The following is a 70724-nucleotide window of genomic DNA, read 5'->3' as shown; positions in this document are numbered from 1 at the left end:
AGTTGGCAACTGAGCCTCCTTCAGCTCCTGCCAACAGGAGAAATGGCCCTGAAGTTTGGTAGGTCTTGGCTGATTCCTGCTCCTTAAGAAAATAAGTTATGGCCGTCTGGAGGTTTGCTTGTCCTTCCTGGGGCCTGCCAACAGATGAGAGGCACACTCTACTCTTCCAGTGTGAAGGACTGGGGAAATACAGCCTCAAATGGCCAGGTCACTCTCTGCGGCCTCACACAAGGGCTGCTGGGTGTCTGACTGGCTGGAGGCTGCGGTGCAGTGAGGGAATTGTGATTCTCACTCTCAGTGCCCAGCTCTCTCAGCTCCAGCTGAGGCCCTTGAGGGATGAAAGCCCAAGATACCTATTAGCGGCCTCTCAAATCATTTGTGGAAAGCGGAGAACCCTTGACTGGCCCTAGAGAATTGGGAACTCTGCACTGGCCACAGCCAGGCAGGACCCAAGTCCCCATGGGAGTGTCATGAATGCCATGCTTCCGCCAATGCCTTCTTCTCTTTTGGCTCACGGAGGCACAGTTGGAACCTTCGTCTGAGTTTTCACTCCATCCCCATCAGCTGTGGCGTGCAGGCCACCGGGTGCATTTCTGGTGCATGCTGCTTCCTAACCATATTTGGGGTCTTTCTCCATTGTTCAGGGTCTTTCAACAGTAGATATTGTCATAGTTTTACCTACAGTATTTGAATCCACCAAATCCTAAACCTTTAAAAATTAGTACCATCTCCTAAAGAGTGACAAGACTTCCCCTTTGAAATTGCTCAGGCTCGAATTCCTGTGACCTTGGAGGCCTGAGAGAGTCTGTGGACTCAGAAACTACGGGAAACACAGGCTTAGCCTGGGGCAGAAGGAACTCACCTGTTGTACCTTATATTGGGCTTTAGGACCTAGTGTATGACCTTGGACTATGTATACCCTACAGGCTCAGGGGCACAAGTTGTGGCTTCTCTCCCCAATTCAGCCAGTGGTGACATGTAGTAGTGATAAGGTAGTGAGCTCCCGCACACTTTCCCGCCTGTCTACCTGGGGTTAACACGAGAGCGATGTCCCGCACACTTTCCCGCCTGTCTACCTGGGGTTAACACGAGAGCGATGTCCCGCACACTTTCCCGCCTGTCTACCTGGGGTTAACACGAGAGCGATGTCCCGCACACTTTCCCGCCTGTCTACCTGGGGTAAACACGAGAGCGATGTCCCGCACACTTTCCCAGCCTATCTACCTGGGGTTAGTAGAAGACGGGGGAAACATGGTAATTACCTGATAGGCTGTCAACAATTTCATTGCCCCTGCTGGCCAGGTCCAGGGAAGGTGGGGCAAAGGCCCTGGGACTCTGCCGTAGCCGCACGAAGGTCACTTTGGCAATGGGAGGCAAGGACTTCAGGCGTGGGTAGTAGAACGAGTTTGCTGGGTGACTGGGTGATGAGGATGTTATCTGGGTGACAGAGGAGGGGAGGCTGCCACAGGGGTTTGGGAGGTCTGCTTTCTAGTGTGTGTTTGAGTCAGTACCCAGCATCAAGCAGGACAGTGCCAGAAAACATTCCCAACTTGGGTGTCATCTGAATGGCTCACAAGCCCAGCACAGCTGGAGGTGCTCACATGACCTCTCGCCAAGACTGAGAAAGACTGGCCATTCCTTCTGTCTCGCAGAGGCAACACTGCAGCTCCACCTGTCTATAGAGTGCCTGCTGATGCACTGGGCAGGACGACATACGCCTCCTCACTGGAAAGGGAGGGCTGTGCAGGCCCCCGCATCTGGCTCTTCTCTCTATAATACTGCCAGATCCCAGACAGACCAGCACCCCACGCTCAACCAGCAGATACCAGAAACAGGATTCTCTAAAGAGAAGCCAAAGTCTGGGGTACCCAGAGGTCCCCCTGGCACAGCCCGAAGCCTTTGCCCCGCCCTCACAGATTTTCTCAACCACACCGACCACCTTCTTTGTCCCACCATGCCGTGGGGCAAGGACTGTGGACTACTTACCTCTGTCACTGTGTCCTGTGGGATGGTCGCAAAGTTGGGGGAGGAGAAGGTGAAGCCGCTGTCTGTCCCTGCATCGTGAGGATAAAGATCGAGGACCACCTGCTCCTTCCAGCGGCCCCCCTCACACAGGTCCAGACTGTCAACGCCCACGAACCAGTCAGGGCTGGGGACAATGCGTACCACGAAGGACACCTGGATGGGAGTGGAAGGCTCAGCAGCTGCAGCCCCAGAATACACCCTCTCCTGGACCAGCAGAGACTTACCAGCGAGTGCCTAGGGTGCACCTCTAGCTCTGTAGAGGTCTGCCCGGTTCCGCTGGGGACCGCGGGAGCTGAGAACACCGCATGCACACTCTGGAGCTTCTCTCCAGCAGCTTCGATCTCTTTCATCAGTGCCCAGGCCTCACCACGCTCGGCAAATTCCCTCAGCCCGTTGCTGACATACTCGTTCTTCCTCCACATGCTGTAGTCAGAGCTGTGAGCCGCCCCTGCGCAAAGATCTGACTGCATGAGTAGCCAGCTGGGATGGGTAGCAGTGGGGGAGCTACAGACTTCAATGCCACGGGGCTGACCACAGTGGATACCATGCCCCCGCCCCCATATCAGCTCCCTAGATGAATGGCAAGGAGCCACATCCACTCCTAACACAGAGAGACAGTATTATCTTTTACACTTAAGTTATTAGGACAAACCTGGCTGGGTGACCGGTTTCCCACCAGCCTTCCTGTGACCACTGTGCCCTCCGCCAGCCACTAGTATGGTGGGGATTTAGCAAGTGTCTTTTGTGTTGGAAGTTTCTTAGTTGAAAATGACCTGTGCTGTGTGCTGTGAAGTGGGCACTGTAGCCTCCTGGATGGGGCAGAAGGAGGAAAGGTACCCTTACCCAGCAGGGAGGACCACTGTGCAGGGGGCCGGAACAGAGGATACTGCTTGGGAAAGGCTGTCTGGCTCCACTTGCCGGTGAAAGTGATGCTGTATCTAGCCAGGGGCCGGGCTGTGCAGACAGATTCTCCCCCCAGCGGCTGGCCTGTGGCGGAGCCTAGAACGGCCAGGAGGAAGGCCCAAAGAGCTCTGCCCAGGGAGAAACTCACGTTTTCCATCACCTACAGCAGAGGGAGAGAGAAGTGTTGGCACCTTTAGTCCCAAGAAGGCCCCTGCCCAGCCAGCCCTAGAAGAGAACAGAAGGAACTTCCAGATTGGTAAGACACCATAAACACGTGCCTGGGTCCCCAAAATGTTCCTGCAAGAGTTTCCCCGATTCTATCCAGGAAAGAGAAGGGTGCCAGGTTATGGGGTACATGGTTAGTTTCACTGCCTGTCTACAAGAACCTCAGGGTAACTTGCAGACTCACAGTCCCCAGGTTCGTGGCCCAAGGCACAGAAAGAACCTAAACAGGCTTACAGCTATTGCTGCCGAGTACAGCACACAGGAGCCGCACACCTCCTGACTGTTCCACACTGTGTCTCCACCACTCTGAAGTGTGCCTGGCACGTACACTTTGTGTACTAGTTATGCACGAGACTAGACCAGCAAAGTCCAGGTCATGCCCACCCCCAGGGGAGTCTCTGGAGTGTCACGGAGTCCTGCTTCGGGAGCCCCAGGCCCTCTTTGGGTGTGGACACCGCACTCACCTGGCAGGAGCAGCGGGGCAGGATGCTGGACTGTCAGCTGTAGGACAGAGCCCCCAGATCCTACTTATGCCCAAGGTTAGGGGTGCCTCTGGCCAAAAGAGAGGTCCCAGCTCTTCCTGTCTTCTGCCTCAGTGCTGGGGGCTCCCAGAAAGTGACAGCGGGGACTTGAGACAAGGAAGCAAGAGGCGTTTCTGCCTGAGTGCTGCAGGGCTTTTCTTCTCAACCCTCCCACAAGTTCTGACTGCTGTGACCTGCTCCAGGCTGAGCTCACTCTCCGCCCCCTCCGGCTAGCTGCTGCCCCGCCGCACCCCTTTCTTTGTCTTCCACTCTTTCTCCGCCCTCCTCTCTCCTCCCTCCTCCTCTGGGTCTCAGCTGCAGTTGCAAGGAGCTCCGTATTCAAGGATAGGAATCTGGGGCTGGAGACCACACTGGGGCCTGTCAGAACTTTGCCACAGATGCTACCAGAATGTGGTCCACACTTTCCACTTGGAGAGTGTGTGTGTGTGTGTGTGTGTGTGTGTGTGTGTGTGTGTGTGTGTGTGTGTGTTGGGGGGTTGCTAAGGAACCCCAGGTCTATCAGCTCTGGCTTTAGAACTCTGGGCTTCAGCCAGCCAGTCACCTCTTTCTCATCAGGGTCTGAGCTATGCAACATAAAGGCTCACACGCCAACCAAATTGGAACAGCTCAGGCTGTCAAGGCCCCCTTGTTGGTGTGCTTACTTCTGGCCTCCAGGCCACTGTCTCTCCTTTGGGCAGGGTAGTATATTCTGGGGTTTACTGCAGCTCAGTGTCAGGAAAATACTTTCAAAACTACCATGGAGCCTAGGAACTAAGGAGAGGGAGGAATGGAGACATCTTACTCAGCCTCTGCCGGGTTCCCCAGACACACCAAAATATCCAGAGAGCTGATCCAAACACATTCTGGGTTTTGGAACAAGTTAATGTTTGACTGTCAGACAGACAGAAAGAGAGAATAAATAGAATCAACGAGGCTAGAATGCAAACAAAGCAAATGACTTCACCCTCATTGCAAATAACACAGCCACAGAGCCGTAACTGTGAATACAGCATTTAGGCTGCAGGCCTAGAGGCCAAAGACAAACTGCTCCAGTGCTTCTCAAGCCACCCCCGGTGTGTTGGCACTGGCTCCCAGGCTTGACCGTCAACCGAGTCACCTAGGGCTTCTTTCTGTGGGTTCTAGTTCTCCACGCTTATCAAGTCACGTCAAGTGCAAGGAAAACCTAACTCACTGAAAATAGTAAAGTTGTTCTATGCTAACAGAAATTGCACAATGCCTTAAGCTGAGCAGATATGTTTTACAAACTGATTAGAAACGTGGCATGACTCGGCAGCAGTACAAATTCCTGAGAGGAGATGCTTGATCACTGTATCTACTACAGCTCATTCACTGAAGGTGCAGCGTGACGCCGTGAAGACAATCCAGCCTGGGTGGACATCAGGTCAAGAACTTTCTCCCCCTTTTCAGGTAAAGGTTCGCTAAGGCAGTGTGGAAAAATCCCACTTTCCCTTGACAGAGAACAGGCAGAGAGAGAGAGACAGATGCTCTTATCAGATGAACTTGACTTTATGGACCCTGAAGGATCTTTTTCACTCCACAAAAACACTGACCTTTGATTCAGAGGTCTCCATCCCCCTAACTTGCCTTGTGTTCCGGAACTATCTCTGAACCATGCCTGTCACAGGATCCAGGTTTCTCACTTCTGACAAGAGTTCCAGGAACTTCAGGGACCAGGACGCTCACAGTGCTGCTGGAGGGGGCTGCAGGGGTCAGGACACTCACAGTGTTGCTAGCGGGGGCTGCAGGGGTCAGGACACTTGTGCTTTTTAAGCAGGTGGATGGAGTATGCACATGAAGATAAACATACCCATTCCTCGTGTGTGTGTGTGTGTGTGTGTGTGTGTGTGTGTGTGTGTGTGTGTGTGTGTGGTCCTTAGGAGCAGCTACAGTGCTGTACCTAGAGCTAGCCAGGCCAGCCTCCACTAACAGGAGCTTAGGCTCCTAGGAAGAAGATAGGAAATGACTCCTGCCCAGCCAGGAGTCACTGTGGGTAACTTCAGTCCAGCCCCTGCTCCATGTCCCATGCCCAGCTGGAGGCCCTAAGGCTCATGCCCGTTCCACCAGAAAAGACAGTAGCTAACAGCCCCAGCCCAGGGCAGCAGGGGGCTCCTTTCCCAGCCTCCAGTCATAAAGTCTGTGTGACTTGGGGATTCACTGGTTTGGGCAATGAGAATGGGCCAAAGCCAGTTGCCTCCAAGCATAGTCACAGCTGCCTAGCCAAGGTATCCTAGGAAGGCTGGGCAGGAAGACAGCCAAGCAAGAACTCTCTTTAGTGGTGGTAGTATCCCCTTGGGGAGGAAAAAAGCCTTAGAAGTTTCATGGACATGATGGAACATGGGAAGGATTCTGCCATGGCATAACAACGGCTCTTTCAGGGCCTACCAACACCCCTCCTTAGGTGTGGCACAGGCCCCTAGGCCTGACCTAGGCAGAGACATGCTCCCAAGCCACATCTGCTGACTCAAGCTTGGAATCCCCACCCACGGGGTGGCTGCCTCCTGCAGCGCACACAGACTTCAAGCCTGTCTGGCTGCCAGGTACCTCTGCTGTGAATTAAAAAGTCACCCTCAGACACCACACATGCCAGCCCCCACAGACTCACAGTCTGCTCACTGGCTCCAGCCAGGGCCATGGTCTGTGCTCTATATACATATTCTTTCTAGAGGCTGCCTACACCCTTAGGCAGTGTCCCCAGAATGGGGCCACCAGACTGGCTCTCTTGAGCTCCCCCTTCCCCTTTCTGCTAGCACTGAGCATTCCCAGCACTGGGTCTTTGCTTGCAATCCCTCTACCTAAAGAGAGCTCCCCCATCTGGCTTCAAGACCTCCAGGTTTCAGGGAAAGCCCTGCTGCCGCTGCCATCCCAGCCCAGAGGACCCTGCTCAGGCACACTAGCCTTTTAGCTCCCTTTATGGCTTTCCTTTTCATCTCCTGCAGAGGGGGACATCCATCCCAGCCTTGTGAGCAGCCTGAGCTCTGCTGCAGGGTGCTAAGTGCTCACAGAGGCAGTAGCAGGCTGAGCAGACTCTGGACTAGGCTTCTGGGCACAACTTCTAGAGCTATGCAGGCAGCTGGGCTGCAAAGTTAGCTGCTGGCCCAACCAGCGCAGGGACTTGTCCCACAGGGCAATGCTGCCAAACTACCTCTGTCTCTTCATGCTTCCCGCTCTCCTTCCCTGGCTCCCACACCACTCACTATTCTAGGTCAGATTTCAAATAGCCTCTGATCCAGGGCCTGAACTATATCCAGTAACCAAGACCTGGGTTCAGCCTTGTGGCCTTTGCTTTCTTGGAAAACACCTAAGAAAAAAAGTGAGAGTGAGAAGCCACAATACCCATCCCTATCTGCTCGTCTCTGAGCTAGTGCAAGCAGGACCATGTCCAGCTGCTTCCTGTATGTGAGTGTGAGCACCTCCGCTATGCAGTCCCCGAAGGAGCGCATACCCTCCCAAATCATACAGCAACTCTTCCCTCCTGTAGGATGCCAGGGCATGGCAGATCTGGAGAGGACCTGCTGATGCTGTGTGACTCTAATGCAGACTTTCCTCTCCCACCGGGCAACCATTGGCCTCCTTTACGTGTGAACCTGGGGCAGTGGAATGGCTGCTAAAACCCGGTGACCCGAGTTCAACCCCTAAACCCATGTAAAGGCAAAAGAAGAGAACCACTCCACTAAATGCTTCTCATGAGACCCCCTCCCCCATGGTAGAAAAGAAAATAACATAAATGTGGGTCTGGCCATCTCGAGTAATGTTTGCCACAGTGTCTCTCCACATGTGACGTGAGATGCCAGGATCTCAGGGAAAGATAAAGGGAGAGAGAGAATGTCTGAGAACGCTCTCCATCGGAGCAACAAGAAAACTGAGAGGATGTCTGGACAGGGCCAGCACTTGGTGTATAGACTGATGGTGTGACTCTTCACGGCATGGTTAAGGGGAGGCTTTTATTGTAGATATGAGGGAGAGAAGAGCCAGAGGCATCTGGAAGAGTCCAGAGCAGAGGGAGAAAGAAGTAGTCTGAACATGGCCAACAGACTGGACCTGACCAGGGCTCTCTGTGAGAGAAGGGAGAATAGAGAGAGCATAGTGAAAGAGGCAGAGAGAGAGAGAGAGAGAGAGAGAGAGAGAGAGAGAGAGAGAGAGAGAGAGAGAAAGAGAGAGAGAGAGAGACTCTTAGTGAGACTAGCAGTGTTATAAGGAGAATGAGCAACTGGGGCTAGGGAAGCCCAAGAGCTAGATGGAGTTCAAGGTAGGGGAGGTGGTGAGACAGACAGGATGCTAATGTTGAAAAGTGTAACAGGTAATTCTGATACAGAGTGAGCCTAGAGGCTAGCATGGGCTTTGATATGCTGATAGACACCACAGGTAGCCACCTGTCCCTTCTGCCTTAACTCTGGCTGAAGAGGCCTGTAGAGGGGAACTAGCTTTACAAACTCCTGAGTAATGTTGCCTTTTATCTAAATGTCAGAAATTCTCCTATAGCCTAGGTTGAACTCATTTCTGGGATTTGAACTGCCTTTTAGAGTTTGGGGAATTGCGATTCTTTCGGACCCATCACTTAGTAGGCCAGAGCAGGTGGATCTCTGTGAGTTGAAGGTCAGCCTGGTCCACATAGCAAGCTCCAGCTGGCCAGGACTACATAGTGAGATTCCGTTTTACAAAAATTAAAAAAGGGGGTGAGGGAGAAATGTCTGGGTAGGGCTTTTGATACTCTGGAAATTAACCTAAGGCTTGAAACAGTAAATGGGAAGTTATTTTGTCAAGAAAACAGGGAAGGTGGTAAACTACTTCAGATCTAAACTTCTCTCCACTAATAGTGAAACTATTGTCTCAAAGCCTCTGTGTTCGACAGCATGAGACACGGGACTGGAGTCTTCTCAAAACCTCATTTCCAGAAAGTTCTCTTTATCTCCCCTCTTCAGTAGCTCCCAGGAAGATCCTCTTGGGAAGCTGTTTTTTATTTGACTTGATGCTGAGTCTTTCCCCAGAGGCTATTGTTGAAAAGACTACAGGAGATGATTAAGGCAGTTGCCCAAGGGCTGGTTAAAGTCAAGGCCAAAAAACCTAGACTGAAAAGGTCCTGGCAGGAAACAGACAGAAAACAGAGAACTTACAGCTTACAGCGCTGTCCCTAGGAACCTAGAGGGCCACACATTCCAAGGAACCAAGAAAGTCCAGGGCTCTGGAAGGGTCTGACTAGACCACTGAGTTTTCAACTCTGACTGACCTTGAGGCTCTTTGCAAGCGGGAAGTGAGGCCTAGCATCCTTATAAGACCTGGCTAAGTGTTTTGAGTGTGTCCCAACACACATAGAGATTCCCACAACTGGGAGATTAACTGATTCCGGACATCTTCAGTCCAGTAATTAACTGACCACTGAGTTAACCAAGGAAACACTTTACGGTCACGCATGGCAAAGAATAGAAATATTTCAAACTTAAGTCACTAAAGAAACCTCAACAAACAGAAACCCCTGAAGAGGGGAAGGATCTAATTTCCAGAGCTGTCAAATTATACTCTCAAACTGTTCAGGTTCCAACAAAAATGTACAAAACATGCAAAGCCAGAAGGAAGCGCAGCCCTTACACAGAGGGTGGGAAGCAGCTACAAAAACTACTGAGGAAGCCCAGGCCTCGGGTGCACTAGATAAAGATTTTAACAGTCACAAGTATGCTCAGAGATCTAAGAGCCAGGCATGGTGGCTCACACCGCCAAACCCAGCACTTGGGAGACAGAAGCAGGATTGCCACAAATTCCAAGCCAAGCTCTTCTACACGACAAGATACAGGTCCACCCGGACTACATAGCAAGAGCCTGCCACGAAGGGCCTCCATCCCACAGAGGAAGCCAGGCCTGATAAAGTGGGACAGTAATGCACCACCAAGGAATGATATCAGCAAATGGTAGAAATTACAGGACAACATAAATCCTGAAGTTGCAAAGTATGAACACTGAATCAAAAAGCTCGCTACAGGAGCTCAGCAGGAGATCTGAGAAGCTGGGATTTAAAAAAAAAATCCATAAAAGGACTAGGTCAATTGAGATTATCCGGTCTGGGAAAGAAAACAGGGTAATGAAAATTAAACAAACACCAGAGACTTTCAGGGCACCGTCAAACACAAATAATTGCATAACTGAAGTCCCAGAGGGAGAAGAGGGACGGAGAGTGTTGATGTAAAAGCCAGAGTTCTCATCTTAAAGGGAAGAAGGAATAGTTTATTCTGGAGCCAGTTTGAGTAGCCATGGCCCAGGAACACAGATTTAGGTTACCCCCAGATTCCACATTCCAATGTGGAAGCAGTTTCCCAGAGTTCTTATAGTTTTACAGAACAAAGAGAGTCATAAATCAAGGCGACTTTAAAAGACATTGGTGGGTGCACCAAGGAGGTGGGCACTTTGAGATGTGGGGAGCTATCTTATAGGCCAAAGATGCTATCTGATGATGTCCTTAGCTCTCAGATTGGTAAAAGCTGATGTTGTGCTAAATTAGACCCTCAGAGGTTTTCATTGATTATTACATGATGTTAATTCTAAGATAATAGCGCCTAAGAGGTTTTATCAGGAGGTGTTAGTTCAGATATAGACTGAGGAAAGGCATGACTGTTCCAGAAGGCTAACATTAGCCCAAGTGAAGTAATTAGCCTCTGAGCCAACAAAATCCCAATCTCTCCACAGTGCTAAATTTCCAACTGGCTCCTTCCAGGAACTTTTTTGTTCACAGCCAGACGCAGTTTCTTTTCAGGAATTTTTGTTCATGAGAGAAAAAAAGAAAAAAATTATGTGAAAAAAGAAACAGCTGAAAATTTCCCAAACTGATGGAAAAGGGGGTATCTATATATCTAAGATGCTCAGTTGGTTCTTGGCATGAACCTCACAGAGAAACGGTTAAAGAATCAAAAGCCAAAGAGACCTGAATCAGAAGAGAAAAGCAATCCATCACATGCAAGAGTTACTCCATTAGATTTAATACGTCACCCTCACCAGAAACCATGTAAGCCAGTAGGCAATGGACGAGCAACAAAAAGCCAAGAACTCTGTATCTGAAAAGACTGTCATTCCACCATAATCCAAACCAGAAGAAGCACTAAAGGGGATTCCGTAGAGTGAAACCAAGGGACAGTGACTCGAAGCCATGTGAAGACATAAATAGCCACCAAAACAGTAGACAGGAGGCCCTGGGGCAAGAGGTTCAGCTAGTGGGCGGGAAGCTGTTCCCACTGAGGCTGACAGTTATATGGGACAATCTGGGTGCTGTAACTACTTTGGTACTGTGAAGTCTATTGAGGTATGCAGCTTCCGGGGAGGCTCAAAAATGAAATGCAACTGCTTCCCATATTAGTCACTGCCCATTCCCCACCACCAGGCAGGTGTGAGTGTATTCCTGGTAGGTGACCACAAAGGACTCTCTGTAATCTGTACTCCAATCTCTAACCAGGGCTGAGGTCACAGAAGTTCATAGCGATGGATGGTCATTGTTGTCTCTAATCGCTGCAAGCCCATGTGATGATTTGAATGTAAAATTCCTTCCATGGGTTCTTGTGTTTGGACACTTGGGTGATGCTGTTTAGGGAGACTGTGGAACACTTAGGGTACAGGGCCTCACTGCAGAGGTGGGTTGCTAAGGGAATGAATGCAAATCAATGACGCAAACAACGAACCTTGGGGAGAAGCTGATCACCACATAGTCACGGCATTAATAGATACAAATTTCCAATTTTAACCAAAACAAAAAAAAAAAATCACAGTGCCTACAAAAAAAAAAAACAGCAAAGTATTGTACATTTCAGGGGGAGAGCAAAAAGAAACTGTCAATAAAAAGGATAAACTAGTTGTACAAAAACTCACCAACACTGTCCTGAGGTTTGCGGAGAACTAAAGTAGATACAGAGAAAGCCAGTCACATGATGGGAAACAAAGCGGAAATGTAACCTGAGCAGCAGCCACTAACTAACTATATGCGAGAAGACAATGCAGATGAAAAATACTAAGCTTAACCTACAGGTGGGGCAATGACCATCCCAGAGTATATGACACAAAATACTCCAGGGGTGCCCAGCCTGGGGTCTTTGCAGAAGCCATAACTGGCCCAAAGAAAGGTACGACCCATAGTGCTGTCCGGGAACCTATCAGAACTGGGTTTCCAGCTGCAGTGGCAGGCACAGCGGGCTAAAGCTGGGTCGTTGGGCCTGAGCCAATCTGGGCAACTCAAGCCAGGCTTTTCAGGATCATCAGGGTAGGAAGATGCACAGCAGCTGCAGTATCCAGGGATGAGAATGCTGAATGGCTCATGTAAAATGTCTGTGGACTATGCAGGAATAGATAGTGTCCCCGACCCGTACCATCATAGCCAGTGTTGCTCTTTTGACAAAAGAATTGATAGAAGTAATGAGCTCTTTTCATGTTGTTTTGGATGTTATTAACAACCCCTTTTAAGTAGCTCCTTAGCTGATCAAGACCAAATGGCACTTATTTGGAATGAATAGCACTAACGCTTTAGCCTCCCTCTATATAAAGGTTTGTTTATTACATCATGTTAACCCTTGACTACCTTACAGATGTGTAAGAACATCTAGAAGAATAGTAAACAGTAATGGAGGAGTTTAAACAAGAGCATCTTACATAAACAGAAAAGGTCAATCCTGAGTCATGAGGTGGTTGGGTAAAAATTCCAGTTACAGCTATCAGTTCCCTCCCCATGAATTGTGGGTTGTGCCCCAGAAGCCCCACAAACCATAAGTGCTGTTGCCATTGCCATTGGCTGTGCACCATGACTAGATGACAAGACCCTATTGCTAAAGACACCACATCATTTCACTTCAGGACATTGAGAAATAAATCTAAGACTAAACAAGAAGCTCCCTCCTTACTGGCTAGCTTTTACAGTGCCAGACAGTTCTATGCAGGCTGCTGGGAGAGAATTCTCAACAACGGCTCTGATCAGCTATGAACCTTGTGAAACATGATACCAACATGCCAGACAATATGTGCCTACTGGTTCAATAGTGGCACTACTGATGTGACTATTGCCACCAACTTTCCCATTGGATTTAAGGTCAGCTCCACATGGAGGAACTTAGGACTTATACAGTAAGCCAAGGCAAAACCCTGTAGCTAGGAAGTCCACAGGCCTCAGGGGGAAGTAGCTGTTATTGTTTTGTTGAATAGATGTAATGTGCCTGGCAAAGTTCTTTATAAACATTTGTACCCATCAATCACTGATGCTGTCAGCTGCATTTATGAAAGAAAGTTTGCTGTGGGATAATGCTTTTGTACACTGTAAAGATTTGTCACCCATACTGATTTAATAAAACACTGACTGGCCAATATCCAGGCAGGAAGTATAGGCGAGGCAACCAGACAAGGAGAATTCTGGGAAGAGGAAAGACAGAGAGATGCAGTCACCAGCCAGATGTAGAGGGAGCAAGATGAGAATGTTTCACTGAGAAAAGGTACCAAGCTACATGACTAAACATAGATAAGAATTATGGGTTTATTTAAGTTGTAAGAACTAGTTAATAATAAGCCTGAGCTAATAGGCCAAACAGTTTATAAATAATATAAGCCTCTGTGTGTTTCTTTGGGACTGAACAAGGTGGGACCCAGCAGGACAGAAATTTCAGTCTACAGAAGCTTCTTTTTTGTAATAGGTGGCATACCACAGAGATGCATAACACAGGTAAAAGTAACAGGTGACTCTCACTGTCTAGTGCCAAGCCAACAATGGACATCTATACTGCCGATGCTCAGGGAGCATAATGGAAGAGGTGGCGTAAAGAAAGAACTGGAGGAAGAAATGCAGTAGAATGTAGCAATTTTCTCTCAACTGCACATTCCTTGTTTAGAGAGAAGAAAAGCTTAAGAAACTTGGAAAGTAAACAAAACTTCACAAGTCTCAGGAAGTTCCTGAAACAAGATTCACAAGGCTCTTCCCTAAGGTTATATAGGCAGTAACAACTGCTGGAAAAAGGAAACTCCCCAACCTGTTCAGTCATCTGACATCATGCAGAAAGCTCTGTATAAATTGTCTAAGAAGATAAATATTATATTATGCATATTTTGACAAAATAAACATAGTGGCAAAAATTTCAATATAATAAAGACCTTGTAATTTTATTATATTTTATAATATAATATAAAATTGCAATATAATAAAGACCTTGTAAATTTATTTTATATTTGTAACTCTTTCATTCTATCTGATTTAAAAGTCATATATAGAATAATAAGTTAGGATTATGTACCAATGGATTATAAATAAAGATCTCATTTTTATGACAATGATACTCTGAGGGGTTGCAGGAGCAGAGTCATATATAAATAAAGAATTTACATATTCCTGAAAGTTGGTATAAATTAAGATATTAAAATATTAATTGTTGGGGCTGGAGAGATGGCTCAGAGGTTGAGAGCATTGAATGCTCTTTCAGCGGACCCAGATTTGATTCCCACAATCCAGAAGGTGGCTTTCAACCACCTATATCTCCAGTTCCAGGAGATTGAATGCCCCCTTATGGCCTCCTTGAGTACCAGACACACCAGTGATGCACAGACATACATGCAGGCAAAACACCCATACACATAAAATAAAATGTAAGAAATTTAAAAGATATTAACTGTAACCCATAGGGTAACCACTAAGAAAATGAAAACACTGTAAGAAGCAAAAATGGCTGCTTTAAAATTAGCTGTGTGTTTGTCTAATATGAAAGGACAAAAGGACACAAGAAACATGGAAAAAAATGGCAAATGACACACCTAAATCTTACCTTATTGGTAAAGAATTAAGCATCGGTTAAACACAACCATGTAAAGACAGGGAATAAAAACCAGTTTTGATCACATACCCTTGTTGTCCCAGCTACTTGGGATACTGAGGCCAGAGTGTGCAAGTGACCAGGTCCCACCTCTAGACGACTCTAACGGACTACACATCTTCCAGTCCTTCTAGATGTGGGCAGCCAAGCTCCACCCTACAGAGAAAAAAAAAAAAACAAGCTCAGACCACAAAGTTCCACCAATCCTTCAGCTTGCCCTAAAATCAGGCCACAGAATCCCACCAATCCCTGAGCTTGTCCCAAGATTAGGCCACAAAATCTCACCAACCTCAGGCCTAGTTGCTCATCCTAGAAAGTTATACACACACACACACACACACACACACACACACACACACACACACACACGAAACCCTGTATACAGCCTGCCTCCCGCTCAGTTATTTGCTGCTTCTCCCCTTGGTGCGGGAGAATTATCTGTATTCTGTCAATCATGTATTTTAATAAAATGCTGATTGGTCAGGCAGGAAGTATAGGTGGGAAAACCAGACAGGAAGTAGAGGTGATGCAATGAGAACAGGAGAATTCTGGGAAGCAGGGAGGTTCCTCTGCCATTCCTGCGCAGACCACCAAAGAGGCAGCATGTAAGCTTACAGCTGGAAAAGGTACCAAGCCGTATGGCTAACATAGATCAGAATAATGGGTTAAGATAAGTCATAAGAACTAATAAGTAGCCTGACCTAATGGGCCAATCAGCTTTATAACTTATAGAGATCTCTGTGTGATTGATTTTCCTTTGGGGCTTGCCGCCTGGGTACTGGGCGGGACAGATACCCCAACAAGCCGGCCCTCATGTTACATCCCCTGAGCAGAGGCATCAACCTTCTTGTGTCTTTCATAATTAAAAAAACAAAACAAAACAAAAAACCTCTGTGTGAGGTTGGTTGTGCAGTGTGACTCTGGGGCATTCCATGGCTCCCAGCTGTCAGGAGACCTTTCTCCTCAGAGCTGTCACACTCACCCAGAGGATCACTTGAATTAAGAGTTCAGGACCACACCGTGAATACAGGGAGAGTGGAGCTGCAGGTCTGTGATCCCAGCATTTGGGAGAGGAAGACAGGAGGTCAGGAGTTCAAGACAGGCCTCAGCTATGAAGCAAATTAAAAGCCAGACTTGCCTACAGGACACTTTATCTCAAAAGAACAAACCACAGTCCATCAGGCATGGAGACATACAATGAGGGAGAGGAGGGTGGAGAATACCTTAACCAAAACTAAAGATACAGGAATAAACTTTTTGAAATCCAGCTCATTTGTAAGCTAATTAAACTTTTTTAAAATAAAGTTTGAACAGAAGTACCCCAACCCCACATTAGTGAACAGTGCTGCTTCCAGAAGACATGTGTTATTAGATGAAAATCTTAGTACCAAGCATGGATTACCTCCCTGTGAGTTATTGGTCAGATAGGCCCTAGAGGCACCCAAAACAATATAAGCCATTAACATTGCTCTGGGATGGCCACCATAACTAGATGGTGAAACCCCATTGCTGAAGAAACTATATACTTTGGTTGCAAGACACAGAGAAATAAACCTTTTTTCCCAATATAACATTTTAATTACTTATTTGAGAATTTCATGCCATGAACCCAATCACACTCATTCTCCATTCCTCCCAGGTCCACCCTCCCCTCTCAAAAAAAAAATACCAAGTCCAATTTTTCCCCCATATACTCATTGTAGTACAGTCAAACTCCCAGTGGCCACCCTCTTAAAAAAAAAAGCAAAAAAAAAAAAACAACAACAAAAAAAAACTGAGTCCTTTCCCATCCCCCAACCCCCACCAGAAGCCATCAACCGTGAAGAGTTGCTCCAGCATCTTTATCAGCTTTTAAGGACACTCTTCAATAGCTTCCTGTCTGGACTATTTGGGGAGGGATGAGGGGGCTGTCACAGAAACCTTAAATGTCTCTCATTCTCAGTTATGAGTCTGTAGTCATCATTACAAACTGCAGAAGGAGCGTCCTTGTCCGTAGCAGCATGGACCACAGACATCAACATGACCTCCAGCAGCAGCGCAGATCACAGACATCAACCTGGCCTCTGGCAACAACACAGACTATGGACACCAATACGGCCTGTAGTGACAGTATGGACCACGGATACCAACATGGCCTCAGGCCAGCATCACAAACCATAGAAGTCTTCCAGGAGGCTTAACCCAGAAAATGAACAGTCTTCCTCTCAGATATCTTGTTGCTCAGAGTCAGGGTGATCATGTGGTTGGGCAGCATGTTCAGGGGCGGTACCTGTGAGAGTTCCAGGCTGCTGTACCCCACCCTGTCCTTGGCACCAGGGTACTCAGGCACAGCCATCATGTGGGCAGCCTGTGGGCAGGGATGCCCTCCTACACTCTCCTCCCCACAACAGGGCAAGCAGCTCAAGACGCAGCAGCAGTGGCAGCTCCGTGCTGCAGGCTGGACCTGAGGGCTAAGCGGCAGCCCCAGCTTAGCTGGCAGCAAGTGGGGTGAGGTGGCTGGTGATGGCCCCAGACTCCTCAGTTCAGCGATGGATGACACGCTCCTTTGTTCACCATGGCTGCATTCCTGTTCCAGTCGCTGCATCTCGGCGTCTCTCCGCTGCACACACCACTCCATCCTGCCATCTTTCCTATTTTCCTATTCATTTATGAAAGCGCTGTTGTGACCCACACTGTGTCACACAGTGCCTTATTTTGTCCAAACCTCTTTATATGCAAATCATTATTGCAAAGAATCACTGTGTAACTGGAGACTGTTCTTGCGTTTCTCAGCTGCCCAGACCCGAATAACCACACAGAAACTATATTAATTACAATAGTTTGGCCTATTAGCTCAGACTTCTTATTAACTCTTACATCTTAAACTAACCCATTTCTATTGATCTATGTGTAATCACAAGGCTGTGGCCTACTGGTAAGATTCCAGTGTTGTGTCTTTCTCCTTCAGTTGGCAGCTACATGACCTCTCCCTGACTCCAACTACTCTCTATGAATCTCTGTTCTGATTTCCCACCTGGCTTTATTCTGCCCTGCCATAGGCCAAAGCAGCTTCTTTATTAACCAATGGTAATAAAACATATTCACAGCACCCAGAGGGGAATCCCACATCATCATTGATCTGGCTCAAGGTTTCTGAAGTTCCATAAATACTGGAATATTGCTGAGACTTTTCTTGGATATATCGTTGTTGCCCAGAGTTAGGGTAACTGTGGGGTTGGGCTGTGCATTGATCACCTGCAGGCTCCCCAGCCACTTCACAGGCTCCCCAGGTGTGATCATTGTGCTTACAGCCCTCAGGCAGCACCTGGCCCCTGCTCTCCTTCTCCCAAAGGAGCAAGCAGCTGATGGTAGCTCCATGCCCACTGCAGGCTGGGCCATCTGGCTGAGTGGCAGCACCAGCCTCGTAGGTAACCTAGAAACCAGTCTTTAACAGACCAGGAAACTCTCTCCAATGGCTAGTTTTCATATTGCTGGAAAGTGATATGAAGGTTGCTGAGGAAGAAATGGTACCATTAGTTCTGCCTACATGTTATGAGACCTGCTTACCAGCTAAGGTGTACCCATTGGTGCAATTGTAGTGAGACTGTTTCTGGGGTTCCCAGCTGCTATTTTGATTGGATTTGAGGCCTGCTCCACAGGAGAAAATTTGTGCCTGGTACTATAAACATATTCAAAGTCCATGGCCAGAGAAGTCATAGGTCCTGGGGAAAGTTTATTGATAACTGTTTTGTTAAGTAGTCATGTTGTTAAACTGTCTTATAAATATTTACATGTAGTTGGAATTTTCTTTGGGCTGCCAACCAGCTCCCAAATAAAGACATGGAAACCTATTATTAATTATGAATGTTCAGCTTTAGTTTAGGCTTGTCCCACCAGCTCTTTTAACTTAACTGTTTATATTCATCTATATTTTGCCTCAGGACTTTCTTTCTTTCATTCTGTATGTCCTACTTTCCTGCTTCCTCCATGTCTGTCTGTCTGTCTGATCCCTGGCATCTCCCTGATCACTTTTTCTTTCTCCCGCTTGAGCCTAAATTCCTCCTCCTCCTTACTCTCCCTACTCAGAAGACCCACCTATACCTACTCTCTTGCTACTGGACATTCAGCTTTTTATTAGACCAATCAGGTTACATGCCTTAGGCAAGGTAAAACAGCAACACATCTTTACATAATTAAACAAATGTAATGCATCTTTGCATAGTTAAGCAAGTATCCTGCAACATCTATGTTTATGTCTATATAGTTATAAATATTAAATATAGATAGATATTTATGTTAAATCTATATATGGATTTGTGTTTGTGTTCTATTGCTGTGAGGAGACACCATAACTAAGCCAACTCTTATAAAAGAAAGCATTTAATTGGGGTCCGGCTTACAGTTTCAGAGGGTTAGTCCATTATCATCACTGTGGAAAGCATGGCAGTACACAGGCAGGGATAGTGCTGGAGAAGTAGCTGAGAGCTGAATCCTGATCTGCCAGCAGCAGGCAGGGGGGGCGGGAGACTGGGCCTGGTGTGGGCTTTTGAACCCTCAAAGCTCACCCCCAGGGACACACTTCCTAATCCTCTTATTCCTTCTCAAACAGTTATCAGACTCCCTGATAACTAAGCATTCAAATATATGAGCCTATAGGGACCATTCTCATTCAAACCACCACAGTGTGGCTCCCAACTTGGTCCGAGAAACTTTTTATTGTACAGGGCAGTGGTTAATGCAGGGACCCAAGACTGTTCAAAGTACTCAGAACAAGCGAGTGTGGGTGCTCAGTTGTACATGGGACATCTGTATCACCCTCTTTCCCAGTCCTCTCTGAGGGCCTCTCTGGGAGGTCCCACCCCTAGCTGAGGCACTATTGGCAGTTGATGGCCTCTAGGGGAAAGAGAGTCACTTTAGGAGGGTGGCTACTGGTAGGTAGTGAATAACCCCATGCCCATGTTCATTTGGGCAGCAAATGATCGAACTCAGTGGATTAAATAATTAGTTGGTTGGTTATATAGGGAGGGCCAGCACAGGAGACTGCCCTTATTTCCAAGTGCAGGTGAACACTCTAGCTAAGCTTCCACCTAAAGGCTGAACAAGGAAAGGGGATGAAAAGCAAGCAAGGGAGAGAGGAAGAATCACAGGAGAAGAAATGAAAACAGAAAGGTAACTGAGAAAAAATCAATACACAACGACAAATCTTTTTTTAAAAAAAATCAAGAAAATTGAAGAGCTAGACCAAGGGTTGGGGGAGCAAGAAGACTCAAAGTAGTAAAATCAGGAATGAAATAGGAGACATTATCAATGGCCTCCCAGAAATAAAGATCTATGAAGAACCACTGCATATAGCCATGTGCCACCTACAAGCTGGCTGAATGCATTCCAAGAAAGACACAACTGTCAAAACTGGCTGGAAGAAACAGAAAATCTGAATTAGGCTTAATTAGAGCTAAAGAGATGGGACTAACAACAAAACAAAACTTCCCATGAAGAAAAGCTAGGAGCCAAACGGCTGCATGGGGACTTAGTCAGACCTTTGAAGGAGAATTAATTCCTCAAGTCTTTTAGAAATAAGAGAAAGGACAGTTTGGAGCATATTCCTTGAAGTCAATGCTATCCTGATACTCAAACTGGACAGAGTCCTCATAAGGAAGGAATACCTCAGTTCAGTATCTCTTATGGCTATAGAAACAAACATGTTCATCAAAGCGACTGCAACTGAATCACGTAACATCAAAAAATATTATGTACAATAAATGTAGCATTGGTTTAACATATGAAAGTCAATCAAAGCACTGTATCATATTAATTAAGAATAAAACTACATGATCCTATCAGTAAAAGCACAAAGCATTTTACAGAACTTAATACGTTTCATGAGACCAGCCTGTGATGCACCCTCCCTTGCTTCTTAGTCTCTTCAGTGCAGAGGTCAAAGATAACTCAAGGTCCCACAAGAAGGCTCTGCTCCCCGTGCCACAGTGCATTCTCATGCTCTACCCAACACGTGCCAGGGCCACACACTTCACCAGCTCTACCCGCAGGCAATATCACCACAGTGTGGGAGGCTGGCTTGGGACCACAGCCAAGGCCAAAACCTGGAGCAAGAAAAGTGTCAGACCAAGAAGTCAGTCCTGTGTCCAGGCGTCAGGATGGCCAAGGTGAGGCAGCCACATTGGAGTCTACATGGAAGGGAACCGGCCTCCTGCTAAGCCCCGACGGAAGAAGCAAAGCCTCTCCATAGGGAAGTGTAGAAGATCTAGCTATTCTGTCCTTGTGCCCTGACAAGACCCTCAAAATGCAGGGTAGGGGTATATAGGGAACCACAACCCCACCCCAGCTCCTCTGGCTTGGCTCCACCCAACACCCTCCCTGGCCCAGGGAAGCCCAAAGGCGTAGGGAAGGGCACTCCCTCCCCACGGACCCACTTTCCAGCCTGGAAAGTCTGAGCTGCTACCTCTGGCCTCCCACCGCCGCCTGCCTCCCACCACCCTGGCTCCAGCCTTACTGCTGTCCTACTTTCCGCCCTGCACAGTGGAAATATGGGTCAGCATTTGCTCACCAGGCCTGGGGCCAGAGCCAGTGGAAGAAAAAACACCAGGCCCAGCTGCCTGGCAAAGCCCCAGCCCTACAGCAGCCTCCTGCCCACACTGGGGCTCAGGAGTCAGGGCTGTGGGGAGGATGCCCCTGCTCCTGCTTAGCTGACAGAGAGAGTTCTGAATGTAGCCCAAGCCCACCCTATGGGCTGTCTCCCGTCTCCATGGCTCTCTGTCTCACACTCATTTTCTGGCTGCTTATTCCCAGGCAGCTCCCAGGAGCAGACAGATGATATGCGGCCCACACTAAGGAACTTCTCGGTCCATATCTTTTCCTCCCTAGAGGCAACTGGACCAGCTGCTGACCTCTTGCGCGTTCCTGACAGCACAGCCCCTAAGATATTGGAAAGGCCCCTGCATGTCCTCAGCTTCCAGCAATGGGGCCTTCACCCTTTCCCAGTGCCCTCAGCTCCTCAGGGCTGCCCAGGGGTGCCTCATATCAAGGCTCCAGGCTAAGCTCCACTTCCCTGATGGAAAGGGACTGTATCCTGGTCCCAGGGCAGCTCTGAAGCAGTGCCTGAGACAACACCTTGGGGGGGGGGCCCTCATTGTCTCAAATGGGAAGATAGACAACGGAGCAGTCTAGACAGATGCCTGAGGCAAAGGGGACAAAGCCTTGACCTGGGTCAAGCCCAGGGTGTTCCCTGCAGCTGCTAAGCTTGTGTTTTGTGCAGCATCTGGCTCCCCTTCCTTCTAGGAATTCTCTAAAGATGTTTTTCACTTTATTTTACGGAGACCCGATCTCCGTAAAGTTCCACACCCTGAAACTTCCTATGTAGATCAGACTGGCCTGGAACTCAGAGAGATCCACCTGCCTCTGCCTCTCAGGTGTTGGAATTAAAGGTGTGCACCACCACACCTAGAAAAAGATGTTTTAAAGGGTGTAAACAATAAACGTTACCTATTGAGTCAAAGAAAAGGTTGCCCTCCAACCCAACACTACCAACGCTGCCTCCTCTGCATTTGGGCTGTTGGCACAGCCTGCTGGAGGCTGGAGAGATAACTCCAGGGCCAAGGTACTTAACTACTACCTGGCAGTCTCACGGGGCAGATGCAGAAAGTGAAGTCCCCTTTGTCCCTATTCTGGCTGACATTCCATCCCTGGCCCCTACGGAATCACGGTCGCTGGATGCTGTTCTCTCAGCTCAGCCACCTCCTTCCCCAGTTGTTTTTTTTTTTTTTCTGTGAACTATTAAACACACCCATTAGGGTACTCTGTGCATATTGGGAAAACAGCAGTTTTTCCCCCTAAGCCCTTCTTGGGTGCACTTTCTCAGAGGCCAAAGAGATGAGAGAATTTCAGATGTGTGTCCCCAAGAAGGTGACGTTGTCTCTCTGAGGCTCAGCTTTCCCCATCTGGGCACACAGAGCACTATATATAATGCTCCACCAGGACTTTCCACCTCTTCCGTTACATGGTGAAGGCAGCCATTGTAGAAATGCACAGGAGGGTGTATGGCCATGTACCCACTGAAAAACTCTGGCAACCCATGAAAGGATGAGGGATGGGGGAGTGTGCCTGGGGAGCCTGGGTCATTACTAAGAACACTATCCTCCCCCTCCCAGGCCTTCCAGAGTACAGGGGAAATGCTCTCACTTGCCAACAGAGCAAGCTGTGACCTCAGAAGCTCTGACAAGGTCTGGAGTTCCCATCCTTGGACAGTGCCATGTCATCTAGGGACCGGGCATCCCACATCAGCCCAGAAACGTCACCAGGAAGCACGAAGGAGAATCTCTAGCACATGTCATCCATATGCCCAATCCAGCAAAAACAAAGAGCCGCCAAGCTGGTGGCCACAAGCCAGAGAGCAGAGCAAGAATCGAAGCAGAGCCACCAGTGAGCATGTGCTGACGGGAGTCGCTCTGGCACAATGTGCAAGGCCATTGGGGGCTGGGATGCCAAGGACGGGGCCTTAGTGGGCAGAAAATGACAAACAGGTGCATAACACAATAGTGCATATGCTGTCACAGAGGAAATGAGTCCACGTTTGCTGTGTCAGTAAACTGAAAGTGCTTTGATTTAAATGATCTTACAATCCCGGAAATTTAAAATAACTGGAAATGTCTGCAACTTTAACCGCCCAGAAATGAAGTAATACACTCCAGTGGCTATTTATTTAAAGCAGAAGTTCCAATTTGCTTCTAGAAAGTCATGGAAATGGACAGTCAGAGTCCCAGAACTGGGTGAAAATACATAGAAAGGACCCTATATCCGTCACTGTTTTTTCTTCTTTTTTTTTTAATTAAAGTTTTGTTTATTTAGTATGTATACAGTATTCTTCCTGCATATATGCCTGCATGCCAGAAGAGGGCACCAGATCTCATTACAGATAGTTGTAAGCCACCATGTGGTTGCTGGGAATTGAACTCAGATCCTCTGGAAGAGTAGCCAGTGCTCTTAACCCCTGAGTCATCTCTCCAGCCCCCCACCCCTCCTCCTCCTCCTCCTCCTCCTCTTCCTCCTCCTTCTTCTTCTCTTCTTCTTCTTCTTCTTCTTTTTTTGCTTTTTCAAGACAGGGTTTCTCTGTAACTTTGGAGCCTCTCCTGGAACTAGCTCTTATAGACCAGGCTGGCCTCGAACTCACAGAGATCCACCTGTCTCTGCCTCTTGAGTGCTGGGATTAAAGGCATGTGTCACCACTGCCTAGCCCTATATAATAAATTGGCTAGGAGGTGGTGGCACACACCTTTAATTCCGACACTCAGGAGGCAAAGACAGGCAGAGCTCTAAGTTCAAGGCCAGCCTGGTCTACAGAGTGAGTTCCAGGACAGCCAGGGTTGTTACACAGAGAAACCTTGTCTCAAAAAATAAAAAAAAGAAAGAGAGAGAGAGAAGAAAGAAAGAAAGAAAGAAAGAAAGAAAGAAAGAAAGAAAGAAAGAAAGAAAGAAAGGAAGAAAGAAAGAAAAGAAACGAAACGAAACGGAGCTAGGTGTGGTAGTATACACCATTATTCCCAGCACCCAAGAGATAGAGACAGGTGAATCTCTGTGAGTTCGAGGCCAGCCTGATCTACATAGTGAGTTCCAGGACAGTCAGAGTTATGTGGTGAGACCCTGTCTCAAAAAAACAAAAAAGGGAACTTGATTGGGAACAATAAGATCCATCATGAAAACGAGAGGACTGTGAGGGTGAAAGGAAAGCAATGGAGCAGGAAACAAGAGGCAAAGTGATTGCTTCTTTCTGAACCAACTGTCTTTGCCAGAACGCCCAGTACAGGACGACCATCACGATCCAGGACTTGCTAACATGTTGACATTTCGACCCACATACAATCAGGGACAAGAAGGGAGTCATGAAGAGGGAAGACTCCAGATGGGATCACAATGTCAAAGCTCAGAAACCTAGAGCTTTTAGGAAGCCTGCAGCACACAGGTTTGAATCCTCTGTGGATTCAAACAGCCAGAGTCACGGAGTCAAGAAAACAGCCAGATGAATACAAGACACTGGGAAAGCTCTTAGACATGATCAGACCAGGAAGCGCTGGAGAAGCAGATGCTCCCACTGGCCAGGTCTGACTCCACTCGAGCTGGAAGTCAGCCTGGCATCACTCCAGCCCTTCCCATGCATGAAAAGATGGAAAATCTGCAGCTCAACTCATGACTCCACTGTCACTTAATACAGAAACGCTTCATGGAGAAAAAGAGAAAACCAGATCGGCCTTACTTTTAAATGAAGATGCAAAAACAACCAAACTGAAAACAGTGACATCTGCAGAATCTTGCGTAAGACCACTTAGAGCAGGGCAGGCTCTGCCACCATCTCTGATCACTCCACCAAACATAAGCCTAGAAACTTCAGAGAGACAAATCAATGTGCCCCAAATAGGTTTGACCAACTAGCCATTATTATTACCAACAACAAAAGCCCTAGAAGTTCCTGCCATGGTTTATGTATGAAATGTCCCTCACGGGTGCATGTACAAAGGGTCTGCCTGCAGCCGGTGGTCCTATTTTGGAATGTGATCCAGACATCTAAGAAGGTGGGCCCAGCTAGAGGATGGGTCACCAGGGATGCGCCTTGTCCTGGACCCTTCCTGGACGGCTTCCTCTCTCCTGGATGCTGTGAGATGAGCAGTACTGTCGTGCCTCAGCAGAGGACCACAGTGAGGGAACCAGACACTGTGAGCCAAAACAAACCTGTACTCCTTTTTAACTTTTTTTTCGGGTGTGTATCACATGACAAAAAAGTTCTGAAACAGCTGAGTAGCCTTCAGTGGCCAGGACAGCAGTGCCAACCACTGCAGCTGCTATACAATACTTTCTTAGAAGTTCTGGAAAGTACAGTAAGGTAAAAAAAACAAATGATATGAACATAGGAGATCATAGAGAATGATTGCAAATCTAGAAACTCAAATTTTATTAAAAAACTAAAACTCAAAGGCCCCTGAGATGGCTTCAGGCTACCAAGCCTGAAGACATGAGTTTAAGCTTTGGGATCCACATGAGGGAAGAGGACAATGCCTCACTCCATAAATTAAAAAGTAGTAAAAAGTTTTAATTAAAGAAATAGTTACTGGATGATAATGACACACACCTTTAATCCCAGATCTTGGAAAGCAGAAGCAGGCAAATGTCTGTGAGTTCGAGGCCAGCCTGGTCTACAGAGCGAGTTCCAGGACAGCCAGAGATACACAGAGAAACCCTGTCTTGAAAAAAGGAAAAAGAAAGAAATAGTGTACCTTTAGTCCCAGCACTTGAGGTCAGACAGAGGCAAGAGGATCTCTAAGATCAAGTCTTGCCTGGTCTACAGAGCGAGTTTCAGGCCAGCCAGAGCTATATCATAAGATTCTACCTTAAGAAAAAATTTCAAAACCAATATGAAAATCAATGCAAGATAAATATTATATATCCTGGTTTGCTTTTTGTTGTGATAAATACCATAACCAAAAGCAACTTGGGAAACAAAGGGTTAATTTCATCTTAGAATTTATAAGTCACAAAGGGAAGTCAGGGTAGGGATGGGAACCTGGCAGCAGGAACTGGAGCAGAACCACGGAAGAATGCTGCCTATAGGCTTCCTCTCCACGGTGGTATCGGCTTGCTTTTGTACACAACCCAGAACTACTTGCCCACCCACGTCACTCACTGATGAAGAAAATGCCAGACAAACCTGGCTACAGGTCAGTGTGATGGAGGCATTTCCTCAGCTGAAATCTCCTCCCAGATCACCCTCGATTATGAAAAGCACAGAGCAACGAAACCTGGACCAATGCTCCACTGACAGCATCTGCAGCAACGCTCAATTGACAGCATAGGTAGAGCAAAGGGCAGCAGAGAGCTAGGACCTGCTACAAACACCTCGAACAGGCCAAGCCCAAAAGGCAAGACCAACTTCTCCCCCTCACGGTTGCTCAGTTCTACAGGTGCATAGCTACTTTGTAAAAATGCCTGTTAGCAGCCCTTGATGTTGTGGGTTGGTGTGGGGGGCAGAGAGGAAGGCAGCCAGACCACACTCTAAAGCAAGGTCATAGAAGTAGTCCTGATTGTGATCAGAGCAGCATGGCCTGACTGCTAGGGACAGAAACAGCGCGCCACGTGTGAGGAAGTTACTATTTCAGGAGAATACGCAGCGGTCTTCTCCAGACAAGAAAGCACGTGGAATGCTTTGACAAGAATGATGGAGATTTGGCATGAGGAGAGCCATAAACTCAGTGCAGGTCACACACAGACAGGTAAACAAAAGGAGATCCAGCATGTTCTTGGGAGGCCCTGACTCCCTCCTGGAGAAGGAACAGTGGCTGCCGGTCAAAGCGGCTCCTGAGATTCCAGGGATGAATGAACAGGAAAGCCAGTAAGAAAGTGTCTCTGTCCCTTTTCCATGTTTGCTCCCCACACAGTGGCCCCTGAACATGTACGACTGCTGTGCAGGGACATTGGTAACTGTGTTCAAGAAGTGCCAGGTAGCAGGGCTGGAGAATGGCTCAGGGTTAAGAACAGCTGATGTTCTTCCAGAGGACCTGAGTTCAGTTCCCAGCACCTCACACTCGGGCAGCTCACAACTGTCTATAATTCCAGCTCCAGGGGATCTGACAATCTCTTTTGGCTTTTATGGGCACCAGCACACATAAACAAAAATGAAAATAATGGTTTTTCAAAAGGATTTGTGCTGGGGAGATTGCTCAGTGGTTAAGAACACTTGTTGCCTTTGCAAAAGATTGGGGTTTGAATCCCAGAACCCATGTTAGGTGGTTCACAACTGCCTGTAACTCCAGCTCCAAGGTATCTGGTGCCCTTTCCTGGCCTCCACAAGACTTCACACTCACGTGCACACACTGACCACACAAATGCATCATTTAAAAAAATATTTAAATTTTTTTTAAAAAAAAAAGGGCTACCACATGGCACCATGTGCTGGCTCATGCTGAGTTCTTTCACGAGCCTGGGAGCCACAGGGGTCCAAGCTCTGCTACCCACACCCAGACTGCCCCGCTCTCCACAAAGCTCACAATCTCAAGAGCTTAGGAATGGCAAAGTTGGAGTTAAGACAGTTGAAAAAATTGCTGTGAGGGAAGGCAATGACGGGCAGGTGATATGGGGGTGACGGACGATAGAGGAAAGGCAGAAGCAGAGAGCTTATTAGATAAACTGCAGGATGGCTGCGGCAAGCGAGACAGGAGAGAGACACTGTTGGGCTGTGAGAAAGGCTGCTATTATGGACGGGATGTCAGGCGGTTTTAGTGTCTCAATGCAATGGAACAGTCACAGTTAGAACTTACTGTGGTTAGCAACATCCTAGCCTTGAGGCAACCACAGTTTTGTCCTGAGGAAAAACGGCTTAAAAATGGTTCACCATCCTCAACCAGCATCCACAAAATGGTGTTTGGTTGTCATAAATAAATACTTCTCAGAGGAATGGAGCAAGCAAACGGCCCTCAATGGATTTCCTGGGGTTTGTCTGAGGCCTGGCTCTCAGGAAAGGTGCTGGGAGACTGAAGGTTAAGCTGGGGGAGGCCCTACCCTAGAGGACAGGGTGGGTGGCACTAGGAGCCTGGGCTGCCAGCGTTGGACGACCCCAAAGGCCCCCGAGTTCTGGCGTGGGCAGGGCTTGGCTCCTCAGACCAGTGATGCTTCCAGCTCTGAGCTTCTCTCCTTTCATGACCTTATCAGCCTTCTGGGATGTGTAAACCATGAGCTAACTGAGTGGGAATGCACTTTCCGCTGGCTGCCCCTTCGGAGCCTGCTGGTCCCCATCAGCACAGTGCTGACCTCCACCTCTGTCCACTCCCAGTTTTCCACTGAGAAGCCCAGGGTTACAGAGCTACAGGCCAGGTGTGACTAGCCACTAGTTACAGCCTCCGTGACTGGGGCACAACAAGGTACCTCTGCTCAGAAGGGCCTTCGTCCCTGCTTCAGGTCTGCTTTTGTGGTGAGGAGTCAGGGACCCTCAAATTCCTAGGGTAGGGTGGAGCTTTGCCTGGCTAAGTGCCTGTGGCTCAGACAGAGAGGCCCTCTTACTTACGCTGGGGCCACAGGGTCATGTCCAACATCAGTGTGTCTGGATTGGGTCTCAGTCCCAGGGATGCTGGGCTCTCTGCTCTGCTGCCCAGGACAGGGATCAGGCATTTCTGCCAAGATCATGGAAGACCCTCAGTCTGGGCTCGCCCTTTGAACAGGGTGGCCTGGACCCTGCAGAACTAGAAGGGCTGTATTTGCCTCTCTTGTGTGGCTTCCACAGTGACACTGAATTGGGGAGGGGGGCAACATGTGGACCTTTTCTAAAGCCAGTTGTGCAGCATAAATGCCACCTCTTCACAGTGAACAACTCAACGGGCATGTCAGCACACCTGTAGTCTCAAGGAGAGCCCTCTTTTCACCCCGAGAAGAGACTCCCCACCCGAGCGGCTGCTTCTGCTGTGGTAGGAACATGTGTCTCAATCTGTACTGCTGCCATGTGTGGTAGTTATCGCCTACGGATGGACCATCCTAATCTTACATCCTATGGTCACCTGCACTGAGATCACGTGATCCAGCTGCCATTCCGTTGTGGGAGGAGGATGTGCTGGCTAGTTTGTCAACTCCACACAAACCACAGTCATTTGGGAAGAGGGAACTTTAATTGAGAACACACATACACACACACACACACACACACACACACACACACACTCACTCACCACACCAGATTGGCCCATGAGCCAGCCTGTGGTGTATTTTGTTTATAGATAATTGATGTGGGAGGGTCCAGCTCACTATGGATAGTGCTACCCTGCGCTGGTGGTCCTGAGAGCTATAATAAAGCAGGCTGAGCAAGCCAGTAACCAGCAAGCCTTCTGCTTCAGGTCCTGCTTCCACGTTCCTTTCCTTCCCAAGTTGCTCTTTAGTCATGGTGTTTTATCATAACAATAGAAACCCAAAAAAAGATAGAGGGGGAGGGCTATGTGACCTCCACAAAGCCCCTCCCCTCCCGATTATTAATTTCTACTACATGAGGTCAATAGCTGGATGGAGTAGAACAGTAGTGTAGCCACCTGCAAGTTACTCAAGTGCTTATGTGTAGCTGCGCTACCACCGAGCCATTCTCCCAGCCCCACAGCCTTACTGTATGAACATTAACCCTTCAGAAAGGAAACCCGTACCTAATCACCTCTTAAAAATAGTAATATTATAATGAGTTTACCAAGTTATAGAGAAATTCTTTGTTGCTTTCAGTGGCATCGTCAGATCAATGCATTGGCTTAGAGTGAAGCTATAACACTACTGAAAAGTTTTTGTCCCCCATAAGCCTCATCGCAAACGCAGCAATTCAAAGCAGACCAATCAAACCGAATTAGAAAAAGTCCAGGTTTAATGGACTCAATGCTCTTGGATGATTTTCCAGCCCCCCAGAGAGGAGAAATGGAAGACCGAAAAACCACCTGTCTGTTTTCTGAGGGGCAACTTGAATACCCTATGGGAGTGGTCTTGACCATCTTTCGGGGAGGGGCCATCATTTGGTGGGCTTTTGGAGATGCAGCAGGGTTTGGAGAGAGATAGGGGAGGGGGTGGGGTGGAAATTCCACATGAACATTCCAGACTCTTTGGATATATGAATGCCAGGGGCTGGGGTGAAGCTTCCACCAGAACATCCCAGACTCTTTGGGTATGCGGGCGCGGGGGCTGGGGTGAAGCTTCCAGCAGAACAGCTGTGTGTCATCAAAGCAGTGTATCACTGTATCAAATAAGCAAAACGTCTGTCTATTGCAGGGCCAGTGTCCCACAGCAGCCCACCAGGATTTCCTCTATCGCTCTGACTTGCTACACTTGCTCCCAGTTTACAAATTCTAGTGCTGCTGTCAACCGGGCCTTTCTTTATGGCTTCTATTAATGTAAGTATTTGACTCTGAAAGGGGTTTGTCTCTGAATATCAACTCTTGGCACAACTGCCTTGCTGAATTCACTGGGCCTCTCATAGCTTCCCTGGGGCCTACCTGAAGTCTTAATGGGTGTGTTGAGCTTGTGTCCAGGTGTGTGTGTGTGTGTGTGTGTGTGTGTGTGTGTGTGTGTGTGTGCGTGCACATGCATGAACTAAACCTCTCTGGCTAATCACTGGCTGAGACAGGAGACCTGACCACCCAGTACTGGATTTCTCCCTCAATACCACCCAAGCTGGGCTCTGGGCATGGTCCCGGGGGCCTGTGGATGGTGGACTGACTATGGGTAAATAAGGGACCCCTGGCTGAGTTCTCAGGGAAGAAGCCATACTCCACACATCTGAATGCAGACTATCTGGCTGGGTGAGGCCTGGGCACATCAGTACTGTGTGGTGGCACTTCAGTTAGGCCTCTGAGGAGCTGTGGCTAGGGTACGCCTGTGAACCTGTTTCTCATTTGACAAGGGGTAGCTGTTGTTCCAGAGTTGGAGCTTGGTGAAGGCATGGTGCCTGGTACTGGGGTTACAGTGTGTACTGGGAATGGAGACCTAAGTAGGGAGCCAGCACCCAGTACCTACCATCCTGAAGTCTGATCAGAGAAAACCAGTGTCCTCACATGTCATGCTGCTGGGACAGTGGCCTCAGACATGAGGTAGCGGGGCAGGGGGCACAAGCCATCTGGAGTTGCTTGGCCCATCTTTGCCAGGATCAGGCCTTTCTCGCATGACTGTCCTCGCTCACTCCAATGCTCCACCCATAGGTGCCTGCCAGGGCCCGTACCGTGCCCCACCCAGCGGTCCTACATGGGCATCACCCACAGCAAAGCTACTTCAGCCCTGAAAGGCAGGGACAACTAGAGACCCTCAGCGCCCATGAGGTGCAAGGCTGAGGGCTCGGCGGCCATCAGAAAGCCACACTTGTCTCCTGAGCTTTCCTGCTGATGTCCTCTGGTCTCTGCCTCCCCACACCCTGCACCCTGGAGAGGAGTGGCTGGGGAGCAGAAGAGGGAGAGGGAACTGTGGGTCTGTGGCTTGAGGGAGAGCCAGGCCCAGCATGTGGTTTTCATTTTGGGTGTGACTGACTCCTCCAGCCTGGATTCCTCTCCCACACGGGGCTGGGGGCTGCCAGGGTGACCCTGCCTTGCCTGGGGCCAACATAGCTACAAGAAGATATCTGTGTACCTCCAAGGGACCATTGGGCAGTGATTGAACCTTGGCCACCTCTCAAGGCTGTCTCCAGGACCAGAAAGGAGTCTGGTCAGGGCCAGTTGGGGATCACCCATTGTGCCCAGGCCCCTTTCCTGAGCTGATCCCTGGGCCTACAGAACTAATGGACACCAGGAGCTGCTGGGCCTTGTGACCTTACACTACCCACTGCTCTGCCTGTGGCCAAAGTCACCAGCCTGGTGAGTGAGGAGGCACAGAGAAAGCCCTTGACCCCACCCTTCCTATATGCCCATCACTCTTACCACAGGGTACATTTGCGGTCATACAGACCAGTGTCTTCCCTGCGGGGACTATATCCCGGGAAGAGAGTTCTACAGATAAGAAGGTATACAGAAGAGGAACGAGGGAAAGGTGGGCCACTCAACCACTGGTAAGCATCCCAATTCTCAGGAGAGCGAGGTATGCCTTCTAACACCACAGAGGGTACAGGGTACCAGTCTGTGGCTTTGTGACAGTTAGGGTCTGTGCCCTAATCTCTCTGCCCAGAGCCCTGCAAGAGAGGAGGAGTCTGGGCTCTCTGAGGGTGAGCAAGCCCTACCTGAGACTGGCCAGGCCAGATAGCCGTGCCCCAGGAGGGTGGGAGTTAGAGTACAGGCTCAAGTTCAGGCTCGACCCGAGCATGAGGGCAGTCATGCTGACAGCGGCTTCGGTCAGTAGTGGACATGTAGGAGGCAGGACGGGGAAAGAGTAAGGACATTCACAGGGCAAAGCCAGCCGAGGCTGGACCACCCCCAGGGTGTGGCTACGGAGGGGAGCAGATGTAAAGTCATCACACGAGGAGGCCTAGCATGGTCCTATACTGCAACCACCTTGGCCTAGCAGCCATCATTCGTACATGTCCAGGAGCCAGGAGCTCTCCCTCTGTCCTTAACCAAGCTGGCTGAGCACAAGGATGGGTTTTTTTCCTAAGCAATTTCCAGGATTCGACATCTGCTAAAACATTCACCACTTTTATTGGAAAGCTGGCTTCTGGCCCTGAACCTTAGCTTCCCTGGTCCTGGCTCCCTCTCCAGTCACCAGGCCCCAGGGCTAGTGTTCAGGCCTGCTTTCCCTGGTGGTAGGCTGAGCCCTGGAGGGGTGCTTCTCCCCATCCCACACATTCACAGATGGGGGATAGGGGTTCTAACAGCTGGCTCCTTCAAACCCTTCTGTGCCATAACAGTGTGTGCTGGATAGTTTATGTCAACATGACGCAAACTGAAGGCATCTGAGAGGAGGGAACCTCAATTAAGAAAATGCCTCCATAAGGTTCAGTTTTAACCAGGCCTGCAGGGCATTTTCTTAATTAGTGATTGATGGGGGAGGGTTCAGCCCATTGTGGGTGGTGCATCCCTGGGCTAGTGGTCCTGGGTGCTATAAGAAAGCAGGCTGAGCAAGCCATGAGGTATAAGACAGTATACAATACTCCTCTATGGCCTCTGCATCAGTTCAGGTCTCCAGGTTCCTGTCATATTTGAGCTCCTGTCCCGATTTCCCTCAATGATGAACTGTTATATAGAAGTATAAGCCAAATAAACCCTTTCCTCTCCAAGTTGTTTTGGGTGTGGTGTTTCATTAGGGCAACAGAAACCCTAAGACAGAAATTGGTACCAGGATAGTGTGGTACTGCTGTGACAGACATGACCATGTTGTTTTGGGGTGGATTGTGGAAGGACTTTGGAACTCTGGAAAAGCCATTGTGTTGAGAGTTCAGTGAACTGTTCTGTGGGAGCCTGGAGGATAAGACTGTCGAGAGCAGTGCAGACAATGGAGGCCTGGCTTGTAAAGTTTCAGAGGAGAGCAGAGACTCTGCTGGGCCGTATGTGTGCCGCATCCATGGTGTCTGGTCAGCTGGAGCTGAAAACAGCAAACTGTGATTAACACTAAAGCACAATCTTTGCTTCGCTGGGACAATGGACGCTGGTTAGCTAGAGCTGTGTGTTGGCTGTGATTAACAAGAGCCCAGCATCACTGAAGCGAAATCTTCTGGGAAGTGTTTTCTGAGAACACAAAGATGCTGGATTCCAGAGGCAGCCAACGTTGTACCCATGCTGACAGTCAAACTTGGTCATGTGTAAGTCTCCCAGATACTGGTTTTGAATGCCTGAAGGGGTCAGCTGAAGGGCGTGACTGGAGGAGGCCGGGAGAGGCCAGTGGAGAAGGTGCAGCCTCAGTAGCAGTTGAAGGAAGGCCTGGGATTGAAGCAGTTGTGGAGAGAAGTTGAACCTTGGTACTATGAAAAGAGCCCAGGAGAGGCTACTGGTCAAAGAGCAGCCCAGTTACAGCAGAAGACCCCAGATTTTGGAGATGCCAACACCATGGGACAAACGCCCACTGTGAGTAAAGGGGAGCCATTCCTCACCCTGTTCACACAGCAGCCAGGAACACGTGAGCCATAAACAACAGACTAGAAAATGATTTACATGGGGGTATGGAGGCCTGGGGGGAGGAGGGAAGGGAAACTGCAGCTGGGATTAAAATAAATAAATTTATAAAAATAAAAACAAAATGATTTACAATTCTTGCCACATATAAAACTGTAATTTCCCAACTATACAAAGAGCCCTTACAAATCAATAATAAGAGAAGGCACTCACTAAGTAAAAAAAAAAAAAAATGAATGGGGGAGGGGGCTGAGAAAGTAACAATGGGGTGAACACAAAGGTCATGACAACATGCATGAAAATGAAGCCATTACTTTGTATAATGAATTTACACAATAAAATGGTTGAATGGGTTGGGGAGATGACTCAGTAGGTTAATTCACTCGCTGTTCAATAAAGAACTGACATTCAGATCCCCAACACTCACATGGCAGGTTGGCGTGAAGGCAGAGACAGGGACTCCCTGGAGTAAACCAGCTATTTAGACGGGCCAAACCAATGGGCTCCAGATGTACTTGAGAGACCCTGCCTCAGTATACAATGTGGAGAGAGGTCAAGGAAGCAGCACACAGTGTCAACCTCAGGCTTCCACACTAATGCACATACATTTACATACACACCTATACACAAGTGCACCACACACATAAAAATATGTATACATACATGCTTGTACAAATGTGCCTACCCATGGGAACATGTATATACATATGTATAGCACACACACACACACACACACACACGCACACATGCACAGAGCAGGCAGGCAATATGAAGGTGTACAACTCTGGAAGTGATAGAGAAGACATGGAAAGTGCGGGTTCCATATCTCCACATGCCTGGATTGTGGCACTGGAGGATGTCCATGTTGAGGGCTGTGGGAGACAGGTACTGAAGATGAACATGGGACTGTCTCCCCAGATGGCTCACAGCTGTCTCTGAACCCCACCCCTGAGAATCCAAGCCACACAGCTGCTCATCCGTGACAGCCTGCTGACCCAAGACCATTCATACACCAGAGCTCAACGGAAGCTGTGAGTAATGGTGCTTCATCTCCATGCTCTGTGGGAACCCCCCCACCCCGAGACATCCAAGGACATCACAAGATAACTGTTTAAACAGAAGACATACTGCCTGTGGGAGGGGACAAGCCAGGATGACGCACACCAGGCCAAGCCTGACAGGGCCTGTGACCTTCCACCCTCTGTATTTCTTGGGTATTGTTCAAAGTCATCTATGAACAATCTATTAGATTTTTCTAAGCCTTTACACATTGTCCCGTTGGTTCTTTTCAACCTGACACAAACTCAGACATGTCTGAGGATTCTTAACTGAGGAAATGCCTCCATAAGATTGGCCTGACGGACGGGGCATTTTGGTTAAGGACTAATGGGAGGGCCCAATTCACCATAGGCGGTGCCACTCCCGGGGAAAGTGGTCCTGAGTTGTTTAAGAAGGCACACTGAACAAGCCAAGAAGAGCAGGCTAGTAAGCAGCATCCCTTTACGGCCTCTGCATCAGTTCTGACCTCAGTGATGGAGTGTGAGCTGAGAGTTAAATAAAACCCTTTCTTCCCTGAGCTCCTTCTGAACATGGTGCTCTTTCACAGCAGAAGACGCTGAGATATTACATAATACCCTTCGGCCACTGGCAGAGGTGGAGCCTGGGGAGCAGGAGGCAGCCATGACTACCTGAATAAGTAGGGTTCAGGTCTGTGTGGTGGCTGAAAGAGGGGAAGCAGGTGTGGACTCAAGTGGTGTTGGTATGGGAAAAGATTTGAAGTTCCCAGTTTGGTCAGGACTATGATGACCCAGGCTACCCTTGCCTGGGCATCTGTAGAGGCCTTCAAGGCTCAGGGTCAAGGTGGGAGCAGGCCAGGCAGGAAGAGGCTCTCACAGGGCCAGCTGGGCGTGAGTGGTGCTGCTATGAGGGACTGGAGATCCCCCCTCTGGGGCCTGGGCTCAGGCCCAGCAGAGCAGATGGTTTTCTTTACTCAGAGAGAGCCAGCAGCCAGAGGAGGGACTGGGCAGCTGGCCTTCCTCCATCCTTCCGTTTTAATAGTTGTTTTTTGCTGGAAAATCCATTTCCAGAGTCCCTTTGGGCTCCGACCCAGAGCCGTGGGGAGCAGAGGGTGTTTCCTGGCCTCCTTGGGCTCATTCTGGGCTCAGCGTAAGACTAGGGTGGCCACAGGGAGGAGAGCCTAGCAACTGCTGTGCCCCTGCTCAAACTGCCTCAGAATGTCCACCCCCTCCCAACTACTTGTCCAAGCAGAGGGGTCGAAGAAAGCTGTAGAAAAAGACAGGTGCCCAGTCCCTGAAGCTCAGTCTCTTGTCTCCCGTCCTCAGGTCCTGGTTTGTTCCTTGTCCAGCATGCCCAAACTCTGCCCTGGGCCTGAAGAGCAGCCTCTCCCTCCTGCTCCCGGGGCTAAGCTCTGTTCCTGTTGCCACAGGGTCCTTGCATGCCCCACCATTTGGGTATCTTGGTCCAGTCTTTCTAGAACAGGTGTTACCAAAGGGCCTAAATACAAATCAACTCAGTTTTTGCCCCCTGACTTGTGCTTTTTGATCCTATTTGAACAAACTACCGTCTCTGACGGTCATTTTATAGCTTCACCCACCAAAAAGTGAAGCTCTTAGATTTGTTCCCCTGCTCATGAGTGTTGGTACACGTGCCTGCACGTGGAGAGGACAGGGCAGGATGTTGGTCACCTTCTTCCGTCACTTTCTACCTTGCTCTCACAGAACAGGAAGCTCCCTGTTTTGGCTAGGCTTGCTTGTCAGCAAGTTCTCCAGCTCCACCTGTCCCTTCAATGCTGGGGTCGTCATGCCTGACTTTTCACATGGTGGTGATTTAAACACAAGGCCTTGTGCTTGCAGAGCAAGTGTATTTACCCACTGAGCCACCCCCCACCCCAGCCACCGCCTGCTTCTACCATGTCCTAGTCTTCATTATCCCTTATAAATTTGGCCCGTTAAGAATACAGCTGAGCCCTGGGGATGCTGTACTTGTTCACTGAAGCTCTGCAGTTCTACATACAAGGCGTGTCTCTAGCTCCACCTATTTCAGCATCCACACAGGCAGTGCTTGTTGGTTGAGTCCCAGGCTGGACGAATGGTGCTATGCTCAGACCCTTTCGGGAATCACTGTCATGTTCAGTGGATCAAAGGCCTCACCTGAAGATAGCGCAGTGGGGGAGACAGGAAGCAGAACCGTACACTGCCTGGTGCTCTGCGTGTGTGCTAAGACTTCTTCTTAGTAATAATTTTCTGTTGCCATTTCCTTTGTGAGTTTGTCTAAAATGTCAGAACAAGTGCTGCCGGCCCAGGAGCTCGGGCAGAAGAAGTGGTCAGAGCTGTGTAACCCCCACCCAGTCCTCCCTGCAAGTTAGGGTTGCCTCCCCAACTCAGGGCCCTCTGTTCCCTGAAGACAGTGGGGACTGCAGCCAACTTGCTGCTGCCCTCTTCTGGGTCTCCCCAGGACTGCCTGCTCCACATAAGCCAAGCCAGGCCCTGGAGGTCATGACAGGCAAGACCAGAGGGGACCTGCCAGTGCTCCCACTAGATGAAGCCACTAAAGCGGTACCAGGCATGCTGGCTCTTTCTGGGGTTTTTATTTCTTTAAAATAATTCATACAAATGGTTACAGTCACAAACATGATTTTAACCAAAATATTGCTAGCCTACCACATCAGCAGGACGGCACCACGCAGGCAAGGGTCTGCAACCCCCGCCTCCCCCAGGACAGACACCAATGGTCCTGAGCGCACTGGGCACTGCAAACACTCCTCTGAGACACTCGCGATGCCGTCTTCATTTGGAACAAAGGGGTTCATGCCAAAATTAGGAAAAACAGCTCTTGTTGTTTTTCTAAATTATTCTAAAAATAAGACAAGCAGGTAGAAAAACAATGCACTGTGTGGCATAAAAAGAAAAACGGGAAGGATTCATTGTCCTGAGAAGTGTGCCGACGGCCACATTCCGGGGCACGTTCCAACGTAGAAAAGAAAAAATAATCTCAAACTGACTTGCTGAATGCTCCCTCAGGTTTTCTTTTTGTTGACAGCTAAGCAAACAAATCCTTTGTAATGTTCTAAAAACTGTACACAGACAAGAACATTCGTGATAGAATTAGCTACTAACTTCTTTTGCTTAACGAGGAACGCAAAGGACACAGGACAGTGAGCCAGCCCACAGGACGGGACAACTACAATCGACTTGGGGACGTGCTTCCTCTTGCCCCGCCTAGTGCACGCCCAGGTCAGTCTCTGGAGCGCCAAGGCCCACACTGGATGCCACCTCTGCACAATTGGGTCCAAGGGCACACGGCGCCCTCCACCAGGCGCCAAGGCTGGAGAGCTCCTCACAGGCTACAACTGGTCACTCGTATGGTCTCTATCCGCCTCAGGCTTGACAGTCTGGCCAGGAGAAGGAGCATGGGGTGGGTGGGCCACAGGCGGCAGGCCGTGGGACAGGGACATGGCGCTGGGAACGATACCTTCCACAGCAGCTGGGATGCCAGTAGGGGCCACACTCACCACACCTGGAGGGTACCTGCTGGGAGAGGAGGGCAGACATGTGAGGTCATCTATGGATGCTGCTACACACAGCCCTTTTTGCATGGGGCATCAGCGACCCCTGAGGTCCAGAAAGGCTGGGAACAGTGAACACTTGATCAGTGCTGGGCAGTATCCCTACCTGGCTTCTCACTTATGAAGTCTTTCCCAAGCCCCACTCCCTGACTCCTTACTACTCTCTGCCCCAACAATAGTTCTTCCCAGTACTCCTGTCTAGAAGGTTCCTAAGACCAACCCTCTTGATATCCTTCCAAAAAGCTCAGGGAAGTGGACTGCACCATCCAGCTCAATCCTCTACAGTCACAGGGGCATACATAAGGGTGCATCCCCAGTCATATCACGGCCCACTACATTACCTACAGCCCAGGTTTAAGCCTCCCTGTCCTGGAGGCTGTCCTCTGCCCCTGTCTGCTCACCTGTAGGCAGCCCCATTGAGTTCAGGGTGCACCACAGCAGGGTCCATGCTGGCCCAGTGGGTGGCAGCTGTCAGGTGGTCCTTGTTGACACAGTTTTTCAAGCTATCTGGGATCCGGCCTGGGAAGTTGGGAGGTACAAAGGAGAGAGACGACAGCAATGTGGATTAAAACTGCTGCCTCTGCAGAGGCCAGGAGGCAGGCACACAGTCACCCTTCTCCCCAGAACCCTGGATTACCCCCTGTGAACACTACAGGGCTCTGTCCACCTAACAACTCAGCTCCCAACTTGGAGACCCCAGCCTTGCACATGCGCCCTCAGCTCACAAGCAGCTGACAGCACTCAGCCTGGCAGGTCTTCATGCATGAAAATGATATTTGTGCTACCCAACTTCACCCCAAGGGATGCCCAGTAAGAGACAACCAAGTGCCATCTCCCCTGAACTGGCATAAAACAGACTTCTCAGTCTGACAGCAAAGCCACCCACCTGTAATGGCTCGCCGGATTTCCCGGGCTGCCTCCTCTCGCATCTCAATGGACGCCTGCTCACTGTACCATGCAGCATGAGGGGTGCAGATGAGGTTGGGTGCATCCTTTAAGGGTCCCTGGCTAAAGCTGAGGACAGTACATACCCAGTCAGAGAGGTCTGAGCACCCATGTCTGGGGAGCTGCAGAAGGTAGCCAGTCCTGAGATCTGAGGGCCCCTGACCTGATCCCAGGCATCTGTGAACATGGAGCTGCAGGACTTTCAAATCTATCCCAAGGTCTTAACAATAAGGGTAGAGGGTCTTCCGAGCCTTAGGGGAGGAGCCATGATGGGGTATTACACAGCCCTGCCCAGCAGAACAAACCCTAGGACTATGGGCTCTCAGACACAGACTCTTACTGCTGTATCTTCCAGTGGCTAATCACTCAATTGGTTACCCCAAGATAGGCTTTGTCAATTGCTGGAGCCCCAGAAAGTCTGCCCCAACAGGACTAAAGACTACATGCTAAGCCAAACTAGCCCTGGCCCCATAGTCCCCAGAGGTTGGTGACTAGGGGACCATCACAGACATCAAGAGACAAATTGAGAAACAAGTCAAGTCCTAAGCCTAGCCCATAACTGTGGCCAAGGCCAGATACAATCTTGAGGTTCTTGTCCCTACCTGAGAACAGAGAGTACACCCACCCTCCCCTAACCCAGCCAACAAAAGGCCAGAACTGAAGGCCAGCCTCCAAATCCTACTAGTCAGCAGGCTGGTGGGCATAGTCCATCTTGGGGCTCAGGGGCACCTGAAGGGCTCTGATTCATGCACGTCCAGCGCTGCGCCACGGATCCGCCCTTCCTTCAGGGCCTGGGCCAGAGCCTTCTCGTCCACCAGGCCACCACGGGCCGTGTTCACCAGGAAGGCTCCTTGTCTCATCTGAGAAGACAGACAGGATGACCATGTGAGTGACTGACATTGGGGCTTCTCACTGGAGTGGCATACCCACAGCAAATCTCACTTCCCACCCACCTGGACCTGGCCTACTACAGATCAGTTCTGGGAGAGACTCTGGGCCAGGGTGGGCAGTGGCACCAGCAGGTACACCCTGGAGTATCAATGGAATAAGACAGACCCAGGTATCTAACTGCTGTTGCTGTCTTGATCAAAGGTTCGCTGCCTCCTGGGGAAGGGGGGGGTACATCCTGAGGGAAGAGTGGGAGCCACACTGTAAGGAAGGGACAACATCGCTCTGCAGGAGAAGTGAGGAGGGTAGAGGACGCTGCAGCGCACCTGCTTGACAGTGAAGTCGTTGATGAGGTGGTGGTTGTGCTCATTGAGGCCGCAGTGCAGGGTCACGCAGTCACTGTGGAAGAGCAGGTCCTGCAGTGTGCTCACACGCTGCAGCCCCAGGGCTCGCTCGATGCCATCGGATAGGTATGGGTCATAGAAGAGGACGTTGAAGCCAAAAGCCTTTGCCCGCAGTGCCACTGCCTGGCCCACACGACCTAGCAGAGTCAAGATGAAGTGAGACATGCATCCTGAGCCTTGAAGCTGGCCTCATAGTCGGGATTCAAGGGCCTCAAACATAACTTTGCCAGTCTGCCAAAGTTTTACCAGATCCCTGCGGCCTCCATCACAAACACTCAGCCAAGGCACCTGCTCTCAGGTGCTGAGGCACCACAATCAAGGGATGGGCACTAGTTGCCACCCTCCAGCAGCCTGCCATTGATCAGTTCTACTCACTGCTCTGTAAAGCCAATACATAAACATCTTGGTCCCATCCCTTGGTCACTGGGTCACTTATCAGACGTCCTTGGAATCTCAATTCTGATTACAAACTGTATATGTGGGGACCATTCTGGACAACACTCTTCCTAGAGATTCATATACCATTGACTCCAGCAGCACAGCGGTTAGGAGGGCCTGCTGCTCTTTTAGAGGAGCTGAGTTCTGTTCTCAACATCCATGTCAGGAAGCTCAGGACCACCTTTAATTCCAACCTCTGGCCTCTGTAGGCACCTGCACTCACATGAACATACCCCCTATACACACACACACACACACACACACACACACACACACACACACACAAATAATAGAAATAAATCTTGAAAGGAAAAATAAAAAACCAAGAACCTAGCAATAAAGAGGGTACACTGCACACAGTACATCTGCCACCTTTCTGGCACAACTCCACAGACCTACACCCTATGCCCTCTGAGGCAGGCCTGGTTCTGGAATGGGAGAAACAGCCTAAGGGTCATGGTATGCAGACAGCTCCACATATCCACACATCAACTGATGCTGGATACAGAGAGAGCACAGACATCACAAGCTGACAGCAGGAGAATGCTGGGGACATAGTCTCTCCTGCAGCATCCATCAAGAGAGAAGGTAATACCTGCCAGGAAAAGAGCATTGAGGAGTCAGGCATACTGGCAGGACACGGGCACAATTTTAAAGAGAGTACCACAGAAATTGTAACAGAATAAAAGAAAAACAAGCAGATCCACAGACAACCCAGATGGTGGGATTAGCTGGGAGAACTTTTGATTGCTGCTGAGAACATGTGTCATAGGCACATGTGATAAATTTGAGAGGACAATGACCTCCAGCAGAGAAACTGTCCTCTACAAAAGACCTGGACACACACTTTGAGCTGGAAAAGCTGTACCTGCAGTAAAGAGCCCATCAGAAGCTCTGACACCAAAGACAGAACAATGGCCAACAGAAATGACCCTAATTAAAGCAGAAAGGAAACTGAATTTTAAAAAAGCCTTTTAAAGAACAAAAAGCACAATCAAGTTTGGGAAAGCAGGAGAAAAGATGTGCCATGCCAACATTTAGTCAGAGAAAGCTGTATGGTAACATTAACAGGTCAGATAACCATAAGAGACCACAATAAATATATAATAATATAAATTAATAATAAATAAATGAGGGAGTTCTACCCCACTGTGGTCTAGCCTATAAAGCACTGGTCATCACTAATGCCAAAAGGACAAGAGCAAAGAGTGGAAGCCAGTGAAGCATGCTAGAGGAGAGAGCACACAGCGCTTCACCGGTGACCCAGCAGGATGCTGGGAAATGCCCAGAGAACCAGCAAACCAGAATTCTGGGAAGTGCAGGGCAGGTCAGTATCCAAAGACCAAGTGTGTTTCTGAACACCACAGGGAATTAGAACACATAAATTATAACAGTAGTCATACCAAACACCTGGTCAGAGGGGTGATGCCTAGGTTCTATCACTAGCATGAGGGAAGTACATTAACAAGCTGAAAAAGCTCTGTGCAAATCTTATGTATTGATCACTACAGAACGCTGCTTGTATTGATCACTACAGAACGCTGCTAAGAGAAATCAAAACATGAAATAATATGTATGTCTTGAGGACATGTGTGTGATTTTCAGAGACCAGTGTCCCAAAACACCCAATGACTAAACAAAACACAAACCAGTGAGCTGATTCTAAAGAAGAATTATCAGAAGTGAATGGCATGGCTAGGTGTGGTGACGCACGCCTTTAGTCCTGGCATTTGGGAGGCAGAGGCAGGCAGACCTCTGTGAGTTCAGGGTCAACCTGGTCTATAGAGAAAGTTCCTGGACAGCCAGAACAACACAGAGAAACACCATCACCAAAAAAAGGAAAAGAAAAGAAATTAATGACAAACAAGGTTTTGCCAAAAAGTAAGGTCTCTTGAGCCACAGCAATGTATGCCTGCTATTGAGTAAGGGACACTGCTATAGATCAAAGAGAATTGGAGAGAGGAAACAACTTTGTTCAAGGATACACTGTGGATGACAACTGGAACATTCTCAACTTGATTATTGGAGGGGGGGAAGGGAAGGGAGGGGAGGGGAGGCGAAGGGAGAGGAGAGTATTTCTGAACTGACAGATACTACTTGGAAGTTAGGAACCAAAAGAGCTAAAATCCAAAACTTTTTAATCTCTCTAAAGAAGATAAGATCTGCTATGGTGGTTTGAATGATGGCTCCCATAGGCTCATGTATTTGAGTGTTTGGTCTCTAGTTGGTAGAACTGTTTGGGAAAGATTAGGAGGTGTGGCCTTGTTGGAAGAGGTATATTACTGAAGGTGGGGCTTTGAGATTTCAAAAGTCCACACCCCTCCCAGCTATCATGCTCATACCTAGCTGTGTTCTCTCTCTCTCTCTCTCTCTCTCACTATGTCTGCCTGCCTGTTACCATGTTCCTTACCATAATGGTCATGAACGCAACCTTCTAGAACCATGAGCCTTCAAATTAAAGACTTCATCTTAAAGTTGCCTTGGTCATGGTGTTTTGTCACAGCAATAGAAAAGTAACTAAGACATCCGCCATAATATTTTTAGAGAGCAACGAAGCAAACGAGTAGCTCAGGACCAAAGCCCCCAAGACTCAGCATCCTGTTACTCCATGTGTCCCGCAACACAAACACCAACACACGGCTCTAAAAAAAACCAGCTCACTAAGAAAAACGAGGAGGAGACTGAAGAATGTGCAAAGCTTTTAGCCAAAAGAATGAAGGAAGCCAAAGAAAAACATCAGGAGCAAACTGCCAAGAGATGTAGGCTGTCCTTGCTGAAAGCTTCTACTTCTAAGACTGAGTGAGTCCAGCTGGACCAACACTCAGGGAGCCTGCATGAAACTGACATAGGCCCTCTGCATGTAGTTTGGTCTCTCAGTAAGGCTTCTCACAGTGAGAGCAGGACCTCTACCTCTCCTGGTGCTTAGCTGGTTTTTGGTAACCTGTTTTCCATGCTGGATTACCTGGCCCCACCTCGACCCACAGGGACAGTCTTGGTCCTGCCTCAACTTGATGTGCCATGCTTGTGCAAGCCCATGGGAGTCTTGTTCCTTTCTGAATGGAGATGGAGGAGGAGCAGATGGGCACAGGGGTAGATGGAAAAGGGGAGGGGACAGGAAGTGAGGAGGGAGGGGAAACTGGTTGGTATGCAAAATAAATTTAAAAAAAAAGAATGACAAGCTGGGCAGTTGTGCCACACGACTTTAATCCCGGCACTCAGGGGACAGAGGCAGACGCATTTCAGTGAGTTCAAGACCAGCCTGGTCTACAAAGTGAGTTACAGAACAGCCAGGGCTACACAAAGAAACACTGTCTTGAAAAACAAAAAACAAACAAACAAAAAATCCTGTATTCACCTTAGCCAGATTGTGGAGGGAGAATTATGTAGCAAATTGTTGCCACTAAAACCACTGAGCCCTGAGAATTTATCTTTATTGTGGAAAGACACAAACATATTTGCCTATGTTTCTGGCATAGTATACTAAGCACTGGGCAAAGTGTATGATCCAGGTGGTCTGAGACCTGTAAAATTCCAACTATGAAGCTTCTAGAAAGCAGAATCCTCATAGCACTGAAGCAGACAGAGACTACTTAAGACTCACAGAAAACAACTTACAAGTAATAAACTGGATTTCTTCAGAACCAGAATCTGTCCTCATCACAGATACTTAGTGGGCACCAGGGTATCAATATACTTGTCTGACGAGGCCCTGAGACAGAACATAGATGAAATCTTGCAGATCCACACCAAGACAAACCAAAGAGAACACGACAGGCACCATACTTCAGAAGACAGGCAAAAGGTTCTCTAACAGCCAGGCATTCCGGCAAGAAAGGCACTCAGACACTTCAGCTGTCGGAGATGGGCAAATGAAAACACAAGGGCAGCACTAGTGCTGACATCAGTGTCAGCCAAGTTCAAAACTGCAATTAGCCAGCTGAGAAGTGCCAAAGCCACACACCTGCTTGAAGAATGCCATAGTGGCCTTCTGCCAGCTCTGTAAAGTCACTTCACTTCTGGTTAAATCAAAGAAAAGAGTCCCATGCACAGAGACATGTCTAAACTTGCTCACAGCAGTTTCAACTGTCCACTGTCTAAACAGATCAACAGAATCCTACTCAACAGTAAGAGTTCCTAAGCAGGACAGACATGTGCAGAAGACCTGAAACCTTACATCTGTCAAAGGAGCACAGACCCAGGGCCCCTGCCCTGTGGGTTCATTTCAGCAGGACTGATGAACCTAGCAAGTTGTGCCAGATGGAGTGCAGAGACAGCAGGCAGGAAGGGCTTGTTGGAAACAGTACAGGGCTGTCCCACACCAAAATACATTCCATACTCTGTGGAGTATGGAGCAAAGTTTGTTTCAGTTATAAGAGGACAAGGAGAGAGGCAGAAGGCTATGGATGTAGAGGCCAACAGCCATGGGAAAGTAGTTGGCATGGTCATTATAAAAGCAAAAGTTACAGCCCACATTGCCTGTGTACCGTCACTGATGAGCCAAGAACTCACCACCATATTCCACACAGAGGTAGCCTCAACAGGTTGTAGAAGAGAAGAGCAGGAGATACAGGTTCACTAGGGACACGTACCCATCTCCCTTCCAGAGGGAGGTCACAGTGTGTGGAAGCTAGCCTCAGACCTGTTCTGTAGTGGGTAGACTGCAATTACATACAAATATGAGGTCCTTAAGGTAGAGGGTGCAACAACTCAGGAGCCCTTGTTGTACTTCGAGAGGACAAAATTCACCCTCCTTGCTTGTGTAGACTGTACACTCATACACAAGTATGCTCACATGTATAGTCCTGTCTCTGTAATCTACATCATCCACGTGGGATACATGTCACCATCCATGTATCCTTAGCTCTAGGGAGCTCCGGGCTGGCTACAGGGGACAACTTGACACAGCAGAGAGGAGAGCAGTGTAGGCCAGTAGGTAGTCAATGGCAGACATGTGATACACTGGACAAACAGGACACAAAAGGGACACATGGCTCAGTCCCCAAACATGAGTGATAAAAGCAGAGGCAGAGCCACTCTAATAAAGAAAGACCCAACAGACTGCTGGAGGACAAGACCTGAGAGTGGGGTTGCCCTGAGCACCCAGACCTGCCCAGTGACACCCTTCACCCCCTCACTCCCCCCACGCTTTCTTTCTTCCATCCTTCAACACATCTTGGCGCTAGGACCCTGAGGTAGGAGGTGCTATCTTGTCCTATACACTGGATGGGGGTGTGTGTGTGGCATACAGTGTTATAGAGCACCAAAGAGCCCTGATGTGCATGTCCATTAAGACACCAACAACCATATCCCAGGCCCGCCTCTTCCTGTAACTGAGGTGACCTACACACTTCCCATCTCTTGCTGCTGGCAGCACAGTTGGGGCAGGAGTACAGCGCAGCCAGGGTCAACCAAGGGTAGGCAATGGTGACAAGAGAGCCCTCAAAGGTGAAACTCTAGCACAATTTACTTTGTCATCTCTATGGTACACGTAACAGACAGATACCCACAAAAAGGTGACGGCTGTGAGAACAAGCCAGGGAGCATAGGAACCAACTACTATCTTAGCAGGGCAGAAACAGGCTACTCCAGAGCTGTGGGGAATGAGTATGTATGTAACCATGTTTGTATAGAGTATGAATATACATATCTGTGTTCATGTGTACACCATGTATGTTTGATCCACATGTGGCACATATTATCACCAATGTGTGATGTTCACTTGTGCTCTTACATGACCTCCATGGATGTGAGGAGACACCTGTGAAAGACACAGCCTAATTTCTCTAGCCCTGCCCAGGACTAATTATCCTATGCCCTCAACACAGTCAGAAAGTCAAGGGTCTTTATGGAGTGGGAGGGTGGCAGATGGGCAAAGACTATTTGTGCTGAGTCACAGTGGCCACGCACCTAGTCCAATGATGCCCAAGGTCTCTCCACGGATCCTGGCAGCTCCTGAAGCCACCTCTCGAATCTGCTCTACACTCTGGACCCGAGTGCCTTCCCGAAGTGCTTGATGCAGCCAGGTAGTTCGTCGGTACAGGTTCAGGATGTGGCACAGGGTGGAGTCTGCTGTCTCTTCCACAGACGCTGCAGGTACATTGCACACTGCGATGCCTACAAGATATGTGAAGGCACATGTTCCAGGCCCACAGCCTCCTGTCATCCAGTCAGAGGTGCTGCTGTCAGAGCATACCCTCAGGGTGGTGCCTCAGCAGTAACATGTCAGAAAACATGCCTACAGCCACCTAGGAGACTACATGTCATTAGGCTGTCCTGCATGATGTATGGGATTCCCTTCTGTATGCTGTGAATGTTTTATTATGACTGGTTAATAAAGAAGCTGCTTTGGCCTGTGGCATGGCAGAATAGAGCTAGGCAGGAAAACCAAACTGAATGTTGGGAGAAAGAAGGCAGAGTAAGGGAAATGCCATGTAGCTGCCAAAGAAGACTGACGCCCTGAACCTTACTGGTAAACCACGACCCTCATGGTAAAATATAAAATAAAAGAAATGGGTTAAGATTTAAGAGTTAGTTAATAAGAAGCCTTAGTTATTGTTCAAGCAGTGTTGTAATTAATACAGTTTTTATGTAATTATTTCGGGTCTGAGCAGCTGGGAATGAATGAGCAGTCTCCGCCTACACCCACAGTCTTGCGGAACACTGATGTGGCAGCTACCAAGCAAACAGGACAGGGGGCAGGCAATGCTGTCCTGATCATTTCCAGCCTGAGTTATCTGGCTAGGCAGCTGGCTGAAAAGAAGCCAATGCTACTAATGCCCAATTCTTCCCCATCTGGATCATGGTACACACAACCTTCCTGAGCAGCCATGGCTCTACTAGTAAAGGGCCAGAGCCAAGATACATCTTGGGGCTGCTTGGCCCCTACCTACTGACAGTACATGAATCACATCTTCCAGTTTCCTGGGGCTTCCAGACCAAGTATGCGCTGGCTACATGGCTCCACGATTCCTACTGTCCCGGGAGCAAGTCAGATGGAGCTTTCTCTCCCCTAGTCATGGTATCCCAGTTTACCATGGGCCCATGTCCAGGCACTAAACTATGGTATATGCTGCCTTGGGCTGCCCTTAGCCCTTGTCCCCAGAGGAGGACCCCATCGTCCCAGCCATGAGCTGATCCTCCACAGTGGCCTTAGTTCCAGCTCTCCTTCCCATCCCAGCAGGATGCTTCTGCCCATTCTTCCCACTGAAGTGTGAGGACAGGATTGTTTTGGAAACTATCTTAAAAATTAAAGATATCTGACACCACAAAGAGGAATCAAGACAGGACCCATGCACCCTCCAGAAATGACTCTCTTGAAATAAAACAAGGATACAGGGAGTAATTGCAGGTAGCCTTGAGATTCAGAAACAAAACTGATCCCCCAAGAAGGTAGATGGTAAGACCTGCCCCACTTTCCACAGCTGAGTCTAAAGGAACCAAACTTGGCCCCGCACTAGGCCATCTCGAACTAAAAAGAGCCTGTGAATTCTAGGGACTGTGGTGGGACTTTGTCTAGGGAAGGGCAGACCAGTCACCAAAGTTTTGGCCCCCGTGGTTTTCCAGGACAACATGAGCCAACAGAACAAGACTGACTTTCCCACCACACTACTGCGGTCCTCAGTTGTCCTGTGGTTCTCAGACAGGTTAGCTCCTGCCTCCCTCTGCAGCCGTAAGGGGCAGAGCAGCAGAATGATGTCAATAGCACAGTAGAGGGCAGCCTTGCTTTGTCAGTGGGCCACTAGCAGAGAACACAGGCCACTCTAGAATAGCAAAGTATGGTTATGCTGTTTCAATATAAATAGACTTGTCCACGAGTATCCACTTTGAGCACAGGTTGCTTCATGTGTATATATGCATGGTTTCAGCACACATTCCATTTCTGCTGTCTTAGGAAGACAGCAACGACCTCCCTGACTGGCCATGTTTCAACCCAATACCTAGGGCCTGGTAGGTTGGTGACAGCACAGGGAGTCGCAGCCACATCCTGTGCTGCCCACCACAACCTGCACTACAGCCCAAATCACCTTCAATTCAAGGAGCAGTCCCGGCTCTACTGATTGCCCAATAGAGCCTGAAGGTTAAGTGAGACATCTTGGTCAAAGGAAACAGGGACTTCAGAGCTCCTACCTAGATCCCCAGCTGACTTGATGTCAATGTTGTCAAACCCGCTGCCAATTCGGACGATGATTCTGAGAGCTTTGAATTTCTCCAGATCTTCTCTGGTCAGTGTGATGGTGTGGTACATCAGGGCGCCCACAGCCTCATTCAGTACCTGCATTGAGGGAAAACAGGCTGCTTACTAAGCTCCTAGGGCCCACCAAATGTACCCAAAAAAGCTGAGCAGCCAGCCTCCAAATGAGAGGCATAGGAGGCAGAGGGAACAAAGGAAGACACCGGGAGCACAATGCAGGGGCAGTTGTGTTCTCTCAATTGTCTCAGACAGCAGCATGCTACAGTAGAGCCTCAGCAGAGGCTGTGGGTAGTGTCCAAGGGCAAAGACTAGCAGCAGCACCTGCAAGCAACCAGCCTCCACGCCCTATCATATCAGTCTCTACGGAGAAGTACAGAGGACCCAAGTGAACAAACATACCCAGAGGAATTTGTTGACTGGGAATGGGCAGGGCCAGCCTCTAGGAGGGCACCACATCCCATAAGCAACTCTGCTACCTGCCCTTTTACACTGGTACTTCCTGCTGATCTGGTTGGCTGTGGAGCCAGAGTATCTTCCTGGGGTAGAGACTGCTCCATGTGCGAAGGTTGATGCAGCCTCCTTCTATTATAGCTACACGAGCTCCATGGCCCGGTGCATGATCCAGCATACAGACAACTGTCACTGAGGCAGAATGGCCTTCACCTGTCACCAAGAGCCACAAGGGAGGAGACAGAAGTCTTTCCACTCATTTTGGGCCCAGGGGCCATCTAGACTACATGAAGAAGAAACAGCCAGGTGCTGAGGGAAGATGGTAAGAGTCTGGAATGCTGGGCCGAGTGGCCTCTAGAGTACACAAGCTCAGGGCCAGAACTGATGGATGCCCTTAGTTCCGAGGGAATCAGGGTCACATATACTACTTAGACATGTGTGGAAAAAATGGGTACCCAATTTGCCAGTGCAGAGTCATGGAGAGCCCAAGGGGAAAAGAGTGAATAGGAAATGGGCAGCTGAGGCAGCACAGGGAGTGAGGAGATTTAGGGGAGTCCTTGACAGCTTTGTGCCATATGGACTTCAGATGGACAATCACGAGGACAGGAAGGACTGGACAGCTGGGTAGAACAGGTGAGGCTGGGGGACATGGGGACCAACCCCATACAAATGATTGCTTGCTGAGGCCCATGGCAGGTATAGCAGTCAGACCAAAAGTGTACAGATCTCAGGGTAGTATTAGAATGAGTCTGTAGTTAGGGACAGATTTAACATGGGTCCCTCCCTATGTTTGAAAAGGGTTGGCTGTGGACAGGACAGAACCATAGCCTGCAGGCCTATGTTGTATATTTTCAATGTACCACAAATGTGCCAACAGAGAAGGGCGAGATCAAAGCATCTGGACCTTTCACTGCACTAACTATTGCCGGCACCAACTCTTCCAAAAGCCAGTGTGCTTGTTTCCTTGAGGCAACTTCCTACAAGTGGAGGGTCTCCTGAGGCTCCAGACCCTGCTGTCCTCATGTCACCACTGAGCTGTCTCATCCACTACTTGTGCTTGAATCTGCCTTCCTGGGTACAATCTACCTGTTTCTCTGTGGATTTTTTCATTTTTTTTCTTTTGCTTGTTTGTTTTGGTATCTCATATGATGTTACTTGGCTGCAGAACAAAAGCATACTAGGAGTGGGCGAGCCAGACAGAGTTCTACAGCCCCAGTCACCACCAACAGCTCTTCTGTTGGCCACAACTCTACCCCCAACTCCGTACCTCTCCTCTACTCCCTTCAGTGTTTCCAAGGAAGTCTGCTAAAGGCTGCTGCTAGGCTGTCTCCAAGAGCAGTCTCTGCAAGCAGCCACTTGCATGTCCCCATCCACCAGCTGTGTGATCATGTCAGTGATTTGATTCTAGGGTACTTGGGGTTCTCAATACCAGATTGGGAACGACATGGGCCCTAGATGTTCATGACAGGCATAGCATATGATGAGTGACTGATGTATGTGAGCTACTCTTGGATGCAAACGAGCCATGAGTGTACCCAGTGGTAGCAAGTTCTGAAAGGAGCTCACGCTCCAACCGCAGTGAGGTTTCGTGCTTAGGGCAACACTGGGTTCACTGTGCCAACCTCCCTTTGAGAAAACACTGAAGCTCCAAACCACACTGGATGGTTTTATCGCCTGGTGTGCACAGAACAGCTACCATGTGACACTGTAGCTGCTCCCACCTCACCATCATGCCTGACATTTTTCTGCTGACGTAAGTCACATATAGGCAGAGCAGACACTGGCTGAAACCTCTGCACACTGTCCAACTTCACAGACACCAGGTAGCTTTGCAGCTGTTCTTCTCCACAGAGGGAAGTGGTATCCAGGCTTTCCACTGTGCCAGTGATTGATCACCTGGCCACCTGGTGGTGAATTGTGGGTTTTCAGGGAGGGGCTTGCTGAAGTGGTTTATATAAGCAGTTCTTCTCTGACCAGCTTTCTGCAAAGATTTCCTTTTCCTGCTGACTGGGAAGGCCTGAAGGTCTTTCATGTACCCTGGGGCCAGGGCACAAAGGGCAGTGACCACTTGACCTCACTGAAATTTTCCTGCAGTTTACTTTCTTCTGAGTCATTTGAGCATGCCCACAGACTCCTTTCTAAAGCAGTGTGTCTTCTGTGTGTAAGAAAAGAACCTCCTTCTGCTCTTCCAACGGCTGCCATCCAACCAGAACACCATTCCAGCCTGTAACTTAGTTTACCAGCACTTTGTCCATATACCTGAAGGCCACACCCATTCCTGGGTCTTTGTTCTGTCCCAGCAAGGCACTAACAATGGGTCTCAGAACCTCAGCGTACTCTCAAAGGGGGACCTGTTGACCATGGCAATGGACTCCCGCACACAGTGAAACCCCTTCCTCTCAACCTTTGTCCTGGTTCCAGGTGTGTCTGCAACATGAGTCCAAGGTCAGTGCATTAGCAGCCTGCTGGCCACATGAGACACTTCTGCCCACTTGTTTCTTGTACATCTTAATTGAAAGGGCCCGTCCTCTGGCCTGGGATGTTCTGCACCCATGAATCATGAAGCGTTATTCTCCCATCTCCAGTGGAGATTTCCTGCTGCCCTAAGTCCTCACTCAGCACATGCTGGGAGAAGTGTCCCTGGGTTCCTCCTCAGCACATGCAGCCCTAGGCTGAAGGTCATTTGGCTAAGAAGTTGTACAGCACCCAGCCAGGGGTGTTCTGAAATTCCTGCCACAAGTGACTTTCCCACACCTAGTGGGCATCTCCTAGCCCCTCTCATAGTCCTCCTGCGTCCATGGCGGAAGTTTTCACATCATGTTCTTCCTTGATAGTGTAACATTCTCATCTGCAATGTAGACAATGACACGCAGCCAGTTGTGAGGACTTCTTGTTCTGAAAGGTGGAAATTCCCACGTAACAAGGATACATAAGACAGTTACTTCCTCTCCACACCTAGAGACAGGTGTCCCATATGTTTGGTTACATCTTCATAGTCATTTGGGCACAAAATCCCTGTCTTGTGACTGTGCCATTCTGAATATATGGCTTCCCTCTTATGGTACACGGTACCTACCCAGGCTTCAGCTATCATATCCAATTTCCAGCCAGCAGAAAGAGGGAAGGTGACTTCCCTCAGTGATATGCACCTAAGGTGCTGTGTGCCTGTGGGTCATCCCGTTCCTGAGCCAGGCAGGATCTGGGGTAGGATACAATCCTACCACAGTCGTATCACCAAAGGGCACTGGGTGGTTGCCCAGTTTGAGCTACTGGGAATCAAGCTGCCATACTCTCAGGTACAGATGACAGTGAGAACGCATGTCATATCTGCTAGGACTAAGTCCAAACATGGCTGGTAGAATGATGAAAGGTTGTGTAACAATATAGAGTGTACTGCCAGGGTTGTGCCTCACTGACATACTGTTTCCTACTGTTCGGGGGAAATCTTCCACTATTGTGTCCCCAGCTTTGGCACCTAGTTCCTTCTGAGTTCTAACTTGCCCACTCCTCACTCCACTCTCCTCACAACATATCAGAATCAGGTCTTCTGATTTCTTCCTGCCTACTATTACGCCCTCTGTGTTTTCTATGGCTCCCCCATACCTACTACAAGACCCTCACTATGGCACTGTCTCTTGGCTGAAGGCAGCCCACCCCACAGTCAGACTAAGGCTCCTGCTGGTGAGAAGCTCTCAGCCTTGCCTCCTTGTATCTGAGTGTCTGTGTGGAGGTGACAAGTTCCCAAAGACTACAGACACACACTGAGGCCAGGCTGTAGCCACTGAGGAGCAGGGTTGTAGGTCCACTGTATGCTAAATGCCATGCCTGGCAGGCTTACAAGGCTGGGTACTAAGCTAGGTGAAGGTTCGTTCAGAGACGGGTGTCACTGCCCTCTGGGTCTGAGACAATACCTGCAATGGGCCAACAGGCCCAGCCTTCAAGGCCATGGTGCCACCGAGAGCAGAGCTCATCACTCCTCCCAGGGGAGCAAATCTCCAGGCTAGCCAACCAGACCATCTACAAGAGCAGATGCCAGGTCCCTCGTGGCAAAAATCCCTGACTGGTCTACCCCTGAAGGCTTTTTAGGTTTGTTGTAAAGAATGTTTTCAAGCTGTCTCCAGGGCAAAGTCTGACACAAGCAGAAACCAGGAAAGCATACTCCAGGAAACAGAGGAACTCAACAGAAGTAAGCAAACATCAACCATAGAAGCTGCTTAGAGCTACCAACCACCCAACAACAAGCTCTAGGCAGGTACTGTGGATGAAGATACTGTGACCTTCTGTATTGCAGGCAGCAGCCAGCATAATCACTGGCAGAAGCCCATAGTTCCACTTCTTCTAATGAACTGGCTGTGATGTAAGAATCAAGAAAATACAGAGTAAGTCCATCTCTACCGTCTGACAAGGCCAGGCAGTGACAGGTCACACAAGACTAGGTGGTATTTAGACCTAGTGTGGCCAGAGGCCCAGGAGCATGATAAGTGTTGTGTGCTGACTCAGACTGCAGCCTGAGGTGGCAAGGCCCAAGCTCTGGAGCACCCCCTACTCCCCCATGTAACTTGGCCAATTTATGACCCTACCTTCTCATGGATCTCCTGTGTAGACTGTGCATCACAGAAGGCCACTGTGGCCACATCCTTCAGGATAGGCATCTCCACTGTGCAGTCCCGGCCATCCAGCAGCGCCACCAAGGGCCGGGGGTGCATGGGCCCGTTCATGATGGGAGGTCGGACGCCTGCAAGAAAGGAGCAGACCACTTAATGCCCTCAGCAGCTCTAGTCTGTGACCTGAGGACTGTGCTACCCACTAGAGCTGAAGAGACCAGCTCTGAAAACTTGCTGTACTCAGCATCTGGTTACATGGGATTTTGTAAAATGCAAATTAAAACTGTGAAGAAGGAAATAGAGTTTGTGATAGCTCACTGATGACTGAGTGGACTCAGACCATCAATCCCTCAAGAGCACAGGACCTGAGATCCTTGCAGACCCTAGTGGGGCTGTGGGGAACAAGAGAACTGGGAGCCGCAGGCTATCTTGTCAACACAGAAATGTACAGGTCACAAAAGGATGGGATTCAGGAAAGAGCCTGGTCACTTTTTGTTGATTAAAGTCACTATTTCTGACTGCCCAGAACCCCAGAACCCCAGAGAAACCACAGTGATTTTAGCATGTGACCCGACCTGATATCATTCCTGGTGACAGATTTCAAAGGCCAAAAATCTGTGACAGTAAAAAAAGGGCTACCCCGCTTGCAGAACCCACCTCCCAGATCAAAGTGAGAAAGAACCTTAGGCCTGGAGTGCAACTCAGAAGAGCACTTGCCCAGGGGGTGTAAGGCCCTGAGTCTGCTTCCTAGTTACACCAAAGCCTTTTCAGATACATCAGCTTGTTCCCAACACAACACCCTAGACCAGACCCCACTTGGGGCCAAGTGCAGTTCCAGGGGCTTCACAGGTACACAGCAGACACAGTAGTTCCAGGTACTATCTGGTCACCTTGGGCAGGGCAGCAGACACCTCATGGTGACCAAAGGTAGCTCCACAGTAGCATGGAGCACCAAGCAGGGCCTTGTCTGGCCCCAGGGCCTCCGAAAGAGTTGGCCAGAAGAATGGACCATGGAGAAGGCAGAGTTGGGGATGGAGGACAAGAAATATGTCACCACACAGTCTCCCACTGAGCAAGCCAGAGGCAGCCTATGGAGTTCACAGTCACTCTTCTTGCCTCCCCCAAGCTGCCAGTGCCAACGACGTGCCTCAGAGAGCCCAAGTCACAGAAAGGCAACGTCCTAGGGACTGTCACATCCACGTACAGCAGGGCTGATGGACAAGCACTCTGAGTGTCTCCAGGCCTAGAACTGGACACCTGGGCTGTGACACCAGTCTCACTGACCACCAAGAGATAATGGAGCTGCCTTCTAGACAACATGAAGTCCAAGGACTCCAGCTGTGGAACAGGGTGTTGCTATACACAGCCCTTCCCCAGTATCAATGTGCCTATAAAAAAAGACACAACTATACCCCTCCATGACTTCATAAGCAGTAAAATGTGCCGAGACTTGATGGACCCAGACTTCAAGGTGGGGTCTGCAAGGTCACAGGCTTGGCATTTGCATACTCCCTTCCTTGACCCCTATGGATCACATCCTTAGCCACCCCGTCACCAGACAGCAGAGGCAGACAAACAGCAACAATCCACTTGTCCTTCAACTTGGACTTACCAAGTGGCTTTTCTCACATGAAAGTATTACTTCCTGTAGAGGTGATGGACTTACTGCTATTTGAGAAGTATTGATAAACATCTCCCTTTCTCATCCCCCAGCTTGAACACCACATTCTGTTAAGAATATGGTGAACAATGTCCATGTCCACAAATCCTCTAAGGCTACAAAGCAAGTCCTCAGAACACAGCCTGAACCTACTGCCTAGGAAGTCTATACCTCATTGAGGACCCACTCAGCTGATGGAACCTCTACTCTTTCAACCTATAAACAACTCCTTAGGGAGGACCTATGGATGTGGGTATGGCTAGACTTGGGTCTAAAAGATGGGTATGATACCCAAAGATTCATGTGGGAGGACAAAAGACCAAGCCCTCTAAAAGCCAGTGGGCTTGTCACCGGTGCCTCCTCTTCATTCACAGAGCTGCTCCAGCTAGGGTCCTCCCAGACAAACCCATCCAGGAGGCAGACAGATCTAGTAACTGGACCCCCGCTACACAGGAACACTAGTCCAGGGCTGAACTCACTTAAAAGCCTTTCCCAGACATAAGACAGAAAAGACAAGAAACCCCTGCTGAGCCGACCTCAGGATCTCAGGTCTGCATTGGGACATGCACAACCTCACAATAGACCCTCAAGTTCCTTCAGGGAAGACCTGGCTTCAGCACCCACTTCGTTACCCTTGGGACACTTTCTGACAGAAGCCAACCCCTAGCACAGTAGCTGGAGGACCGCTGACCAAGGCAGCCTGCAAACACCAAGCACATTCTTCAGGTATCCCATAGTCCTCAGCCATAGGTCAGCCTGCCTAGCTTATGGCAGTGCAGCCCATGTCCCTCCTGTAGTTCCTTTGCAGAGATGGCTTCACTTGGCAACCCCTACCAACCTGACATTGCTTAATTGGGGCGGGGTTTCCAGGACCATGAATTCGCCTGTCCAAAGCTTTTTGTCTTCAGAATCCCCAGGCCGAACCGCGTTCTGTCACGGAGCCTCATCCCACGTCTTATTGTCTCCAACCAAAGCTCTCAGGCTTCTGCTCCACAGCAGCCACTGAAGCCTGCGTCGGGTTCAAAGTCTTACTAAAAATCAAACACAAGAGACAAGTTAAAATGCCATCAACGGCCAGCTAAAACTCAGACTCCAGGAAGCTCCATGGAGTGAAGCTGTGTGCTACATCCTTAGCCCTGTGCAGCTGCAGCTGCAGAAGACCAACTGGACAGCAAGGCTCTCACTCACTCTGAGTTCGTGATTCCAGGCTGGGGCAAGCCCCCAAATCATCTATGTGGACCTAGGAACAGCTCTGCAGTTGGCTGCCCCAACAGACTTCTGCTCAGCCCATTCTCCACAGCGGGAGGTAAAAGCAGCCAACATCAGGTGCAGGGCCCTGAAACTGCAGAAAGGGGCCTACCAGCTTTCCTGGGAAGCTCTCCTTTATGTTTACATTTCCTAACATTCAAGCCTGTTCTAACCATGTCCCAACATGGATCTTTTAACAAGGCTTTCAGGCAAGCTTGCCAGGTGCTAGCTTTCTAGCACTCTACCCAACTTCCTGCCCAGTCCCTGCTCAAAGTGTCCCTGCACCAGGAATGATTCACCTGCAAGTGCCCAGATGCTCTGGAAATGTAGGCCATGACACCCAAACACATAATGGCAGGCCTGTAGCCCTGAAACTTAGGGTATTACAGGTGAGCACAAAAGCCCACTCTGAAGTGTGTCACTAAGCAGCCAAAGCCCTGGTCCCTGTCCCTAGCATCCACACAGGGACCCTCAGCTTAGGTGGACATCAGGCTGGCTAGGATAGAGCCTGGCCTTGACACCTTTCAATATCACAAGAGACAAGAGCACTTGTCAGCCCAGACTCTGGAAGCACATCCAGAAAAAGCCCACATGTGGCCACAATCCAAGGCAGGTTGGGGCTTCAGAATCCAGCACCCAGTGTATTTGGGGACCAGTTCCTTCCAGAAGGCTCACCAACTTTTTCCCAAGCTCTCTCGGTGAGTTCCCAGCACCTGTGCCCAGTGCTGGCTTCCAGAAGAGCCCAGCCTCGAGGAGCAGCACAGACAATGCAGAACCAGTCAGTAAAACAGCAACAATGCCCTTGAGTCACAGTCATGCCCGTGCCAGGCACCTGCCACAGGCCCAATCCTCCCCTTAGTCGGTGCTATGATAGACTTTCCCAGTAGAGGGCGCTAAGGTGCCACTGCAGAAGCAAAGGACCTGAAGTCATAATGCTGAGAGCTCTGACAGATTTGTGGCAATCAGTGTTTGTCCCTTGCATGAGCCACTGTCATCTGCAATAGCAAAAGCAGCAGCCATCTGAGCCATGGGGGCTCAGGGACCATGTCTCAAAGAACTAACCAACAAAAATCCTCCTAGGATGGTCAGCACTTCTCAACTAGGATCAGATCCCTCCTACCCTTTAGCCATCCCATCCTCTCTGTCCCCCATCCCCCAGACAGGCTTTCTCTGTGTAACAGCCCTATCTGTCCTGGAACTAACTCTTGTAAACCAGGCTGAACTCGAAATCACCGAGACCCGCCTGCCTCTGCCTCCCAAGTGCTAGAATTAAAGGCGTGCGCCACCATCGCCCAGCACACCCCCATCCTCTTCTGCAGCAACGGGGGGGGGGGGAGTCTCCTCCTACCTCTAGGCACAGATTCTTCTGGGGTACAAGGCCAGTTCTACTCCCAAGCAGCCCTCTCTGGGAACAAAGCTGTCCTATGGGCTGGTCCCTACCCAATTCTGGAGGCCAGGCGACAGAACCTGGCCACTCAGATCAGGTGGAGGCAGAAGCTGGAAGTGCCTATTGTCTGGCAAGAATAGAGCTGAAAAGTAAATATGGAGTAAGGCAGGCAAAACATCGCTCCATGAGCCTCCAGGACAGGCACTGAAAAGGCAAGGGTAAAGCACAGCAGGACAATGGGATGGCTCGGAGGGAAGGTGACTGTAAGAAACAGGAGTGCTCACAGTCAGCTGTGACTTACACCACACATCAGGGAAGGCACACAATAGAAACCATGATAAGAGGCATGGATTTGCCACTAAGATTATTCATTTTCAGTAATATTGGTCAACTTTGTGTGTCTGTGTGTCTTTTTGCCTGTGTGTGTTACAATAGATACCGCAGGTCTTGACCCCTGAGAACACCTGCCCATTTCAAAGTCAGTTGGGAACACTATCCTCACTGGAAGAGCATGGGCCGTGTGTGATGTTGAAGGTTATCAGGGGCTGCCTCCTTCCGTGCCCTTCTTATCTTTCCAATGCTGTAGGGAAGTCTGGCTTTGTGGAGGACACAGAAGTCATGAGACCTAGAGAAGGCTTCACTGGAGACTTGTCTCTGGACAAAGCAGCCCTGTGTGCATCTCCATTGGAGACAGTGGCAGGAAGAGCACCACAGCCATACAGAACTAACAGAAGGGACGGCAATGTCTAGGGAGGGGTAGAGATCTTTCGGGGTCCCCACTATCTATGCCTTCCTGTGGGCTACAAAACCCACACCCCTGGCCCATACAATATCACTCCAAGCCTGGTAGATTTTTTTTTTCCTTGAGTCACACAGGCAGTGCAGCCCTGTCTCTCAAAGTCTTCAAGCTCCTACACTGCCTATTGAACACAGGTCTGATGCTAACTAGAGGTCATGAAAAGACCAAGGACCTCATAGAAGTTAAGTCAGGCAAGGCTGGCAAGAGGCCACTCTATAAAACCTTATAGGAAATGATCATGTCTTCTGAAGGTGCCACCCCACAGAAGGGCTCTGGAAGGACGGTGCGTGTCTGTGGTCATGGCCCTCAGAGCCTGAGGGAGAAGGTGCTGCAGCTGCTGCAGGACTACTCAAAGACTCGGGATGCTGTGCATGTCTACCCCGCAGGACTGTGAGGATACAGATGCAGACACTGGTGCTGGTAGACTTTCAAGTGGCATGCTGGACACACAACCAACCCAACATACGCTGCTACTTCTCTTGTGAAGCAGCTTACATCCCAGGGCTTGGAGGCAGGCCACCGTGCCCAGCACCATGCAGGCCACCGTGCCCAGCACCATGCAGGCCAAGTCCTTTCCTGCCACTAGCAGGAAGAAAACTAGTGTAAAGGCACTGCCGTGGAGCAGAGACTTGGGACAGTTCCGCTTCACATGCCATGCTAAGGAGCCACAGGGCCGCCAGGTAACATGGTTGGTTCTGCCCCAAGAGGGTCCTCAGTAGTACCTAGTTCTGAAGATGAATTGTTTGCAGAAGCCTCTTGCCAGGTTACACTGCAGAGCACGCACCACTCTATTCAAAAGGCAGGCAGGAAACAGTGGGCTGTTGGAAGGCTGGGGGTCAGAGACCCTGAGGGGGACACTGGACCTCTCTGAGCCTGGGGGCCATCAGGAGAGAGGCTAAGCACACAGTTGAAACCCAACTACAGGCCACAGGTGACAGAAGAGAGATAAGAGGTCAAAGCAAGAACAGGGTATCACTGAGGCCCCACCAAGTCCTCCAGTCCATATTATGTAAAACTAGCATGGCACGGTGCCCTAAAACATCTGTGGATGCCAGCTGACACACACAGCAGGCCCATGTCTGACCAGGCTCCAGAGCAGAGGAAGGGCAGTCTCAAACCACAGCTGCCAGCCTAAATAATAAGACAAGGGAAACACACAGTTCCGGAGAACAGTATCACCCCACACTACCCACGAGGCTGTCCCTGAACTTGGTACATCCCACAGCTGTTACCCCCATGTTGCAGATGAAACACAGAGAGATCACACATGAGTCAGGGCTCATAGTCATGTCCACAGCCATCAGTCTTCCAAAGATCATGTTGCCTCAGGACTCAAGGATGTTGGCCCCACTCTCAAGCCGTGGGCCTGAGGCCCTGCATGCCAGCTACACTGGGTGGCATCCTGCACCCTCCTGTTTCTAATGGGCACACGCACTCTGATTCTGAAAATGACAGAGCAGAAACAGTGAGGGCACACATACTACCTGGGGGAAAACCGCTCGGTGTCACCTTGCTGACACCCTGGCTCACAAGGCCCACCTTCCTGAATACCAACTAAATGTCCCTTTTCCTTCCTAGGAGGCAAATTTGTCCTGGCCAATCCCAAACTCATCAGGACAAGGGTCAAGGCCCTGGGCCAGAAAAGGTTTGACAGGCAAGACCAGGATGAAGGTTGTCTTCCTGATTTCTGGAAGGCAATGGGCTAGGCCTGCCCTCCCCACCTACAGGAAATTCTGGCCTATAACCCTGATGATTTTGGGTGCAGAAAAGCTTCCCACAAACACACACACACACACACACACACACACACACATGTCCACATGCCTACAAGGAGTGCCAGCTCTGAAATGGTGCAGTCTTGGGGGAGGAGTACCCACCACCAGCCCAGGATGGAGGGCAGGCCTGGAGGCCCTTACCCTGTCACACCCTGAAACAGGCCCACAGGATCTGCGACTTGGCCTTGTCTGATAAGAAGTACAGTAGGCCACCACAGGGCGCCTCCCTCCTGCCCACAGTTCCGTATTTCCTGCTGGCAGCACACACTGCAAGGATTCTTCCTCTACTGTCTTTCAGGCTATCAGGAAGGCAGTGTCCTTGTGAGGGGCAGAGATGGGTCCAGGCCCTTTCATTATTAAGGTAGAAGAGCCAAAGAGAGGGATACCATGGGGTGCTTGGATGGTGGGCAACAGCTCCTCTGGGCTCCGCAACCTCTGGGCCGCCCCGCCCGAAGGTGGGGTCGGCCTCACTGCGCGTGCGCCAGGCTGGGCGGCCAGCGAGCGCCACCAAGGAAGGACTGCCCTCCACCGGCAGGACCCCTGTGGTTTAAGGACTTCCACAAATGAATAAAAAACTTATATGGTATAAGGCCAGGGGCCAAGCTGAGCATCACTAGGTCACCTAGAGCCGTAATGGGCATGTATGCCACCCATGTTCCCTCAGTGCCACCTCTAGAGAAGTACCCGCTCCCGGATCCGCCAACCCGAGGCCCAGCGGGTATCCGCAGGCTCGTCACTCCGGGAACACCTCGGTGCCAGCCGGGTGTCCACAGGAAGGAGCTTCGCGGGGCCGCGAGCCAGGAAGGCAGGTCCAGCTCGGTCACAGCCAGGGTCGTAGCACCACAGGCCCCTTTGTCACCTGCACGGGTTGCGGGCGGGCAGGGGACTAGAGGGACGCGCACTCAAGTGCAGAAGTTCGCGCATGCGTCCCTTCCCGTGGCCACACAGTTCCCCCCCCCCCTCGGCGCGCTCACCGAGCGCACACGCGCACTCGCACACAAAGCCAGCGCCGCTCGCGCCCGGCCGCCCCGCCCCCGCCCCCCCGCCCGCAGCCGGAAATGCGCGCGCGCGGCCTTACCGAGCGGCAGGCCCTTGTTGAGCAAGTGCGAGCTGCCCATTGAAAGGCGCGGGTGGCCGCGGGCCCCGATGAGTCCGGCGTTCTCCGCCGCCGTGAGCCCTGCGCCTGGGGCGGCTTCGGCGCAGTCTGCTGCTCCGCCCGGCCGCCTGCGCCCGGCCGCCGCCGTGCCGAGCCGCCACCGCGCCGCCAGCCGCGCTCCGACCGACGAGCGGGCGGGGACACGCGGCGCGCGCGCGCGGGCGGGGCCTCGGTTGGTCTGCTGTTTGCCGGCAAGGCGGCGCGCTGGACGTACGCGGGCGGCTCAGGGGCCGCGCTGCCCGCCGGCCCGGCGCTCGCCCCCACCCCTCGCGCCCCTCCCAGGCTGGATCCCCTTCCTGGACACGCCCCCAGCTGTTCCCGCCCCGGGCCTCCCCTCCCTTGCGCGTACCCGGGAATGCGCCTCTGCCACTCCTTGGCGCGGTGACCCGGGCCTGAGTCCGCGTGGTGGAGCAGCCCATCCGCGTGGGGCGCTACCGGGCTGGTCGCCGCGGCCTCAAGTGGACAGCGGGAGGGACGCATCCGGCCTGAGTACGGCTGGAGCTAGGGCCGACGACCCAGGAGCTGGACAGCGCCCTAGCCAGGGAAGGTGATCTGGGTAGGAGGCTAGTTGTTGCTGGGATTGTCAGGCAGGCGTGGCTAGTGACACCACTTAGCTGTTCAAAAAAAGAAAAGAAAAAAGAAAAATCACAAAAACAAACTGGAGGGTGCTGAAGGCCATCTTGTTACCTACGTGTTTTGAAAATCAGATCTTTGAGAAAGGTGGGCAGATCCAGTGGCGGATGACAAGGGTCTGGGAGTCTGTGTACAGAACAAATTCGATCCCTTAGCAGGCATGGATGGAGAAAAAGATCTAACAGGTGGAGTTCCAAACCTGCTACGGTACTTTCTAAATAGACTGAGGACCGGGGGAAGGCCAGCAAACATACACCTCCCCAACCCCAACCCCCATCCCGTACTGCCTCTCCTACTCCGCTCCACTTTTCTTAGGCAGCAGGTAACTCCCAAAGGGCTCCTCCCAGTTCTTCCATCCTAGCGTGGCAACTCCATGGCAGCCTGACACCTCCCATTTCTTCTCAGCCTGCCCAAATTCTCATTTTTTTTTTCTTGCCCAGTGCGACCAGGGCCACCGGCCACATCGCTCCATCACTGTGAGGAATTGTATCAGGGCTTGTTTAAAACCCCTTAGGGCCTCCCATTGCGTTAGAGGAAGCCCAGCTTCTTGTCACTGTCACACGGACTTGGACCTTTGTGCCTGCTGTAGTACTGCTTCTCCCGTAGTACGGAACTATAATACTCTTCATGCCTGGGGTATTCTTCTACTCCGGGGATAGTCTCTGCCAGCCAAGGCTCTGCTCCTGGGTATTTGGAGAGCTGCTGGGTAGAAATGGACAGGGGTTTCTGAACACGCCTATCCTAGGAGAGCCCTTCTGACTTTATGATTGCCCAGAGGCACTTGTGCCACCTGCTTCTGAGAAAGCACCTGATTCTGTTGGGGCACACTCCACCTGCACTACTCCATTCTTCTCAGCATTGCTCAGATCCCAAAGCCCTGAGTCCTCATCCTGCTGCCAGCTAGCCAGTGAGAGAGTGTCATGTTCACCCTTGCCCTGATTCTCTCACCCTCAGGCCACAGGGTGGACTGGGTACATCTAGCCTGCCTCACTCAGATGTCCACCCTCTGGCAAAGCTTTCCTCTTCCTGGGAGGACAAGACCAGAGGAACCTCCAGTTCCTTCTTTATCAAAAAGCACTAAGTTTGCATCCAAGAAATGGGCCTGGCAATACAGCTCTTCCATCAGTTTAATGAAATCACATCTGTCTTCTGAGGCTAGAGGACACCCTGTACTCAACCAGAGAGGCCTATGGAGAGGCAGACCGGTCGTTCCCAAGTCACTATCAAGTGCACCAGCTCTACTAGTAAACAATTTGAGACACTCTGCCTTTCTCAAATGTTGTTCAGGTATTTCATAACTTACAGAATAATAGTGTGGAAACGGTGGAGCACTAGGCATATCCACCCTAAGTTGTAGTCTAGGCTCTGAGGAGGTCTCCAGGGCAGTGCTCCCTTCTTCTGGTCACCAAGACATAGACACCCACATATCCGCTGAGCACCTGGGAAGCATCTGGAAGATTTAGGGATGTTGTCAGTGAGGGCTGGTGATCGAAAACATGTGGAGCCCTGGAGGAGCAGGGAGCAGCTCTGCAGAGACTTGGGAAAAGAACACGCCAGGAAAATGAGCAGAAAACTCAAAACCCAGATATAAAACAGGAAACAGAAGGCTGTGACTGGAGGCCACGAGGAGCTGGGTTTGCAAGCTCAGGGACTTTTGGGAAGGAATATCATGGTTGTTGGGACAAAAATGGAAGAGACCTCACTAGGCTTGTCAGCTTGATGTGGATGGGTGACCCAAAAGATGTCTAGCAACATCCAGAGGTTAGTATCAGGGACAGTAGGCAGAGCCCAAAGTCTAGCCACTGAACAGAAAAGGTGATGGGGACAGGGTTTGTGTTCCTCTATGCTTTCCATTCATAATCAGACTGAAACACACCAAGGAGCAGGTAAACAAGCAAGATTGTGGAGAAAGAAATCTAGACCCATGCCTTGGATTTTGGATGTCAGGGCTTGCAAGAGGCCATGTGTGCAGCAAACATCACACACGATCAAACCCGGTAAGTAGGGCTCCTGGGAAGCAGACACTCTCAGCTCAAATATTTTCTCTCTCAGGTCTACTGTATTTTCAAATGTAGCTGGAACCAACCCCTTCTCCCCAGTGTCTGGGGACATATCTTAGGATTAGGAAAATGTGTTGGTTCTTTTATAAGTTGCCTTGGTCATGGTGTCTCTCCACAGCAATAGAACAGTGACTGGGACAATCAGAGTGAGCCACAGATCTGCACCTGCTCAGTTTCACGCTCCCTCTGCAGGCCCGGTCAGTGCTGTGCGGTGGCTCTGCTTTGTATCCGTTACTTTCCTTGTCACCATGACAGAAAACCTGAAAGAAGCAGCTTAAACGGTGAGTGTTTACTTCAGCTCACAATTCAAGAGAGGTGTCCGTCAGGTCAGCCCATGGAGGGAGCACGTGGCAGAGCTCTTCACATCTTGGTAGACAGGAGTCAGAGAGCAGATACCGCCTCCAACTCTCCCCAACACCCCATGCCCGCGTGCATGTGCACACATGCACACACACACACACACCCAGAGACAGAGAGAGAGAGAGAGAGAGAGAGAGAGAGAGAGAGAGAGAGAGAGAGAACCTACTTCTGCTAACTAGTCCACAAATCCCAAAGGTTTCACAGCCCCTCAAAACACTGCCATTATCTGGGAATCAAGTATCCGAGCATATGAGAGACATTTCAGACTGACAACTGCATCCCGCTCCGCTGACAGTCTTGCCTTATTCCTGGTGCTGCCTTCAACAGCTGGGGTTTTGGCCACCCACAGAGCTCTTATCTGCTATCCAGTGCAGTGACCAGAGTCACGAAAGATGAACGACTTTCTGTGCATATGGCCCTGTTTTTCTCAAAACCCCCACCCCCGACATATCCCACCTGCTGAATTTTGTTCTTTGACAGTTCCCGTTCTTGAGGCAGCAACCAGGATCCTCCCAAGATCCAGAGCTACCAGCATCCGCCTGGGAGATAAACACTGCCAGGAGAATGGTTTGATGTGACCAGAAGCTACAAGACCAGACCTGAGCAAAGATGGTACTGCGCACAGCTGTCCTGAGCATGCTGGCCCATAGCTCCACTGGAGGGCTCTAGTGGGAATATAGTGGAAATCTATGCCACACCATGAGATGGCAAAATTTGAGCCTCGTGGCAAATCTGCAACACAGGAGCCACAAGCACCCATGGATCCTGGAGCTAAGACCTCACTTTCCCACCCAGATTCTCCATACTTTGTGAAAAGCCATGCACCATTAGTGCCACAGCTAATGTATCTCCTGGCCTCAAGGTTTCCCAGATCCACAGCTGTGATGATGTTTTGTTTGTACTGTAAAAAATAAAGCTTGCCTGAAGATCAGAGTGAGGAGCTAGCCATATTAGTTAGTCAAAGAGAGGCCAGGCAGTGGTGGCACACACCTTTATTCCCAGCATTCTGGAGACAGAGGCAGATGGTTCTCGGTGAGTTCAAGGCAACTCTGGGCTACACAAAATTGATCCAATCTAATAGAGAAAAAGAACTAGGTGGTTGTGGCTCACACCTTTAATCCCAGTACTTGGTATTCACACACCTTTAATCCCAGCACTAGGGAGGTGACTACAGGAAAGGATATGGCTGGATGGAGAGGAATATAAGGCGGGAGGAGACCGAATTTCCTCATTCAGTCTGAGAATTTGTGGGGACAGGATCTTGCCCACTTCAGTCTGAGGGTTCAGTAGAGATAAGAAGTCTTTCTGGTGGTTGGCTCCTTTACTTCTCTGCTCTTTCAGCATCCACCCTGATGTTTGATTCTGGATTTCTATTATTAGATTCACACTACACACAGATATAATCTGTCAACATTTAATAAAAGTTTAAAACATTGCTACAAAATATTCACAACACAAGGCTAATATTGATTGTCAGTTGATTAAATTAAGACCAAGGAGGTTTTTCACAGCTCGGGCTTGTCTGTGAAGACCAACGTCTAGGAGGACTGAGAAGGAAGACTCTCGCAGAAGGTGAGTGGAGCCATCGCCATAGGCTAGAGCCCCACTGAAGGGAAGAAAAGAAGCCAGTTGCTATGGTTGCTGAGAGGTTCTGCTCCCCTCTACCCTCCATACCGTGATGGGCCAAGACCTCTGAAACCTTGAGCAAAGTAACCCATTAAGCTATTTATGGCAGACATTCTGTTACTGTAATATGAACACGTACAAGGTGAATGAGGTAGAGATCCAAATTTTTGTAATACAGTTATTTTTTAAATTAACAATATGAAGCTGGGCATGGTAGCACATGCCTTTAATTCCAACACTCTGGAGGCGGAGGCAAACAGATCTCTGAGAGTTCGAGGCCAGCCTGGTCTACAGATCCAGTTCCAGGACAGGCTCCAAAACTACAGAGAAACCCTGTCTTGCAAAATCAAAAAAGAAAGAAAAACAATATGAAAGATTGCATTTTTACAGTTTCTTTTCCCTGAAAGTCTTGAAAAGTGGAGTTTTCTCTGTGGTTAGAGGGAGAGCAGGGATTTCTGCAGAGGCAGACCCAGCACAACTTCTCGACATTTGTTTCTTTCTCTCTGTCAGTATGTGTAAGAGAACTTCCATTTATTTTCCCAGAACAAATAAGTCATTCATGTAAATAGAATTGTCAGTAGCCAGGACACACTTCAACATATTAAATTTTAGCCAGGCACGGAGAAGCACACCTTTAATCCCAGCACTCAGGAGGCAGAGGCAGGCAGATCTCTGAGTTCAAGGCCAGCCTGGTCTATAGAGTCATTTCCAGTACAATCAGGTCTACACAGAGAAACCCTGTCTTGAAAACGAAAAAAAGTACATAAATTTTGGGGGTGAGGTGGAAGGCGTGACCAGCAGATCTGTGCCTCACACAGCAGGTTCCCCATTAGCCCTGATCTAGCTCGGTGGCACCAGACATTGCTCTGAGATCAAATAATTTGTATCCTCCTGGATGGAGGAATAGCTTCTGTGACTGCTTTTGGTCACATCTGGTAATGTTGATAAGATACAGTTTAACAATAAAGAAGCTAGGAAGAAATGGTCAGCTCCCTTCTTGTTCACTGGGGCTCTTGTTATGAGGTCAGACAGATGCCCCAGCATCCCTGAAATATTCCGTCTCCAGACGTCTGGAGAAAAATATTTCTGTTTAACAACACATTGCAAGGAGGCCCCTCGCAGACTCATGTAAATGGAGGTTTTGGTTTTGCTTCTCTAAGCTGTCTGTGTTGAGTCAGTAGATCCCTTTGAATGGCAGTATCAGTATCATCATGGCAAGTCGTCCTATCCATGAACATGGAATGCCTTTCCATTTATTTTGGTTTCTTTTTAACTGTTCTTTATAGTTTTTAACATACAGGTTTCTCATCTCTTTGGTAGGTTCACTCTTAAGTATTGAGCTCTTTTAGAGGTTGCTGTTTATGGAATTGCTTCCTTTCTAATTTAAATGTGCCTTCTTGTTCTTTCCTTTTCTCCTCTATACTCTGGGTAGGACTTGAAGTACACTGTTGAATATCAATAGTGAAATCATAACAGGAACTTTGAGGTGAAGGTAATATATACCAGAAGGCTCATGCCTGTCTCCAGAGAGTTGCATCATTCAATGACACACATTTAGTGAGCTGTGTAGCCTATAAGCAAAACACTGATCTTAACCCCATTTAACAGATGAGGAAACTGAGTCACAGAAAGCTAGGTAGCCTGTCCAGTGCCCCATGCACAGCTAATGGCAGAGATGGGACCCCACAGCAAGCCAACCTCACAGCCCAGGCTTGACAGGATATAACCTGTATTGGGTGGGTGAAGCCCCCTATAGTTCCATGTTGAAGAGCAAAATAGAGAAACATAGAGCTTTCATGGGTCCCATTCTGCCTCCTGCTGTCTGTCTGTCTATCTCTTTCTCTCTGTCTCTGTCTCTCTGTCTCTCTCTCTCTCTCGTGTGTGTGTGTGTGTGTGTGTGTGTGTGTGTGTGTGTGTGTAAAGAAGTGAAGTTACAGAATCCAAACTCTGACCCAGAGCCCCTCTAGGACAGGGACTTTGAAGTCTCACACTCTCCCTGGCTCATATCCCTTCCTCTCCAAAGGTGGTACTGTGCTAACAGACGCCTTCTGGTAGACCCAAGGCATTGAATGCTGCTGTCCTGTGCTCAGTCCTGTGATGATTTGCCCTGTGCTGATTTCCATTGTCAAAGTCTCTCTCATGGCTTGAGTGTGCAGGGTGGGATTCTCTATAGGTCCCGCTGTGGCTGCACTCAGGTTTCTGTCAGAGATCATTTATTTCTCTTCCTCTTCTGCTTTCTCATTGGCATACCACTGCCCCACATGTTCCCTGGAGGGAGATTACCATCTCTGTTTTGAAATGGAGATGGTGATACCTCATGAGGGAAGGCAGGATTACAGCCCCATCTGCTGAGACTGAGTGGATTTCCCACTAGGGACAGCCTTTTTCCCTACCACGTCCACATGTCCAAGCTAAAGATGCCCCCGTCTAAGATGATTATTAACAAGTTCTCTTGTAGTATGAGGGCTGGCTTGTTGGGGTTTCTGTCCCTCCCAGTACCCCAACAGCCGGCAAGCAACAAAGAAAAATCACACACAGGACTCCGTAAGATTATAAACTGATTGGCTCATTAGGTCAGGCTACTTATTAGCTCTTATGACACATATTACCCCATTATCCTTATCTACTTTAGCACATGGCTCCGTACCTTTCTCAGCTGGGCAAGTTACATGCTGCCTCTTCAGTGATCTGCGCAGGAGTGCCTGAGAGAGAGCTTCTGCTTCCAGAATACTCCCAGTCTCTTTGCTCCACCCCTACTTCCTGTCTGGCTTTTCCGCCTATACTGCCTGCCTGGCCAATCAGCGTTTTATTAAAATATGATTGACAGAATACAGATAATTCTCCTGCACCATTCTCTGGTGAACTAAAGTGAGATAATGGGGGGCAGAGGCCCACACCAGGGGCCTGGTGAGCAGAGTTATCAAGTGGATGGCACTGAGCTGGTCCTACACCTCCCACATGATAGATGCCCTCCAAGTGGTTGCACAGGCAAGGTAGGATGGAGTGTTCTGGAACTCCTGGGAACTGTCGGCTAGAGCACAGTTGCAGAAGAGAAGACCTGCCACTGGCCTGTCTGTTTCTAAGCTCTGTACCCTCAGCCCCTTTTTAAATGGAAACTGAGAGCCAAACTCAGAACCTTGTGTTTGCCAAGCAAGCAAACTGAGCTAAATTCCCATCAACATCCCTTTTAAAGATTGATTGATTGATTTTTCCAGACAGGATTTCTCTGTGTTCCCTTGACTGCCCTGGAACTCGTTCTATAGACCAGGCTGGTCTTGAACTCAGAGATCATTTGCCTCTGCCTCCAGAGTGCTGGGTTTAAAGGCATGCACCACCATACCTGACTATTTATTTTTAAAAAGGAACTCACTGTGGTAGCCCTGGCTGGTCTAGAACTCGTTCTTACCATGCAGATAAGGTTGGCCTCAAACTTACAGAGATCCACCTGTCTCTCTCTGTCTTCTGAGTGTTGTGATTAAAGTGTGTGCTACC

The 70724-nt window shown here is 49.5% G+C and overlaps 2 protein-coding genes and 1 long non-coding RNA gene across 6 annotated transcripts in view; 1 reads left to right on the top strand and 2 right to left on the bottom strand.

Annotated features, from left to right (window-relative positions):
• Positions 1-14665, bottom strand: part of Spon2 (spondin 2) — a 17600-nt gene extending 2935 nt beyond the window's left edge. Inside the window, exons 1-5 of one of the 2 annotated variants that reach the window (XM_085692063.2) lie at positions 14537-14665; positions 2869-3088; positions 2250-2473; positions 1987-2178; positions 1263-1437 (exon numbers count right to left, since the gene is read on the bottom strand). In XM_085692063.2, the coding sequence (XP_085548189.2) occupies positions 1263-1437; positions 1987-2178; positions 2250-2473; positions 2869-3085 (808 nt within the window). In that variant the 5' untranslated portion in view covers positions 3086-3088; positions 14537-14665. Of the gene's footprint in view, positions 1-1262; positions 1438-1986; positions 2179-2249; positions 2474-2868; positions 3089-3617; positions 3903-14536 lie in introns of those variants that run through there. The other variant, XM_048415166.3, reaches the window with a different exon arrangement.
• Positions 14666-37611: 22946 nt separating this feature from the next.
• Ctbp1 (C-terminal binding protein 1) lies at positions 37612-62666 on the bottom strand. 3 transcript variants are annotated; one of them, XM_085692062.2, is made up of 10 exons: positions 62476-62656; positions 57027-57219; positions 54505-54659; positions 49411-49555; positions 47191-47397; positions 40768-40982; positions 40283-40413; positions 39495-39622; positions 39010-39127; positions 37612-38573 (listed from the first exon to the last, which is right to left on the bottom strand). In XM_085692062.2, exons 2-10 carry the CDS (start codon positions 57031-57033, stop codon positions 38387-38389), a joined length of 1293 nt encoding a protein of 430 aa, XP_085548188.1. In that variant the 5' UTR covers positions 57034-57219; positions 62476-62656; the 3' UTR covers positions 37612-38386. The 3 variants fall into 3 exon arrangements, with proteins under 3 accessions (XP_085548188.1, XP_085548187.1, XP_085548186.1); XM_085692061.2 differs by lacking the exon at positions 57027-57219 and having other exon boundaries at positions 37612-38570; positions 62476-62666; XM_085692060.2 differs by lacking the exon at positions 57027-57219 and having other exon boundaries at positions 62476-62665.
• Positions 62667-62909: 243 nt separating this feature from the next.
• On the top strand, positions 62910-66959 carry LOC125418028 (uncharacterized). Its single transcript, XR_007237305.3, has 3 exons — positions 62910-65183; positions 65365-65527; positions 66087-66959. It is a non-coding gene; the product is annotated as an uncharacterized LOC125418028 (long non-coding RNA).
• Positions 66960-70724: the final 3765 nt, after the last annotated feature.

The sequence above is a fragment of the Myodes glareolus genome, chromosome 8 (genome assembly GCF_982192425.1).
Source record: "Myodes glareolus chromosome 8, mMyoGla1.1, whole genome shotgun sequence".
Classification (NCBI taxonomy): Eukaryota; Metazoa; Chordata; class Mammalia; order Rodentia; family Cricetidae; genus Myodes; species Myodes glareolus.
This window is presented reverse-complemented; position numbering and strand designations above follow the sequence as displayed.

Coding starts and splice junctions, on each gene's coding strand:
- Ctbp1 (XM_085692060.2), bottom strand. CDS start 62,515: ATGGGCAGCTCGCACTTGCTCAACAAGGGCCTGCCGCTCG. Junction 47,398..49,410: donor CAAGTCAGCTGGGGATCTAG/GTAGGAGCTCTG, acceptor CATATCTTGTAG/GCATCGCAGTGTGCAATGTA. Junction 39,128..39,494: donor AATCCGGCGAGCCATTACAG/GTGGGTGGCTTT, acceptor CCAACTTCCCAG/GCCGGATCCCAGATAGCTTG.